This window comes from Paramacrobiotus metropolitanus, unplaced genomic scaffold (genome assembly GCF_019649055.1).
Source record: "Paramacrobiotus metropolitanus isolate TYO unplaced genomic scaffold, Prichtersi_v1.0 Parri_scaffold0000041, whole genome shotgun sequence".
Classification (NCBI taxonomy): Eukaryota; Metazoa; Tardigrada; class Eutardigrada; order Parachela; family Macrobiotidae; genus Paramacrobiotus; species Paramacrobiotus metropolitanus.
In genome coordinates, this window is record NW_026570261.1 from 760,949 (window position 1) to 832,306 (window position 71,358).

At 47.7% G+C, this 71,358-nt stretch overlaps 5 protein-coding genes across 7 annotated transcripts in view; 3 read left to right on the forward strand and 2 right to left on the reverse strand.

Annotated features, from left to right (window-relative positions):
• LOC129590707 (uncharacterized) overlaps positions 1-12,249 on the forward strand; it is a 17,858-nt gene extending 5,609 nt beyond the window's left edge. The window contains exons 4-6 of the mRNA XM_055486059.1: positions 9,412-9,692; positions 10,553-11,055; positions 11,525-12,249. Of these exons, the coding sequence (XP_055342034.1) occupies positions 9,475-9,692; positions 10,553-11,055; positions 11,525-12,147 (1,344 nt within the window). The 5' untranslated portion in view covers positions 9,412-9,474 and the 3' untranslated portion in view covers positions 12,148-12,249. The remainder of the gene's footprint in view (positions 1-9,411; positions 9,693-10,552; positions 11,056-11,524) is intronic.
• Positions 12,250-15,974: 3,725 nt separating this feature from the next.
• On the forward strand, positions 15,975-22,980 carry LOC129590655 (uncharacterized). The gene is made up of 6 exons (XM_055485990.1): positions 15,975-16,509; positions 16,611-17,555; positions 17,630-18,632; positions 18,715-18,944; positions 20,125-21,299; positions 21,401-22,980. The coding sequence occupies exons 5-6, from the start codon at positions 20,906-20,908 to the stop codon at positions 22,978-22,980; spliced, it is 1,974 nt and encodes a 657-aa protein (XP_055341965.1). The 5' UTR covers positions 15,975-16,509; positions 16,611-17,555; positions 17,630-18,632; positions 18,715-18,944; positions 20,125-20,905.
• Positions 22,981-23,844: 864 nt separating this feature from the next.
• Positions 23,845-25,512, reverse strand: LOC129590696 (uncharacterized). The gene is made up of 2 exons (XM_055486045.1): positions 25,309-25,512; positions 23,845-24,833 (listed from the first exon to the last, which is right to left on the reverse strand). Exons 1-2 carry the CDS (start codon positions 25,364-25,366, stop codon positions 23,899-23,901), a joined length of 993 nt encoding a protein of 330 aa, XP_055342020.1. The 5' UTR covers positions 25,367-25,512; the 3' UTR covers positions 23,845-23,898.
• A 2,285-nt stretch (positions 25,513-27,797) lies between these two features.
• Positions 27,798-30,491, forward strand: LOC129590720 (uncharacterized). The gene is made up of 3 exons (XM_055486077.1): positions 27,798-28,252; positions 28,333-29,356; positions 29,883-30,491. The coding sequence occupies exons 1-3, from the start codon at positions 27,904-27,906 to the stop codon at positions 30,415-30,417; spliced, it is 1,908 nt and encodes a 635-aa protein (XP_055342052.1). The 5' UTR covers positions 27,798-27,903; the 3' UTR covers positions 30,418-30,491.
• Positions 30,492-31,878: 1,387 nt separating this feature from the next.
• LOC129590718 (uncharacterized) lies at positions 31,879-37,174 on the reverse strand. 3 transcript variants are annotated; one of them, XM_055486075.1, is made up of 10 exons: positions 36,919-37,174; positions 36,640-36,709; positions 36,057-36,511; positions 34,299-34,604; positions 33,966-34,174; positions 33,631-33,814; positions 33,274-33,390; positions 33,070-33,193; positions 32,821-32,933; positions 31,879-32,749 (listed from the first exon to the last, which is right to left on the reverse strand). In XM_055486075.1, exons 3-10 carry the CDS (start codon positions 36,082-36,084, stop codon positions 31,917-31,919), a joined length of 1,914 nt encoding a protein of 637 aa, XP_055342050.1. In that variant the 5' UTR covers positions 36,085-36,511; positions 36,640-36,709; positions 36,919-37,174; the 3' UTR covers positions 31,879-31,916. The 3 variants fall into 3 exon arrangements, with proteins under 3 accessions (XP_055342050.1, XP_055342051.1, XP_055342049.1); XM_055486076.1 differs by lacking the exon at positions 36,640-36,709; XM_055486074.1 differs by lacking the exons at positions 36,057-36,511; positions 36,640-36,709; positions 36,919-37,174 and adding an exon at positions 34,798-35,105.
• Between the last annotated feature and the right edge of the window lie 34,184 nt (positions 37,175-71,358).

The following is a 71,358-nucleotide window of genomic DNA, read 5'->3' on the forward strand; positions in this document are numbered from 1 at the left end:
AAGTGGTCAACAGACATTTTTTTAATTATAGAGTTTTAGGTTTTTAGACTATTGATACATCAGAAGTGAACAAAAATATCGCGAAGCATGATCATTTAGAGAAACGCTAATTGTACGTAAGTACTTTAAAATATAGAACTGACCAGGGCCCATTTTCCCCCTCCAAATTGAAAAAACTCATATTTTGTAAAATGGAAGTGTACTATTGTAGTATGCTTAAAAAAATATTTTTAGCTGCCATCGTCAAGGGTACGTGGCCAGACAACAATTAAAAGTTTGCATACTATCACATACTGTGTAGTGTGAAATGCAGTGTAGTACAAGTTATTCGTGATTAATATGTCAACTTTTTCCTGCAACACCGTGGACCTTTTGCAGCTGTTTGCTGTAACGTAATGCACTGCAGTACACATTTTCGAAAACTTTTCATCATCAATTTGTGTTGTAAACCATAAGTTGTGCAAAAAGCATTTTTGCATAAAAGCTGTTTTTTGCAAAAAGCTGTTTTTTCTAAAAAACAGATATCTATGTGTGCTGTACTTCATAACAAATTTTTGAAAATGTGCACACAAGCAGCAATGGCGCGAGCCGACGCTCGTGGGGCTCTTTTACATCATTTCATTCTGTCCTCTCAGTTACGCGTTGGATTCTATACTAATATAATATATAGACAGATTACGTCTGCCATATGTTACATTAGGCTTGCCCGTTTCAACCGTGCAGCGCCTACGTAATACACCTCTCACGCTGCGTATTTCTTGCAAAGTAGTGTTCCTGTTGTGCGACCGATCGTGCAGTTCCGTAGTATGTATAATAAATTCAAAATATTGATAAAAATGAGAAAAACACAGATTAGTTACTGGAACAAAATAACATCATTGGCTTAACTTGCCTGTAGCCAGATCTCTATATTTAACTTTCGGGTACTGTGCTCATATGCATTACGTATGCATTACGTAGACGGAATTTGATTGTTAGCTCTCTATGGACATTCCGTGTTCGAATAATCACAGCATACCTAGATACAACACATCTGTCTCATATCTATCTAGTATCTAGATACACCATACCTACCACAACGTATCTAGAATACAGCATACCGGTATCTAGCCAGAAAATTTCGCACCCTCGAATGAAAACGAGAATGACAACTTCCTCTCCAGGAATATTTCATTCATATTCTGTCTGCATTTGCAGAGTACTTCAATTATTTTTTTAGGCAATTTAAAATATTCGGCGAATACGGGAAGATCTCGTGAAAATGCCTGCTAGTTATATCTTTTTGTTAGGATTTAAAATTAAACATGAACAAGATCGAAACAAGAATAACACGACAATCTTGCAAAAACGAGCTTAATGAATTACGCTTACCGCCAATATCAATACCAAAGCCTGCTGCCTTTTGATACCAATGTTGAATAACCGTCCACTCTATCATGCCATGAACTGTTGCTCCCAGGTTCACTAAAGTGCGAAGAAGCTTTCGCCAACCGCGGTCATCTGTTGGATAGACGATATCTGTGCGTAAGTCTGCCATTCCCAGCATCCCTCTACTTTCTGTACTAGTTGAATTATCTGTCGCTATCGCTGTCACTTGCGCAATCGCGTCCGCGGAAAAGTATTTTGAAAGCTGCTTTATAGCTCCGATGACCTTGGAATCTTTATTTTGGTTCGCCAAATTGAGAGAATTTGCTTCCTCCGGAACTCTTTGACTTGCAGGCGAGCGCTCTTCAACATCAGATGCCAGTGGTAGATTTTCAGAGCCGGCATCACAGGTTTGCTGGTCAGGTGTATCTTCATTCATCTATAATAAAGTTGTTTTCAATAACTAAGTTGTTCTTAACTGGTTAGTTAATTAACAAAGATCCAAGTTCAATAAAGCCACCAGCTTAATTTTCTGCACCGAAGCAACTTTTTCGAAGCGGGTCTTTTTGGTTTTCTTGCCAGGAGTGTTAAACTGCAGTTTCCGTTTCCCTCCTTTTGGTCGCCCTGGTGGCTGCGTTGCCATGTCCACTAGTTTGAATGGCAATTCTTTATTCGGATCCAAAGATCCAAAGTTGTTTGATGTCTCCCCAACGTCTGTTCTCAAATTTCTGCTCGGCGATGTGCCTGCAAAGTACATGTAGTCCGTAAAATGTTAAAACGGCATTTGTTACTTTAGTAAGCCCAAAAAACAGCTTGCTTCAAACGAATAGAGTATGGCAGCGCAGAATTTTAGGAAAGCAGTTTTTTGGTCACCTCCGGACACTTAGAGAAACCTAGAGTAGAGTGAAACTTTAACGAGCCACTCTAGTGGTAAAAGGTGTTCTACGTGAACGTGAACTCTACGTGACTGTGTAACCGAGTATTCATTGATTCGAGCCCTGGATTACAAGAAACGCGTAGGCGAAGCCGCATCTGCTTCTTCTAAGCTAACGCTAACGCTAGCTAGCTTCTAGGATCAAGCTAACGCTGATTTCCAGTGTACGGAGCTCGTTAGTGAACAAGCTACCACTACTGTCCAATGCACAGAGTCCGTTAGGTGGACGAGTGACCGAACTAACGCTGCTGTCCAGTGTAACGATTGACCGAGCTACCACAACAGCCCAGTGCAGACAGTCCGCCAGGTTAACGATTGACCGAGCTACCACTACTTTTCTGTTGACCGAGCCCACTAGGTGAGCTAGGTACCGAGCTTTCACTTTTTTCTAGTGGACAGAGCTCATTAGGTGAGCGAGTGACCGAGCTGCCATTACTGAGAAGCATCAGGTTGGGGGTTCAGAGAACCATGGATTTAATACTGATTTGAGAGAATCTGTATTATTATATAAAACAGGTGTTTGTGCGCTATGGCGATGTACCGATCATATTACTACGAAATATAGAGGTGATACCAATAAGTAAATATTTAATCAAAATCAAATAAAGTGGCCGTGAATCACAAGAAACGCGGAAGCGAAGCAGAGACTGTTTCTTATACTTATATATGAGGCGGTGAGCGATGTACCGACATAGCATTTTTGTAAAATCTGAATATACAGACAAGTTGACCTTTGCTACACTTCGGTCGAAATTTACTTTACTAAAAATCGAGAGTTTTTAAGCGAAACCAGCTTTTTTCGAAACCAAGTCGTAATATTACCTTTGTTAGGCGTGTGTTCCGTTCCTTCGAACGGGTCGACAGCATCGTGTTCCGGAAACTGGGAAACTGTCGCAATCGGAGGCTCTGGCACTAATTTAATGTTGGTATCAGCAAAGACTGCGTCCTGTGAATCAGTAGTACTTCCGCTATGGCGTTCGGCTGAACTAGGTAACCTCAGGTCGTTAGAAGGACGCTGGTTCGGTGCGAGAACTACCGTTATTGCAATTCGGTCACCAGGAACACCATCCTTAACTGCCTTTTTCAGCTGGTGTAAGAGTTCGAGATATTCACTAAAACGCTTTCCGGCGTAAACTGCTACACCGGAGCTTATTTCTTTTGCGATGTTAAGTGCCAAACCGAAACGAGCTTCGCGGGATAGCGCATGCTTAACGACCGCTTCACCGTCTACAAAATCTTCAATATCCTCGTCATCAAGATGAGAAAGCGCATGTGCTACCAGTGCTGAGCGTAGAAAATCGTGATCCAGTCCCGAGAATGACCGATGCCACCGTCCGATTGCATCGTTAATTTCCACGTACGCACCACACATTGAGTGCCTGATACACATGATGTGCCTGCATGGCAGACCAAAAGTACAGCTGAAGAAGCAGGTACACACCAATCGGTATTCAGGTTCTTTGCGTCTAGCACCGTCCGTTTCATGAGCTTCGCGTTGTATGATATATTTCACATCGGTTAGGGTGTTTGTCAGGGTCCAGTTTTCGTCATCCACTTCTTGAACATTAAAATGGTTCATTTCGCTTCGCAACTTCTTCAGCTGAATGTAGAGAAGGCGAACAGCGCTCTCGGTTAGAAGTTTTCCAGCACGCTCCAGTGCACTGCCGAACTCCGCACAATTGACGTATGTAGTCTTGGAAATGTTTAAAAATTCGGAGTGCTGCGACGTCGCATCAGCCATTACCAAAAATTTAATAAGCGTTGAGACAGCCTCGCTGGTCCTCATGTTAGTCCGCTGGACAGATCTGTGAGAGATTTAGAATTTTGAAAATTTTATGGTGATGATGTGCCTATATTTCGTGAATGTTGACGGGTCAATCAACATAACTTAATAACAGTAATTGAATACACTTGGATACAAAATTTTGAATAGTAATATAGTAATTGAATACAAAATTTTGGATAGTAATTGAATACAAAATTTTTAGTTTCTTTATGGTGGGTACAGTCCAAAGACAATACGAATGCAAGACAGTTTCGCTTCCTTCAGACTATGGCACAGCTTACGAATTGCCCGATGATTGCTGTTGGAAAACCATCCGATTTTGTGATCATAACTGGCATCACTACTCGAATGGCGGCCCAACACTGAATCGGGAGCTAAACAGGCAGAAGAATATGGGTTGACCTTTAGTGGTTTTTTACATTTCACTAATTCCCCGTATAGGTTAGCAAACGCAAAAGAACAGAACAGACAAAAATTATTGTTACCTTTCGCATTTACAACGCTACCGCTATATCAACTTGACGTCCCTTTGTGGATGTCTGCTCTTATGCCGCCATAATAATAAAAGTGATTATAATAATATGACAGACCACATCTGTCGTATGTCAGATATGGCTTCATCCGTGCCGCGCTTACGGGAGAAAAGCCGAAATCTTAATAATAAATGTTCGCTTAAGCTTCACTTCACGTGCACACTTTTGACTAAATGATACCAAGGATTTTAAAAAAGATTGCAGTTATTCTCACCTGAAAAGCAGTTTAATCGCGCGATTGAGAGCCTCCACCCGGTTCGTGGTGTTGTTTCCTAGGGCGCGCACTGTTTTCCTCGTGTATGATGCCCACATATCCACACAAGGAAACCAGTTACGAGCGCAGTACTCATAAAACTGTTCCGAGCAAACTTTTCCGAATTTCTGGAGGCGAACGTGATATTCGTCTATCGAATTCGAGTACAGCAGAGATTGAAATCCAGCAAACATCAGCTTTTTGCGCTCCACGCTCTCGCCTGAAGCAGCCACCTCTAGCTTGATGCTTTTTAGCACGTGAAACCAGCACAATAACACAACGGCGGTCGGGAGTTCCAGTCTCAGTGCAGCCATTTCTTTGCGATCTTTGTCTATAAATACCGTAGAAATCCGAGCAAGATTTTCGACAGTGGACGTTTCCTTGAACAGTCTAAGGAACTTTCTAATGAAATCGCTGCTGTCCTTGGTAACAAATCCAACGGCTACTGGTCTGGTATAGCCGTTGTTATCCTGTGCAGCTAACACGTAAAGGGGATACCGTTCTGCTGTCACATTATATGTTCCATCCATAAACAAAACTTCAGGGAACCTATCAGATGCAACCACAAAGCACTGCGTTATTAATACCGATACTGCAGTTAATAAGTATTTCTAGTATTTATTTAGGGCATGGTTTTTTTGGCACTCTTATACCAGCGTTTACCATGTTTTGTCTATTTTTATAGCATTGCATCCGTTGAGCAGAACGCCTATAACAGAAACCTGTGACCAATGTCAGTTGCCCAGTACCTCTTAGAAACTTAAATTTTTCTTTCGTAGTGAAGATGTAAACGGATAATTTTTTCCGCCTTTCTACCAAGCACAAATTATGTATGTATGTATGTATTTATGTATGTATATTATGTATGTATGTATTTCTACCGAAGCAAAGCAAACGCCATGTTTGTTCAAAGAAACAGGAATTTGTGTTTGTCGGTCAACATCAAGTCTCCCGTTTAACATTATCCAATCCCTTTAGCAAAGAAAACTACCACTCAAAAGACGGCTTTGATTAAAAAGCTGTGGCTGGCGCTCCATTTTCATTAAATATATCGAAGATAATTTATCTAGTTAATTATTGTCCGGAACGCGGTGTTCGACAGCTTATTACGAATATCACAAACAGGAAATGCAATAGTTTGCTGCATCTCTACGTATGATTCTGTTTTGTCGCTTCGCTTCGGTCTTTTAGCGCTAGCCAACAGCGGTACACTTCCCTTGTACAAGCATTTTCACTCCAAGTTATAGACTCATAAAGGACCTTAGTTTTCAACATACCTAGCAAACGTATCCTTCATTTTGCTGGTTACTAGAACAAGTACTTCGAGGTCGCCTTTAGCGTTTGAGGAGAATTTGACCTCCAGCCCAGGGTCAGTCTGCTTCGCGCTCTGAAGTCCTTGCTGCAAGATCTCTTCCTGCGACTTTGCACCTCGAATTTTCACCTTGTCCTGAGTGCGAATATTGTGAATATCTTTCGGGCGCACTTCCTTCCCCGTATTCTGTTTCATTGAAGCAACAATTGCGCTAACACCAGTTCCCATGCGCAATAGCTCTTTGACTTTCTCGCGATCTGTTGCTGCCAGTCTTCGGACAGAAGGATAATGGGAATACACTGCCTCTAACAGTTCATGGTTGTGATACAGACTGCTCTGCGTGCAGTGTATACAGTTTTCCTTTTTGTTGTAATAAAAAACAAGTCTTGCAGGACACTCTTTTCTGAAGGTGTTTTGAACCGGACGAACTTCTGTCGCTTTCCGTTTTCCTGTTCTTTTTCCATGAATACACAGCAACTCCAATCGGAGATATTGGCCTGGCGCATCAGAGCGAAACTTAGTTCTACCCTTCCGGAACACTTGCTTTGTTCGATCGTTGTACCCATCCATAAAAGCCATCTGACTGTCCGTGTTTTCCCATTCCTGTCCTACCGTAATTAACTCCGCTGGCTGAAAACCAGCAAGACTAGGTTCCTCCATTAGAAAATTGTCGTCGAACGCCTGAGATCTTCACATAATAAGCTAGATTATCTCTCGGTAATCCGAAACAGGAATGAGACCAACTTATTGTAAGAAAACTGGACACTTTTGGACTATTTAATTCTGAATTACGTAAATCACTAGAATACGAGCTTTTTGACAATAATTTGTTACAATAAATTTTCGGTGGGTATGTGGTCATTTAGAGCACTGCAGTCACAAGACGCTTAATTACTTTCACAGCGAATATGCCGATAATAGTATGCTGATTCGTTGACGTATATCCGGCCGCCATCTTTACTGAGCTGAAGGCGTACCATTGGGCGGGTTTCTCCAGTAGCCTTTCCAGATGCTCAGCGATAGGTAGGAACGGCCGCCTTTTTTGAGTCGAAATATGTGGGTGGGAAAGGGAAGTGAAGGCATGGTTCAACCGAAACATCGGTGAGTTATACCTTAGCTTCTTCGCACCAAATTTAGATTAGCTTATTTGGGAATGCAGACTGAACTATGCTGTCTGTGTTGAGTTAATATGTATTAATATTTGTTTCGTTTTATTTTGCACGGCGAGTGTGATATTCTAAAGTCGCAGCAGTTTTGCTGACCTCTGCGACGGTACTGGTTTTGCTGCGCGGCATATAACAGATAACCTTTGATTCTGCTCTGTTGCTGCACAAATCGATATTTTTTACTGCTTTCAAACTCTTTTCAAAAGGATACTTTATGAAGTTGTACTGCGTCATGCTGGTTTAACGTGACCTTTAATCCAAAAAAAACAATCGATAAATATCTGGGCTTTACTATTTTAATATGCACAAATATATACTTGACCTTTAACTTCAAAATAAGTGACTATTTTACTTAAATTAAGGAATCGGCAGGGCACTACTTCGAGTGATATTCGCATATGTCGGTGTGACCGACAGGATTTCAAGAGCGTGACCGACGCTGCATAATATTAATCACTGTGTCTGCAAACTCCGAACTCTGAACACTCCTCGTTACGATCTTAATTGCATAAGCTTGTTTGGCAGTTTCACAAATTCATCCTGATAGTATCGAAGAGTGAAAAGAACTAAAGGTCAGCATTCTCTGGCCGAGTTACGGCGGACGTCTGTTTGCCGTTTCTGTTTCGCTTTTGTTGGGTTGACGTAAACTGATTTTTGTCACGCTGACATACTGTAATATAATTTTTGACAGGCTGATGTAAACACATGGTTGGACAATCGCCTTGAAATCAGCGTGTATCACGAAACAATAGCAGGAAATAAATAAGTTCTTTTCTCACCATCCGTTCAAATAAGTCATAGCGCTTTACACCGCAAAATTAGCCGGCAAAACGTCCAGTTTTTGATAGTATGAGATTGCTGGTTGATCGGACAGTTTTAGCACGTACACAGTGCTTTAAATACAGTATTCTTTTAGCAACGTGACGGATGGCATTACTTAGGAAATACAGCAGTAAGAATAGGTTGCGGTAAAAAATGTGGTCATCAGCCGTGAGTATACGACTATACGTAGACGTCCACTTTCCACTATTTGGGCATTCGGTCACCAAGTGCACAAATGGGTGGTGGTCGTTGCTAGCAAGTGCACACAATCACCAGTATATATTTCCACCGTTGGTAACTCGTGGTGTCCGTCTGTTTGCCACCCCCACCATTATGTGGTGCTCGCGTTCCGATTTTCTCCGGGCTATCAACATCTTTATCAAAATTTAATAGGCTGGGCTGGTCGAAGGGCGTGGACGGTAAGCAAACGGCTTCCACAACCCGGGCAACAATATCAGCATGTGTAACGATAAGTTGCTCTTCCAGTGGGCCTTTCTACTTTAAAAAAAAACATAAAAAGGGGGTAAATTAATCACTTCGTATGATTAGGTCCTGATACGCTGCGCTTGTGCACTGCCCGAAAAAAACTCGAGTGCGCTTTGTCAGTAGAATTTTACCTTGCGATGAGTTAAACACGTGCACATACCCATCGCCCGAACCAGAACTACGGGGAAAGAAGAAAACTCCCGTTGAGACCTCGCACCCGTTCTCAGGCACCCGGCTACAGGCATGCTGCGGCAAAATAGCTATGGGCTATTTGAACGCAGTGGATGGCAAAACAGTACAAGGTTATTTCGCCGCCCACACTGCGGCAAAATAGTAAAAGGTTATTTGAGCGCACTGTGCGGCAAAATAGCAAAAGGCTATTTTGACGCACTGCAGAAAAATGCGGTAAAAAAGCCATAGCCTAAAGTTTTACAAAAAAGTTATTCGGAGTTCGCAAAAACAAAAGCTTTAGTGTATGTATTCCATTTTTGACACCATGTACTGGACCATTTCCCTTAAGTAAGACTACCATTTCAAAATACTTTTGCGACTGCTGTACAGATACGGAGTACTGCAACAACATACAGGGTACTTTGGTTGTTTTCTTATGTTCAAAATTTAACCGTGAAGTGGTGTGTCAGCGCATGCGATTACTGTTATTCGGGTGGCTATTGCCCAGTAAATTTTGCTGAGCGCTAGTGCACTACAATGATTCTGCAATGAAAGTTTCCCCCCTAATACGGTGCGCTTGCAGGAGAAATGCCAATACGGTTATCAAAGCCAGGAGGATGAGGAATTAGCCCAAACATTGCATGATATGCTGGTGTTGCCTACTGAGTCATCTGCGCGGAGACCTCACAATTGTAAATTCGCCGTAGAAAAGGCTTATCCTGATGGTATTTCGCTGGCTGATCCGGTGTGGGAGATGCGCGACCCAACCCCAGATATTCATGCATTGTTCAGAAAGTTCGATGCGGACTACTTTTGGAATACTCTCTGGAAGGTGAAAGTGAAGTGGACCAACAGACTGATGCGGTAAGTTTCAATCAGGCCACTGGCACCTGATTACTGCCTTCATTGTCAATTGCAGTATGAAGTTTCGCTACTGTAATAAAAGTTCTGACTCCGGTTAGACTACAAGGTGAGTGTTCTAAGCTGAGCGCTTGTGATGGGAAAAGAGCGCTTTCAACATAGAACTGCCCCGGACACTGGCAAGTGGCACATGCAATACACACGTTGTAAAAGCAGTTTTCCTGTACCTGTACTGGCTGTACACATTCTGTGGTATACTTGTGAGCCACTACAATGGCTCGCACAGGTATTCATACTGAGCAGGGCAAGAACGGACCAGAACGTGGTCTATGTTGATCGGGCGGCTATTGTATTGGAACTCCAACCAGATTCTGGTTGGAGGGTGTAATTAGCTCTTATAAAATATTAATGCTACATAGAGGATCCCATCTGTGTTATCCTCTACGAGAAACGAGCCGAGCAGCTTTTATGTAGAAGTGTATTTTGAGAGAAGTTTCACTGCACAGTACAAACCTAATTGTCAGTAGCCACAACTTCCTCAAAATTCAAAATCAGACATGTCTTCTGTTACGAGTACCCAACACCTTATGCAAAATGTTTCCTGTACTTCGATTTTTCGCAAAAATTGGCCATTGAGCTTCCGTGTGAAGTGTTGCATGGTGGACCGTTGATCGAAGTGCTCATGACGTTTATACTCCACTGGAGTGTATACTGATATATCTGGTTGCTACCGACAAAGTGCACAGCTGACATGATCATGGTTAATAATGCACCCGCGACCAGCTGTCCAACATATAAAGCAAAAGCGACCTATTGTTGAGAAATGTCGAAGCATCTGTCTTTTATTTGCTTTCTTATTACAGATATGCTGGGGTTTTTGGGAGACGAGAATGCTTGATAGCGCTCAGTTTACCACTACTGAAGTTCCGTCCGCGCAAAGATCTCGTTGCTACTCTGCTGCACGAGATGATTCATGCTTACCTTTTCGTAACAAACAACCAGGATAATGACGACTGGCACGGTTACAATTTCCGCGAGCAGATGTTTCGCGTTAACAAGTTATCGGGTGCTAACATTACGGTCAGCCACCGTTACCTTCTTGAAATGGAATACTTCCGTCAGCATATATGGCGCTGCAATGGTCCTTGCCAGTTCTGCAAGCCGCATTTCGGGTATTTCCGGCGTACACGTAATCAGCCGCCTGGCCCGGCTGACTACTGGTGGGTCTCTCACGCTAAAATCTGCAACGGACTGTTCATCGAAATCAAAGAACCCCAAATGTGTACCAGCAGAAAACGAAAAACTCCAGATGTCGATGAATACAACGAGTACGGCGAACAATGTGGAATTTTTGGACCTCCACCAGGTAAACGTTGGCTACCAGGACAACTGAGAGTTTTGGTAACCCTACCTTGCGATCGTCCACTGGGTGAGCAGTACCCAAGTTTTTTAAGCATTAGCGCCTGAACTGGAAGTATCGAAATCATATCACACAGCTGTAGCACATTTGCCGCTTAGTACGAGTAGGTTTGGTGATTCGACTTTAGGACTACGAAAATTCGTCTAACGTTTCGAAGTCGAGCAAGCACGATGTCGGCCCCTTAATAAGGCGAGTTAATTTGTTGCGACACGAAATTTTTTTCGTAAGGTTTTGGAAATGTTTAAGCCTTCGTATATTTCTTAATTTTCATCCCTTCGTGACGTTCGACGCATTAAAGTCGACCTATGACGGTTGACGCAGTAACGAATAAAGCAAGCCGGCTAGCGAACGAATATTTTCTGAAAGTTTTGTGCCATATGTTTGTGACTTCCAGTATGCGAAACGAATTTTGCAGGTGTAGGATTACCACCGGTCGGTGTCTCAGCCTGTAAACCAACACAGTTTGGCCTGTCGGTCAATGGAACTCCATCTTCCGGCTTCCCGGGTTATGGACAACCACCATCGGCTGGTAGGATGAATGCAACACCGACGGGTGCTCCTAAATATGGGCCCAACCCTAAGCAGCCGGTATACGGACCGTTTTCGGGGGCTGCTCCTTCTTATAGACCTACAACGTCTGGCGTGCCGGTCAACGGGTCCTCACCAAGGGCTGTTTCTGGTAATGGGCCATCATTGAACGGCCGGCCAGGATGTAGACCCCAATCGTTCGGCTGGCCAAGCCGGCCGGGTTATCGACCCAAACCGGCGGCTGTTTTTCGTTATGGACCACCATCGTCCGCTCAGCCGGGATACAGACCACCGCCTTCCGGCCTGCCGGGATATGGACCCCCATCGTCGTCGAGTTTGGTGTACGGGTCAACCCCGTCAGGGTCCAGACCGACCAACCGGCCGGTTTACACACCACAATTTTCGGATGTTCCGCGATCTGGACCACCCCCGCGAGCTGTTCGTGTTTATGGGGCCACCGTCCGCGTGACCATTTTGTTGGCCACCGCCTTCGGTTGCCCCGGTTTATGAAACTGCAGTCTCTGGTATGTCGGAATAAGGACACCCTCCGCCGTGTGGCATGGCGATACATTCCCAATCACCACAGAGTGTTCCGCAGCAAGTGCTGACTTTGTCGGGTATGCCGACGTATGGAACACCTATGTGCTGTAGTCCGGTGCATGAACTACTACCGTGCGGCATGCCAGTCTGCGTACTTCGTTGATGTACTAAAATCATAGCAACGCCACCACCCGCATCTTACTGTTCGAGCCATATTGTAAAGAAATCGGATTTGCATCCTGTTTATTCCCGGTAATTTGATCAGGCCATGCACTGTAATTGTTAGACGCGCTTTTTTGTTGCCATGGGAAGCCTTATTAGCATACTTCGCTTTGACCGATATTCGTACGGTTCCACAGTACGACTCAGTATTTCTCACACTCACCAAACACTTTTGCCCGTGTTGGTCTGCGAGTCTGACACTCGGGCATTTCAGTCGGCGCATTCCAGCCCACGTGACTCATAGACATTTTAGTTACCTATCCTGTTCAAGTAGTCACCGGCTAAAGCGGCTGTGTACTCGGCCGAGTGTTAAAAATATTGATCCATACAGTGCAAATGTTCGAAATAATAACTAAAATGCAGTCGAAGCCATAAACTCGGCTTTCTTTATACTTTACAATATCGTGTTTTACATTTTCTCTTGCTATGTTAAATCTTAATTTTGCTATGTTAAATCTTAATTTCTCAATTTCTTGCTATGTTAATCATCAATGTCTGTTATGCAAATGCTGTCGTAATTGTTTAGACAGATAAACAGCACGTCACAGTGCGCTCGTTAATTCTTCGTATATGAACGTAACAGCATTTTTGAAAGTTTGAACTTTGAAATACTAATGTCAGTGCAGTATATCCGAGAAAAGAGGAAATACACCGTTTCAGCAGTTTCCTGGGAAAGCCATGAAGCGGATATGACGATAGCAACTGAAACGATATCTTATCAGAGTGGCTTAAAATAAATTTATGAGCAAATTTGCTTTTAACGAGAGTACTGCTCCCATAATGCGAACAACTGAACGTAGCGGTGTAAAAGCTCACAGCGCTTTCTGCAGTTCTACAGTCAACGTGCAGTGCATCAGCAAACCTATTATTCCGTGTCCGCGAAATTTTTGCTTGTTGATATCAGCAGCAGTTGGTGGGTACTCACTACTCACTACATGGCTCATACAAGACACACCATGATTGCCACCCTATTGGATGACATCCGACAGCGCTCTGAAATGCTCAGGGAACAAATGTTACTCATCGAAAGGTTAAAACAAAAGATACGGAACAAAATAGATGTCATAGTATTTGTTGCATGTGACGGTTCTGGATTTCGTAATTTCTTGATATTCGATCCCATGAATGACTCTGTACATGTTCAAGATGTGCTCAGCGAACCGCAATCCTCATGTTTGATGTTTCGGAATTATCGCCAGTTAACTGCCACCGCGACCAAACTTTTCTTCGTAGTGGAGACTCTTGACAGCGATGTTCGCAAGGTAAAATTCCGTTTCTGGTGTGTGGACGAAAAAAATGGGATGAACTTGAAATAGTTCCTGCCTTGAATCTACACGATTGCTCAAGAATAGTAGCGATAGAAAACAAGGTTTATTTTTGGGACGCTGCCGGAATTTTTTCGGAACTGAATATTTCTACTGGAAGCATTGCCTCACTGAAAGAAGTTCCTGGGAGGTAACGCAACAGGTTTATACCTATAAAATTTTTCCTTCGATAATACATACAGATGACTGTTTTTTATAGCAATATACCGACAGAAGCAGAGGCAAAGTGCGGTGAGCAGATATTTTATGCGACGCAGAACAGCGTGTACCAGTATGATACGGCGATTCAAGAATGGAGAACCCTGCCAATTATGCCTTACAAGCGTGTGAATTTTGCCATGGCTGTGCTTAACGGGTACATATATATCCTGGGCGGAAAAGTGGAGGAAAATTCGCGGTTAGTTCCAACAGCGGGATGTATTCGCGTCAAGATTGGTAAGCATATTTGGGAGGAGATACAGCCACTCACTCAGCCGAGATTTCAGCATGCTGCTTGCATTATGATGGACCGAATATACGTCTGCGGCGGCAAAGATGCTAAAGAAAGCCACGCTCTAACGTTGGAGTTTTACGGTACTAAAAGCAGTACAGGATGGTCGACTGTCAACTTGCCGCAACAAGATTGTGATCTGGTATCGGCCTGGGCGGCTGAGGTCACGGGGGCGCACGCAATAATAACCGCGGTTTCGGCTAATTTTAGTGGTATTCCTGCCATTGCCGTCTGAACGAACAGCGGAGCGTCATGTCAGGTGTTTCATAACCATCGCAGATGTGACGACTGATGCAGAAACAAATATTTAAAATTCGGTGCTGGGTAGTTTGTTCAATTGTAAAGTGCATTAATTTGTTAAGTATTACTGTGTATTGTGCAATGTACTTCCTGTAATTCAGGAGTTTGTAAAGGTAAACTAAACCGACTATTTGATAATATTCAACAGTTTGTAAATTTTGTATAGTGATGAACACCTAGCCAGTAATGCGGAAAATGAATGGGCTTTTTCTTTGTTAGCTGTACGGTTTATATAACTTTTCTGTGTGGATAATACTGCTACTTCCAGCTATCGCCGAAAAAATCTTTGCACAAAAAATTTTGCGGTTTAAGCTTTAGATCTTCCATGTAATTGTCTCTGTGTAAAGGACCACAAGGAAAGCATTTCTTGTTTTTTACAGTTTTCCTGTTTTTATCTGTCTATGTTTCTGTGACCTGGCAATGAATAATTACAATGTATCGCAGAACATGCTTTTATATTTTTTCTTCGCTGGTTGCGAATTCTGTTGGAGCAACACGACTGAAGTATTCTGTAAATAAAATGCGTTCCTCTCGTGTTAATCTTTCGCGCAAAGTCAACATTCGCACAACTGGCTACACCTTCGACCAGCTTGCACACAACATAACAGTTTCCAACCGCAACTGTTGAGTCACCCAAGATTAAAGAGGTATGGGACAGGGCGCAGCCTGTGATAACGTGTCCAGCAGAAAAGCGGGTGTGCGGTATGAGGCACTCAGGCATCTAACGCCGCTATTTCACGAACGATGAATCCGTCTGAGGGTTGAGAGTCGTCATTGACTCGCTTGCTTAGAAACAATAGTACTGTACATGTTACACGTAATAAATAAATTTAGGAAAACTCATATAAAGAGTTTTCTGATTAATTCGCTCGACCAAACCGGTACAGCAGTGCAAATTATCAAAATGCAACGCCGGCAGCGCAGGTTACCGACCTAACATAAGAGTCTTCATGACGTCATTGTAACGGTTGTGCTAGTAGCACAACCGTTATATAAATACCTCGTTGTTACAAATTACAGCGTAAATTACGGCATCCGGATTGAACTGCGGCTACGTATTGAGTATTCATGTTGCTGCTTCGCTGTTCAACTCCTCAAGTCCCTAAAGTTCGCTAAAAGCTGTGTGACCAAGTAATGCATGGGAACTCGCTTAAAGCAGGAAACCGCAGCGTCACTGGAATTTCCCGCAAATTCCGCAATGCAGTGCACAAGTGAGTACAACTACAAAGTGATGCGTTCACGCGTGCGCACAAATGAGCCATGAACAAGCCTGCGCGCACAGCACAATACGATAAGGTATTGATATCGCGCTATTGAAGGTTGTCACAAAACGTTGTTGCACTACTGACAGTTGTAGTGTTATCGTAACCTGATAAACGTAACTACATGGTCAATTATCAACATACTGCAATCAAGAAGTGGAAGCCACTGATGCCATTCATAAGTCTAGAATTCAACTTCTGATTGCGTTCGTGGGTCTGTCGTCGGCTGTATACGTTATACGCCGACTAGCAGAATTACAGAAGTAATAAATTGTTTAATTTGTATTTTTGGAACCTTTGTCTTTATGTGAGAACCAATTCTTAAGAAGTATCTGCATTGCTTAATAATTGTGCAACCCTTGTATCGGAAATGGGAAACAGTGTTTCCAGCAATAACGGTGCGCTCGAAATAATGGGCAGCGATTTGCAGTACAAATATTCATCTGCCGATTTCATTGGCCAGGGAGCATTTGGAACTGTTCACAAAGCTAAAATTTTGAAGCAAGTAAAGGATCCTTATACGCGAGAAAAAATTACTCATGTGGCTGTCAAGGTGATACGCGTCAATGCTAACCCAGGAGATGTTGTTGATAAAGAGAATTGGACGAAATCCTTGAACAGGTTGAGAATGCTCACTGAACTGAAGACGAAAATCTTGTGCTGTATCAGAAGATTTCAATCTTCAAAGCCTCTGGCGGTGCGACAGTCGAACTTGCAATGCATTATTATAAGAGTAAGACAAAATCCCTTTGATGTTTCTTTAGTAATTATGAAGCTTCAAACAAACTCCAGATCTGCAGCAATTTTTTAGGTGACCTTGCTGTATTTTTGAAGGAAGCCTGGAAAACTGATACCTTGCTACGCAGCTATCAAAAAGTTCTGCGATTCGGAGAGCATATGACCCGAGGACTTGAATTCCTGCATCAAAAAAGTCTGATACACAGTGATTTAAAGCCTGAAAATATTCTTGTGAAGACTGGACCACTGGACCGCGAGATTCTACTAATCGGCGACTTAGACGACCTGGTGAAAATGCAAAACAATATAACTTGCTCTGGGATATTTCTCGGCTACGTGGTACAACACGATACATGTCACCGGAAATGCTGAGACAATTTGCTCTAATTGAGACAGATGACCCAGGACGGAAAACGGACATTTGGAGCCTTGGCTGCATAATTCTGGAAATTGCTGAGTGCTATTATCGCATAAAAGAAAAACGACTGGTGAACGGCGGTAAAACTGTAGATTCTGGATATGATGTTCTGTCCAGTTCCCGGTATGCAACCCTGATCATGGACGGGTATGCGCCCTTCGTGAGCGACGAGATTGAAGAACATTTAAAGGAAAGTATCCGAAAGTGTTTGAATCGCAGCGCCACAATTCGTATATCTGCCGCAGTGCTTTTGCTTGAAATACTGATCGCCATCCGGGCAGATGAAGATATTCCGACCGTGTTCTTTCAAAAGACTGGCAGTAGCATTCAGTATCACTACACCAGCGCAGACTTTATTGGAAGAGGAACGTTTGGCGCTGCTTATAAAGCCAAAATTATGAACGCTGATTCCCAAAAAGGACCACAGGCTGCGGCCGTTAAAGTACTGTACCTTGGAAGTACTTCCGGAGCTGCTGCCGATCAGGGAGATTGGATGACCGTTGTGAGAAAACTGAAACGTCTCACTGAATTGGCGCACGAGCATCTTATAATTTACCACAAGGCTTCAATTAATAAACTCTACAGCGGAGTGATCGTTGAGCTGGTGATGAATTATTATAAAGGTGACACAGATTAGCGGTAACATTTGTGGAGTTACTTGTCGCAAGAATTTCATTAATAACAAGTCGGTTTTTAGGCGATCTTGCTTCGCTTTTAAGGGAAGGAGAGAAAGAGGAGGAGTCCTGGAACAATAAAAGAAAAATAATTCAGTTTGCAAAAGATATGACTCACGGACTGAGATTCTTGCATCAGAATGGGATAATACATGGAAATCTGAAGCCTGAAAACGTGCTGCTAATCCTTTCGAAAAATGGCAGCGAGAAGCTGGTCTTAAGTGATTTTGACGATCTGGTACAAAGACAAGAAAGTGTCTTGTGCTCTGCAGACATTTCCCAGATACGCGGAACAACGCGCGGCACATGTCACCAGAAATGCTCAGAAAGTTTTCGCTATCAGGAACAGAACCGCCAGGACCAAAAACGGATATAGGCTGCATAATGCTTCAGATGGCCGAAAGCTTCGGCCTAGCACCCAAAAGACGACTCGTAAGAAAGGAAAGCTTTTTAAATGGTGGAAGTGATCTTACCAATTACCAATACGCCACCCTAATCCACGACGGCTATGCTCCATTTGTGAGCGACGATATTGATGAACATCTGGCGGACACCATCCGAAGGTGCCTGGATGTAATTAGAGAAAACTCGATTATCCGCTAACGATTTACTGTCTAAGATGCAAACGAAGTACGGCATTGTATTTTTTGCGTGCGACGAATATAAATTTCGAAATTTTTTTATTTTTGATCCATTGACTGAATCCATACATATTAAAGACGCGTTCTGCGAACTGGAGTGCGCAGGTTTGCTGCCTGAGTATCATCGACAGATTTCAGTAATCGGAACTAACATTTTGGTCCCTGAACGGATAATTGATGCTGGCATAACAAAAATAAAGTTCCATCTCTGGAGTGTTAACCAAGGGGCGTGGAGTTTACTGGAAGTGAATACTGCCGTGAAAATGTATTATGATTCAAGCTGTATCGCGCTAGAAGACAAGATTTATTTTTGGGGCGATCCCGGCTCTTTTACTGAAATCAACATGTCTACTCATAACATCCGAAATCCAAAGAAAATGCCCAGGTATAACAGTGGTTAAGTTTTTGTTTTTTCGTGAATGCAAGCCAGACTTGGGAGGTCTGCGATAGAAACCTTGCTTTTTTAGGGAGCATTCTGACTAGCTTAACAGTGGCCCTATATGGTAGTCAGATATTTTATGGCACATCCGAAAGTGTGTTCCAGTACGATACGATGATCGATGACTGGGAGTCCTTGCCAATGCTGCCAAGAAGTCGCCACAGTTTTGCAATGTCTGTAGTCAACGGAGACGTATATATAACCGGCGGGGACTTTTGGGGTACATCGGGTGTCACAAGTAGCTGTATTAGTCTGAAGGTGGGTACTGGTTCTTGGGAAGAGATTCAACCGCTGCAGCAGGGCCCGCGCTGAACCTTGGATTCGGAGTTGGATTACTCAAACTTGGATTCGGATTGGATTGATCAAACTTGGGTTCGGATTACTCAAACTTGGGCTTGGACCTCTTAACTTGAATACAAAAGCTGGATTACTTAATTTGGTTTACGTAACTTGAATTGCTAAACTTGGACCACATCTTTTTGGGCATGAATTACGTTTTTTTGCATCGTTTTCTCGTGTTTATTCTTTTCTTTTTCTCATGGTATTCTTAGGTTTCTTAGGTTTTCTTAGGTTTCTTAGAGGAAATCTAAGAAACCTAAGAAAACGTAAAAAAACCTAAGAAACCTAAGAAACCTAAGAATACCATGAGAAAAGGAAAACAATAAACACGGGAAAACGGTACAAAAAACGTAATCCAAGCCCAAAAATATGTAATCCAAGTTTATTAATCCAAGTTAAGTAATCCAAATTACGTAATCCAACTTATTGTGACAGGCAAGCACAGAGAGCTCACAGGTGGCTTTATTGTACAAATAAAGTGGAGCAAATACCGCGTGAATGCGGGGAAAAACACAACAAAGGCCAGTGTCTGGCAGAAATCAGCAAGTCAAGTTGCTGCGAGCTAGTTCTAGAGCGTAATGAAATGTAGAGAAAGAAATGTGCTGGCGGCAACGGCGTCACGCTGTCCAGACACATGGAATGTGAGTGCGCAGACTGGACTCGTATCCAACGCGAGCGTATATGCGCTGAGTCATACAGCGAGAGAGAGGAGCGAGAGAGCAAGTATGCTCAGTGAGTGCGCCCGCGGTGTGATCCGCTGGGCGGAGAGTGCAGTGCAGCCACTCACGTACGTACAAGAGAGGGCGAATCAGCATGTGTGCAGTGATACGCATACGCAAAGTGGCGTATCTATCACGCAGGCTGTCGTGCCTCTAACATTATCCAAGTCAAGTAATCCAACTAATGTAATCCAAGTTAAGAGATCCAAGTCCAAGTTTGAGTAATCCAACTCCGAATCCGAATCCAAGGTTCAGCGCGGGCCCTGCAGCAGCCGAGATCCATGCATGCCGCGTGCGTTATTATGGATCGAATATACGTCTGCGGGGGCATACATTGTGCGACAAACAATGCACTGACCATAGAATTTTATGATACCAAGTGCGAAGTGGGATGGACGACCGTCACATTGTCACCAGGCGATACCAGGCTGATAGCGGATTGGGCGACCTTCGTGTCCGATAGAGCTCATAGCGGCCAGCTCTGGAAAGGAAAGTCCGCACGTGCTGTCAAACTACAGGACGATACTCCGGCAGGCATTACTGTTTAAAGAGCGTTAGTTTTTACCACAAGTACTGAGCAAGCGTATACTGCGTAGATTTGAAGATGGTCAAGTAAAAACCACCGAACCAGAAAACCAATGCAAGTTATTTTTTTTAATCTGTTTTTTTATTCGGCACTCAGGGCAGCAGCCAATTCAGATAACAGAGAGGCTTGCGCAGGTAGAAGCTACCCTAACATTACTCAAAATGTAAACAGCAAACACAGCCCGGCATTGCTGGCCCTCCTTGGGGACAAACAGCCACCAACGCACCCCAGTGTTAGTGGGACCGTTTTCAGGATTGAACATTTTGTCTGCCTCATGTCGTCGTCAGCGCATAGTACGGCAGACCAGATTGTATGCCGCATAAATGATCAGACAGCGCTATCGTTAAGACATGATAACAATGTACAGTATTTCTGTATCAACAGTACGCTTACCGTATAAAAGATTAGACTGAAGAAAATAAATTAACTATGCCGGGACATCACGACTCCTTCTCAAAGCTTGACATTTTCACCGGCCACGCGAATGGATTTCAGTGCTGCAATCTGCCAAACGCGCTTCAGTGAAATTCTTGAGCATAGACCGCCTTCTCGAGCATTCTTGGATCAGCCTTGACATGAATCCGATTTATTTTATTGCGTTAAGAGAAATGGCGAACATCGGTTTTAGTGATTCCGGCGCAGTCGAGGAAATCGGCAGCAATATTATGTACCGCTACACAAACATGGACTTTATTGGCAGGGGAACGTTTGGCACAGTTTACAAAGCCAGAATCATCAGCGCTGACAGTGACACTTACACGGAGTCGGATTTTGTCGCCCTGAAAGTGATGCAAATTGGTATAAATTCCGTAATTATTGCCGATCAAAGAAGCTGGATGACAGCCGTGAGAAGATTGAGACAACTTACTGAACTAACACACGAACATCTCGTGGCTTATCACAAAGTTTCCATAACTAAAGCAGCTGGTGGGGTGATTGTTGAGTTGGCAATGGATTATCATGAAGGAGGTACGGATTACCACTTGCTTGTACGCCGCGGTCGCTTAGTAACAAAGTTTAGTTACAGATACTTCCACGTTGCTTTCAGTGACAGAAGCATGATTTTCCAGGTGATCTTGCTTCCTTTTTAAAGGAAGCTAAGAAGGATGAAAAGCTCTTGAATAACTGGGGGAAAGTGATTCGGTTCGCCAAGGAAATAGCCCGAGGAGTGGAATTCTTGCATCGAAATGGCTTCATACACGGCGATTTAAAACCGGCAAATATACTTTTGCACATTTTACATAGCGGCACCGAATGGCTGGTGATTGGTGATCTAGATGATTTGGTGCAAATGGAGGAAAGCGCCACGTGCTCAGCAGACTTCACCCACTTACGTGGCACAACGCGCTACATGTCACCCGAAATGCTGAGAAAGTTTTCCCAATCAGGAACAGAGCCACCAGGAAGGAAAACTGATACGTGGAGTTTAGGTTGTATAATTCTGGACATGGCCGAAACTTGGAAACGTGTAACTACAAGGCGACTCATAAAGAATGGGAAAATTGTCAATGCTGGAGTAGAACTAACCGGGTATGCCGTCCAGATCATTGACGGTTACGTTCCATTTGTGAGTGGCGAATTTGGAGAACTCTTCTCAAGTATCATCCGACAGTGTTTGCGTATAAACACAGCAAGCCGATTATCGGTTAAGGAATTGTTACGCAAACTCCAGAGTAACGTCATCGTTTTTCTTGCATGCCGCGGTTTTGAATTCCGAAGTTTTTTAATATACGACCCATTAGCAGACTCCGTACATGTTCAACAAGTGCCCCATGCGCCGGAGTTTTCCGGGCTGCCGTGCTTCGACTACCGCCAATTATCGGTAAACGGAACAAAAATTTTATTCAAAGAACAGATGCGTGAAAACCGATCCGGAGTACCAAAGGCTAAATTCCATTTATGGAATGTAAACGAAGAGACATGGTGTCAATATGAGCCAATTAATTCCTTGAATATGCACCCAGCAACCAGTCTGGTGGCGGTAGACGACAAGGTTTATTTTTGGGACCGAGACGAAATATTTAGAGAAATAGACATCTCTACTTATCTGACGGGTGTTCCGTATAGAGAATCAGTTGCCTCTGCTGAAAACCCAAATGTACCTTTTTCTAGCTTTCTTCTACCTGCACAAGCAGTAGCAAGGAGCGGTCAGCAGATATTTTATGCCACGATACGCAGCCTGTACCAGTATGACACTGTGACTAAAGAATGGAAATTCCAGTCAAATATGCCGCACCCTTGTCTGGATTTTGCAATGGCTGTGGTCGACAGATGCGTATATATTATCGGCGGAAGGGTTCAAGAAAGATCTGATCATTTTGCCACAACTGCCTGCGTTCGTTTGAATTTGGATACCGGTGCCTGGGAAAAGATCAAACCGCTTCGGCAGCCGAGACTAAATCATGCCGCCTGCGTTATCCTGGATCGGATATACGTGTGCGGTGGCCGGTATACTGAAAAAGAGCACGCCCTTGATCTAGAGATGTACGATACCAAACGTGTATGTGACGCGGAATGGTCAACAGTCACACTGTCCCCAAACGATGCGAATGTATTATCGAACTGGGCGACTGAAAGGAATGAGTCATGGCAAAGGATAACAGCCCTTTCTGTAAACCTGGATGATGATACTTTACCTTTAAACAGCTGAAAAGCTGAAGTAAACCTTACTTAGTAAGTTACTGTATGCTTTGTAAGCGGATATATGTCAAGAGTTTAAAAATAAACAGATGTCAAAATAACTAATGCCAGTTGAATTTCTTTGGTGTTAAATGGATTGGATTCAGAGGGACGCAGGAATCCGCGTATTGCGACACACGACACGCCCCCTTCCCTAGCGATCTCTCTGTTACGGTTATGTTGGTGAACTGGTACAAATTGGGAATTAATGGTAGAACGCTAACATGTGCCACTTGCTGCGTAAAACGTTTTCGGTTTTTGTTGTCTTTGGGATGGCTTGGGCCGTTTCCGGCCATGTTCGGCATAACTGCCCAAAGGAAGTAAATTCCGAGCCAGCCTTTGCTGTTAGCGCATGGCGTGTAGGAACAATCCGTTACTTTTGCGCTGCACAGTCATCGGTGTCGTGATTATCGTTGGTAGTCAAAAAAGGCAGTGCGTAGAACATAACAATTACTATTTGCTCGTGGAAGCATAAACTGCGTACAGCAAAGTTATCTGCTTGCCTATTTCAGACGTAGCGCTGATCACCTGTGACATGCAAAAAAAGTGAATTGTTTTTTCTCTTCTTGTAGTCAAAGTAGACATCCGTATACAGGCTGTTGGCACCCTGTAGACCTATCGGTAGTCAGCTGGGTTTCTTAGGATGTAATTAAACGTGCATTGTTATTTCTTCCATTATTACCTAGACCAGATTTTTCTGCTTTCAAACGCGTAATTAAGCTAGGCCGGTAGTCGGACTCGGTACTGTAGCCATAGTATAATTGTGGCACGCGACTGAACGACGGGGACTACTCTATCAGGACTGCAGCACTCGTTTGCTCTAACTGCTTCTGTTTTCAGAGCTTCTGTTGTTATGAAAACATTCGGCACCAAATAATAGTTTTGCGATTTAGCTGGGAATATCATAAATCAAAGAACAGCTGACATTCTGGTTCTGCCGAAAGTATTTCCGGGGCGTAAAAGGCAGCTTGGGCGAGAAGTAGTCTCCTAACCGGAATGCCTCCCCTTCTGCCTTGTCACCGATGAGGAATGGCTTCTCCTTGAGAAAATGACGAAACCACGCAAAAGCGCTGTCGCAATACAGTCGACGTGCCATCAGGAGGTCATCCAGTGAATCTGAGGCCCCGAGATTGTAAGAAAGATATCGAGCTTCCAGTGCCAAGATCTGCAGGTGTGCTAGATCCGTGAACGTGTACGGCTCCATGGCCTCGATAATGATGTTTCTGAAATAAATCATTCGGAGTTGTGGCATGCGTGAAAAGTCGCGTTGGCGGATGCTGATACCGCCATTAGTGCTTGCGAATATGGTGATGTCCAGACGCAGCAAATAAGGGAAAACGCCCATGTCATACACCATCGCCGTTACGTTGTGGCTCACACATTCCGCAATCCACAGCTCGATGGTTTGATTGCGAATCGGGTGCACAACGTCGTAATGCAGCACGTCGCTGGTATATGCAGAGCGGCATCTGAGCATGGCAGTGACAGCCCGATTAGGACTGATTATACTGACATTTCGATGAATTTCGGTCAGAATATCGGGTTTTTCCCATCCGCATCCGATACTTAGGTAAGTCTTCTGAAAGACACTGAAGTTCGAAGGATCGCCGGTTTCATTACAGTTCCCATCCAACTGAAAAGGGGAACATGTTTGCCGCGTGGGGCTTGTGTAGGAACTATCTGGTCGTTGCATTTTCACGTATCTCAGACATTCTTCGACGGTTAACTTGTCAGTGCGAAGAGGGAAGTCGACGGCTGGTAATGTGTCGTTTCGCACGGCGCATTCTGGGGGAACTGAGTGGCTGTCCCGGCCAGTTTCTAAACCTACCGATTAACGATAAAACATGTACAGGTAAAAGTGCTGGAACATTGTGCACGATCACTGGAACAGATCCTTAAGCATATACAAGTACTCGTTATTCACTGCACACTGCACAGTATCACAGAGGCAGCCATAAGTCGGCTGTCCGTGGTGATCTCAGCGAGGGAGGGCGGTCAGTTGAAGTCCTGTCTGTTGAGGAAATTTCGAAAAATGGCGATGGAGCGGATTCGAACCGCTGGCTACCCAGTGAGATCCACGTAGCACAGCCACTGTACCATCGCCGCTGTTGGCGCAGATCAAGATATTTGTGCTTAAGCTTGAGCCAACCAGGTAGGCGGATGGGCGGTTGCTGTGGGTACAGAGGATTCTCCTCTTACAACAGTATAGTTTTCCATTTACGAAGTACTACATAATGAGAGCAAGGTAGCCAAATATGTCCCTTAATTTTGCCTTGGGTTTTAATTTTTATATACTCACATGAAGATAATTTGAACAATCCGGCAGCTAATAAACCGAACGAGACCAGGCCTATCATTGCTTACTAATTAAATGCGCATTGATTCGATCAAAGACGACACAAAATAAGCACTGCAATGCAATAAAATAACATTAGGCTTGATATTTACAGTGTACAGCTAAACGTTACCAGCTTTGCATACCAACAAGGGTGTAAAAGTGTCATAAGAAGATTTGCAGTTCCACCGGCAGTATTAAAATGCTTACAATAATGTCATGTACTTGCAGCAGCATGTTGCGCTATCGCAATAAGCTATCGCCGTGATACAATCTTTTGCTGAAGTATCATGAGAAGTTAGTTACGCAATGCAGTCCACCGCTAACATCCAGTATAAGTTCACTGAATACGTCGCTAGTTTTCAGTGGACAATTTACGCGTGCCACTTGTGGCAACTGCACAATCAAGCCTTAACAAAATAAAAACTTGGATAAATAAGTCACAATTTCCCGTATGTAATAAGCTTATCACGATTCTGTCTTTGGTAAGGCGGTTTCGAAATATTTTGCACTGAGTCGGCGCCCTGTAGAAACTCATGGAAAAATGCCGCTATCCAGATTCACAGAAACGGCGGTTAGTAACATTCCATCAATTTTTCCCGCGTAGTCTGACAGCATCTGAGCATCTTTTTCCGACACCGCCACGGTCCACCCTGTTTTTCGTTTAACAGTGTAAAATTCTACTGTTAAAGCGTGTCTTTCCACAACGTCTATGCCACCGCATACGTATATTCTGTTCTCGGCAAAACACGCTACATGGTAACCCCGCGGCTGTTGAAGCGGCTCCATTTTCTCCCATGCAGCAGTTTCTGTTTGTAGATTCAGACGAACGCAATCTGCCGTGGAAATCGTTCCAACTTTAGTAGCTGAAATATATACCTTCCCGCCCAAAATATATAAGTAGCCGTTCACCGCATTCATGGCAATCCTTTTACGCAATTCTCGCAAATCCGGCAGAAATTCCCAGTTGTTGGCCACCGTATCAAACCGGAGTAGGGTGCGGAATGTCGCAAAAATATAAAATCACCGTGTTTCGTCGCTGTCTGTATGATTAACTCGTCACTGCAACCGTAGAAGTGTTGTTACAGTTTTTTAACTATCTATGAGAAAATTGGTTGGGTGATGGACCATGTGGTATTGGATGCCTTAGAGCAAGGTCAACGGAAAATAACGGGACATATCCGAATAAAAAGTCATTACTGCCACGTCCACTTAGCGAACTCAAAGCTGCTGTTAAGCTAATTCATTTTTTTTGTTGGCAAAATCAGTGTCAGTGTGGGATTGACTTTGCCTGATCTACGTACCCGGGTGGCTGAAAAAAATGTCGGTCAGCCATTTTGGTTTGTTTCTCGCGAGCCGGTTGCCTCACCGTTAACTATTTAGACTCGTTCGTTCGATAGAAAATTTTGTTTACTCCCAAAATCAGCAAAACATTTTTGAAAAATTAGCTGCGCTCGTTGCAACGCTGCTAGTTAAACTCGTGTGAGAAGTTTTCGTGTCCAAGGTTTCAAAACATGTTACCTCGTGGCATTTCTTTCACGCATGGACGCTTCACTCTGCGCACTTTGTGACTTTTCCAAAAAATGCCGGTTTTGTATTCGATTTTTATGGGTATTTTTTGTTAAAATTTTTGGCTGCATAACAGGTTGCAATGAAAAAAGCGAGTTTAACATTTTGGTGTAGCTAGCACATCACCCTTGCAAGAGCAAGATTGACACAGATCAGCTTTTAAAGCGTTGGTCAGAGATTTGCTTTCCAAAACCCTGCATGTGGATTTCACGAGAATTACTCGTGCAAAGTTTTCGTTATTCCATGTGCTGGCCAAACCCATTTTATATAATATTACTGTTCCTTAGTGTAGAAAATCCAGAAACAACTCCTCTACCCAAAACACTAACTTGAGATAAATCTACTTAGCTGAAAAGCAGAAAGTTTTAATTTCGGAATGGGCAGTTTCAAATTTCCGCTTCCAGGACACCCTAGAAATATACCCAATATATCAAAATAATTAATAAAAAAATTCTTTTTTGAGATACTCTTGGTTTGACTTCACAATTCCATGTTAAAATCAGTGATCTTTCGAATGAAACTAAGACGACGACAATTAGTGATTGGACGCATCCAGCGTACCATGGTAAATTAGACGACATTTTGTTCAGCCGTTTTGTTTGCGCAAATGTGTACATGCATACGTTTGTTGAATTAACCACTGCGGCTTCATATTGCACTTTGCACTAGTTTGCAGTTGTTGTGCCGGTTCTGATGTTGTTCACTAAATCAATGCCACCTTTAGAAATCACCGTGTACGGTGGTACGGCAACGTTTATCTTCTGCATGCCCAGGCGATAATATTGTTTGATTACTAACTAGTTAAGTACCTTACTACCATTCGCACGATTGCAGAATTTATCGTATGCACATACAATTGAGAACATGCAATACAAGGAAAAGAACAATCGGCAGCTAAACATTTAATGGAAAACCCACGGAGATGCTGGTGGGACTGGCTTTGTGATTTGAATTTTAACTGTGGTTTCCATTTTATCATTGAATTGCGAGATGGGGATCAATGCATCAAACACGGCTGATACAGTGCAACATTTTGGCTGCACTATGCAGTACCGCTATTCCCATGCAGATTTAATTGGAAAGGGATCGTATGGCGCTGTTTACAAAGCCAGAGTTGTAAAACGTGGCGATTATCTTGGAGGAAATTTGGTAGCGGTGAAAGTTATGCAAATCTGTATTCCTCGTGAAAATTCTGATCCTGAAAGCTTGCTGAAAGTCGCTCAAAGGCTGAAGAAAATCACCGAACTCACCCACGAGAATCTCGTTGCTTATCATAAAGTGTCCATCATTAAAGCTTCGATCGGAGCCACCGTCGAACTCGCAATGAATTATCACGAAGGTAACTTTTACGCTTTGCTATTGCAGGTTAGGAATTCCTTATCTGTCAGAACTGAATATTTATTCAGGTTAGCCTTTCAGGGGATCTAAGGTTGTTCCTGAGCGAAGCCCAACAAAACAAAAATCTGTTAAATAGTTATAAAAAGTTGGCCCAGTACGTGGCATGCATAGCTCGAGGACTGGACTTCCTGCATCAGAATGGAATAATTCATGGGGACCTGAAACCCGAAAATATCCTAGTCGATGTCGCGGAAGATGGTCGCAAAACACTGTTGATCAGTGATCTAGATGACATAATTCAAATGCGGGAAAGCGCAACCTGTTCTGCTGACATTACGCAGTTACGCGGCACGCCGCGCTATATGTCCCCGGAAATGCTGAAAAAATTTGCCCAGCAAGCAACAGAGACACCTGGACCAATGACCGATCTTTGGAGTTTTGGATGCATAATTCTGGAGATGAATCAAGTATTAAGTTGCTTGCAAAAAGATAACTACAATATTAAGTGGCCTCAAACACGACTCGTCAAAGATGGGATTATTGTATGGGATTTTCTTACGGATGCCCAATATGTTGTAAAGATAATCGATGGTTACGTGCCGTTTGTCAGCAACGACAATGCGCTATATTTATCCGATCTTATCCAAAAGTGTTTGCAGCCGATTGCTTCTAACAGAATAGCCTTAAAGCAAGTACTGAAGGAGCTGCGCATAAAACACTTGATAGCGTTTTTCTTTTTTCCTTATGGTTCTCAATTGATTTTATTCGATCCTGCAACTCATTCTTTATACACACTAAAAAGGGTCCCTATACGATCAAGATTCGTTGGCTTCGCTGTAGTGTCTAGGCGGCAAACTGCAGAAAAAGAAATCGTATTCTTTCAACGGCTACGCCATCCAAACGGCCGCATTGTGAAGTTGCGTCTTTGGAATGTAGGCGAAGGAACGTGGCGTGAAATAACGCCTCCCGAGGACGTACGTCTTGACCAACGCTTGATGGTGGTGAACGGCAAATGTTATTTCTGGGACCACAACGGCCATTTCACTGTAATGGATACTTACACTGGAGGGATTGTATCTAGGAACAGCTCGAATGCGGAAATAAGGTACTTCGGTTTTTCTCATATTTCGTTCACTTTGAGCATCCGAATTCTTATTTTGGTCACCGGTCAGTGACGTCAGATAGACCTCCACGTGGCGCGCTACACGAATAACTGCTGCTCGCACAACGTGCTTTTTGCTTTCTTTTTCACTGGTCTGAAGTCACCAAAACAAAGTTGAAAAGGTTAGAATCAGAAATTTGTAAACGTGAGGAGGGGTTCTTTTACATTGCACCCGGTCCAAATTTGTGTTCTTCGTTTAGTTCTTTATATGAAAGTTTTTTCAAGTTCATACTTCGGAATTCATGAGTGAAATTTATACGATCAAAACTATTCGTTTCTAGTATTTTTGTTTGTCAGAAAATTTTAACACCAGGGTAACGAATATGGAAAAAGTATACTTGAAGTGACCGAAATATGAGAAAAACCGACGTATACGGCAACGGGTAAAACTTGCTTACAAGTTAGTCTTTCCTGGGACGCTATTACCGTAGCTGATTACCGTATTCTCCAAATGACTTTTCCATTATAGCGCTGACTTTTCCCTCTCAGCAGTGGCGATTTGTGGTGAGCGGATATTTTGTGCCACACCGTCCAGCTTGCACCGATACGATACGGTTAGAGACGAATGGCAATCCTTACAAAAGTTGCCAAATCGGCGAACGGACTTTGCAATGGCTGTGGTCAATGGGTACGTTTACATTATGGGCGGACTTATGGATGCAGCGGTTTCCAGTGCATCAGCTGACTGCATTCGTGTGGACGTGGAAAGGGGCACATGGGAAGCGATAGCCTCATTACAGCAGCCGCGATATCGCCATGCTGCTTGCGTTATTAAGGATCGAATTTATATTTGTGGCGGCAGCCACTCTACGAAAGCACATGCGCTTACCATAGAGTTTTACGATACCAAGGCTAATGTAGAATGGTTAACCGTCAATCTGTCGGAAAAGGACATCGACCTCTTGGACGTGGCGTCCAAATGCAGTCACCCATGGGAAGTTATTAACGCTATGTCGATTTGGCTGGATGGGGACGTTGCTCCAGACGCTCAAATTACTCAATAGACCAAGCTTTTTAACGTGCGCTTCGCAGACCCGTATTAATACGGCTACGTCTATGACCTTTACGATAAACTGCAACAACGCTGGTTAAGTCGTTTGATACTGTATTGCCGTACTCTGCACAGATCGTAAAGTGAGAATAAATTATTGCTTTCTGCTATAAGCACACTGGCACAAAATTAGACCGTCTAGTCACATGCCAGTGCATACAGTTCAAACCATTTCCGGAGCTTTGGCCACTTTTCAACCAGCAATCACTCCTAATGCAGAAACCAACAAATTAAGAAAGTCGGGTTACTGTCACAAGCCTCACAACCACAGGGAAAAGCTCAGTCGCATTTGAAAGTTTTTGCTCAAATCCGATTATCCAATGCCCAGCAACAGCTGCCAAGCCCAGACTACAGTTTTTACTACAGATTTTTCAACCGTCCAGCTCATGTTACGATACGGAAGCTGCGTATTGATTCGTCCAAATGGACAAAGTGGCACTATGTCCCTCATACACGGCACGAAATAAACCATTTTTCGAGTGATAAAAACTAAAAAGCCTGGAGCGATACCGGCCGATGATATTTTGATGTTTTTTCATGTTGATTTTGTTAAGCGAGGCAGCATAACTGGCGGCTCGGTTTCCCCGCTAATGTACATTGTTTTGACATGTGCAACGCGAACAGCATCATTTAGAAGAACTACGGCTTTTTCCCAAACGGAATAACTTCTGCGATAAAACCTCGCGCTGGTGCCGTTTTTCGGTTAGACAGTTACCCTGAACTAAAGTTTGCGCTTCGCCTTACACCAAACACTAATCATCTGTGATTCTGTATCCTTCTGCCATGTGGAAAGTAATCGTCCTCGTCGCCATCCTACTTGTTACCGTCCATGCCGGACTTGTTGACCAACTACGTCCGGCTTTAATCGAAGTTGATGCAGAAGTCGGTGGCTAGTATGCCGCATTTGGCCCCTTCATCGTAAAACTGGAGTTTTTCGGTTACGGTTTTTCGGGTAATTAATTATATTAATGTTCCCAGACTTAAAGTCCCCTTGGGGTTGTCTGCTCTTGTGCCGTAATAATAATAATAATAATTAAATTACGGTGTTGTGGTGGTATAACACAATTGGGATACACAACTGCTACAAAAATGCATTGCAGGGTTTAACCTTTCATTTACCCACCCAATCCTTGCGGTAATAACATCAACCTACTGGGCCTGCGCAATCCGGCTCCAGGCAACCCGTGCGCTAATCGTCCGCTTCCTAGGCTGCGTATGATTGTGACAAGCAACTGACCGGTAACTACAGTGTCATTCATCACTAAGGTATTCCATTATACTGTATTACAGTCTCCGTAGTTTTGACCAGTTGTTATGTTTCATGGATAGCTTCGGTATAAATCAGATTCTTTACCTTTACATTTGATCATATACAAGTTCTTAGGGTTATAATCTGCACAATCTTCATTGATTATCTAAACTTTATCAGTTTCGCTTCTAATTTTCTTCACTTCAGCCCAGAGTCGCTAGGTTTTTGAGGAAATCAACAAAAATTAACCGACAGGACAAACTACCAGCAGTAATAAACACTAAGATCAAAGCTTCACTCTCTTCCGGATCAGAAGTCGAGACAGTTAAGCCGTTCCGCGCGTCACACACCACGTTAACCACATCCGCTGAAGTCTCCGCAAGCGTTTGAAAGGGATGATGCAGAATCCACTCGTGCGCCTGGCCAAGTATGCGGCGACATTTCAGGGTGTTATCACAGCGGAGTTCTACGCGCAAAGCCTCCGACCGATCGAAATCCGTATCGGAAAATGTAAGATTGCCGCGTATGCAACGGACAGCGATGGTCGTTGCAGCATTCGCGGGAGGTGCTGAGGTGACTTCCCGGATCTTCTTTGTAGTGGGAGTGGTCGACAACTTGGGTATCGTCTGCAGCGCGACGCAGACGGCCGTCTGGTTCATGGCGCACAGACTGTATAGATCACTCTGCACCGTCAACCAGGTCGCCGCCCGTAACACCAACTGGTTTGCCTTCACAAATGCCTCCACATCGAAACGACAGCGGCCGGTGTACTTCAACGGGCAGGCATCCGATTTATTTCCGAAGTCTGTTGTTTCAACGTCACTCGAGAGGGTCTGCTCATACAGGAGGAAGTAGAGACGGCGAGCAGACTGCGGCAATGAAAAGGGTTCCACGTAAGACAGTTTGACGTTGGCCAGATCCACGGTGGACATCTCGTCAAAGTTGGTGTAAAGCCAGTTGATGAAAGGACGCGAGGGCGTGGCCAGGGTAGCGTCAGGGAATGCAGGGTCGGCCAACAGCAGGGTGTATTTTCGCTCTGTAAGGTTTTCAGTACGAATACAGCAGATCTAATAAGCAGTGCAGCTTCTTTTACCTATCTTATGTTACCGTCATTTTTCCAGCGGACTACCGTCTTTTCTAGCGTGATAAAAGGTCGATTGCGGAATGTGGAGGCGTTGAAGACCTGGTCAGCCAGCGGGCTGATATCTGAAGCTGAAAGTCTATAAAATTTAACAAATGTACACAGTAACGCAGAAGTAATCCAGGTAGTGAGACAGCGGAAGAACTAGGGTAGTACAGCATGAAGTAAGTAGTCATACAAATCGCTACCAGCCGCACATGCATAAGCGGGTTTACCCGGAAGAAGCGTTTTGACAGCAGGTCGCCACAGTGAAGGGGCTACTGGTAAAGGTCACTTTTAGGACAGTGTCGATCGTTGCGAAATCTTTGGAACCAAATGGCAGATTTAAAAGCCGGAAAGCTATCAAAGGAAACACTGGTGCTGGTTGTCCTGTTCGAATATGTTGCAAAAAGCTAGCAGCACAAGAATTTTTGCTTTACCGTCAGCGATGAGGGTAATGCAGTAATCCGCGCCGCCTGGTTTTTCTTCACTGGTGGCAACATGTTGCACCGACCACGAGTCGCGCTTCACTTGCATCCAGTTGACAGCAATCGGTCCTACATCCATGCAGCAATAAATAACCGCTACATGCATGGCAAAGTTGTCGGTAACTTTATGCACGTGTATCACATCGTTAACTGTACGAGTACTTTAGACGGCTTTCTGGATTATGTATTAACAAATTGTGTTGTATTGTATGGTACAACTACCGGTATATTAATTATTCCATTTTTGTTTTGTATGATCAATGATCACGTTCCGGTGTAATGTAAAGCGGAGAATACTCATGCTGGTACCGGTTAGGGCGTGGTCAGCGGCAAATTTGTCGAGTGTAAGGAGCTTGCCGACGCCTTGGTTCTTCAACGACATCAGCACCATCGGCTCCAACATGTAGTCCTTTTCCGTTTGCTTGTAGACGAAGAACATGAAAGTGTTGGTAATGTTGCGAAAGGTATACGGTGGGCGGTATGCAATTATGTCCTAGATCGGCAGTGAAAACAAGTTTCACTGTAGTACATATACGTAGGTTTTTTATGATTTATGTTCATTTAATTTTACGTTTGACCGGTACAGCATTACAGTAGGTTCTGGGTATTACAGTGACAGTAGAACCAAGTAATATCCAGTTTACCTTGATTTCGGGATAGTCGATGAAAAGTCCATGAACGAAACCGTATGTGGCATCCACAACAATTATCGTGTAGTACGTGTTGGGATCTGTCCTCAATTCAAAAGCGGGCTTAATCCGCAAATAAACTGGCTCGGTGGAAGCCATATCCGGGTTCACGTCGGTGGTGCGCGCTTTCGCCGTGTACGTTCCACCGCAGGCGTTGTACGTTCCTACAGCGGTTTTGTTTATTACCACAACATTGCAAAAGACTGGCTAGAGAAAATAAAAAATGGGTTGCCAGGACCTTAATCTGATACAGGTACGCTGCAAGTTTGCACTTGTCTTGTGGCTCACCTGCGCTGGTTTCGTACGTGACGGTCAGCAATCGATCAATTGCGCCGGCGTCGATTCCTTCCGGGAATAACCGGGATGCAATGGTGTACTTGCGAGTATTCTCATCGCCGACAAAACAGTTGACATCGTCCGGATTATTCTGTGCCGTATTGTTGCAGACGGCGTCCAGGCTTTTTCCGAAGAAGAACTGGTTGTCATCGAATAGGGCGTCGGAGATGCGATGGAGGCAGGATGAGGGACTAATCAGGCGGTTTACCGGCAGACAGGGACGGGAGGTTTGGCAACGGGCGGGAATCGGCCAAAATACTACGAAATCACGATGAAATGTTACATAAACTGAAGTGATCTAACGGTTAACCCCATCGCCATGAGAAATTAGTTCAAGCGCAATACATTTCAACAGCAAAACTGAGCGCAAAAAATGAACCAAATAAGTTGTTAATGGTAGATAGCTTGTAAGCGGCGATTTTGTCTAAAACATGCAACGCGGTGAACGCACCCAGTACAGAGCACAACACAGTATATAAACTATATATCCAATGGGAATCCATGTTGTATTTGCCGAAAAATCGGATAATATTCAAATTCAGTCGATTCTGATGCAACGTTTACTGTGCGTAAAGTGCACAATCCTGGAATCTATATTTTGACGCGGTGATCTTTTCAAACTGCGCTTAGACCTCGGCCGTCTACCAAAAATTCCCAGCAAGTCAAGCTGGCGCAAGGCCCGTCACAGTAACTGAAGCACAGAACTGGCTATAATGGGGAATGCCACGGCTGAACCAACGAGTGCAAGAGTCATTTCCCCACGCTATACGTTGCCGGTTAAAAGAATCTCAAGTCTGGATTTACCATTCGCTGTACAAAACATACCGGTGGTTTTTGAGGTTGTCGCAAGCGAAGAATTCCGCCTAAAGCTGTTGAAAGTTAATAATCCAGAATTACCGGTTAAAAAAAGTGCAGTTGTAACTGCGATCGTTTTCCGTTTTGAAGAGAAGCGGCCTCCTCATCCACCCGCACACGGATGGCTGCTTCCCTGTTCATATGCTTTTCTGGCTCAAGTTCTGGTGGTGGCACACTTTTGTCTGCCTGATCTGATGATCGTTTGGTTACACTTCCAATGTCAGCCAGCCGACAGCCTTCTGCCGCTCGCATTTTGGCTTATTCGTACTAAATATATTTTGTATCATGCCGCACACTTTTGGCCGGCGTTATTACGTTGTACATTGGAAAATCTAAGAACCATATTCTGAAATGACATTCACCAGTCAGCTGTTTTGGGTTTCTGGAAAGAAGCCGGTTAGATAGTTTGGAAAATAGTTTGCTGGTCCAGAAGAAACCGCCTCAAGTTTTGGCTGCCCATTTTTTTAAGCCTTTTAAATCGCAGAATCACTCAATTAATATCAATTTTTACCCGGACGACTGCGTTAACAGCAACTACCAAAATTTAATCACTGACTACAACCGGTCAACTGTGGCTGCGAGAAAAATGCACGGCTGATTGATGATAATTGCATCTGCATGTAATACGATGATAGAGTGACGGTTCTGGATATCAGCCCATCCCTTGCTCCAGCTGCCTCTACTTTCAGCAAGTCAAGTTGTAATGAAAAATTCGAACGATATTGCAAATTCGCACGATATTGTAAATTACTCCAGTTTAGTAACTAAAAACTAAGTGAGCAGTCAACACTCTGGTTCTGCCGGAAATATGCTTGGCGCGCCTAAGGCATCTTGGGCGAGAGGTAGTCTCCTTACCGGAACGCTTCCCCTTCAACCTTGTCATCGACTAGGAACGGCTTCTCCTCCAAAAACTGACGGAACCAAGGGAAGGAGCATTCGCAGTATATGACTAACGGCACGGCGACCAACAGCAGGGAATTTCTGCCGAATTTGCCAGAATGGCGAAAGAGATTTGCCATGATTGCGGTGGACAGGCACTTATACATCCTGGGTGGTATATATTTCTGCTGCTAACGTTGGGACGATTTCCACGGCAGACTGCATTCGTTTTCGGCTTAATTTACACTAAACTAAGCCAATTCAGAGGATAAAATTCTAACAAAACAAAAAACAGTAACCAGCTGCCATGAAGGTGTTCAGAGAAATCTGGAAACCAGTATCATAAGTAGAACATCAAACTGAATGGGGACTACGGTGCTTCAATAAAAATCCAAAGTGGTTCCAAACAGGAATTCCAGCCACAGAGCAACCTACAAGGCAAACGCAGAGGACATTCAAAATACTGGAAATATTATTTCTGACGTAGAACAAAATTGTTTAAGAACACCAACTTCTGTCTCTTTTGAATTTACTAACTGTGCAAGCAAACTGGACTCACTGTTCAGAGATTTATGAAGAGAACTTCCCAGATTTGATTAGAAATGTAAATTATGTAATGATGGGAATCCCTGCAAGTAAAATAAAATACAACTGCTGGAGAACGGAATTCATGTGTGGGCTGCGCACAAGTAATTTTTCACCGAGACATTACTGTTATTGAAAATGCACTTATAGGGTTTTAGCGATGATCAGCCATTGCTCTGATCATAAGCCAGATTACAATCGTATGACAGGAATTCCCGCAGGATAACGGAACGATTACTGAAAAAAAATTTACCTAAAAATTGATTGAAGCATGGTTTCGAAAAACGGGCTTTCGTGATCGTCGAAGTTTTCAGGTATTATCACAGGAGGTTGCTGCTTTTCCACAAGCGCGGTCCCGTTTTGCTGAAGAGGCTTGTCGAATAAAATTTAACGTTATTAAAGACGAACTGATCATGACAGGAATTCCCGAATAATCATAATAAACCGCACAAATTCCAATTCCATAACGTTACGAAACGACAGCTAGCAAGTATAACGTCAGAAACCACTTTGTGTGGTTTTTCTGTTTGAAAATTTAAAGTTCGTCATTTAAAAGCAGACTGCACGTGCAGACGTTAGAATTATAGCACTGGTTGCTACGGGACTGTATGTCAGTGTACCAGACTGTACATACAAATGTTCAAGTGGGCTGTACAGGGCAGCCCGCTCGTCTGCAAGCCAATGGGAATTACAGAAACAAATAGGCTGCGGCATAGTCAACCGCATAGTATGTCGCATGCTATGCCGTAGACTACCTATCTGGTATGCGCCAAGTCGAAATTTTGGCGTAAGCTCGACTTTCGTGTGAGGATGCATGTAGAAGATGTGCACAATAAGGAAAGGAGACACACTCAGGCAGCAGATCCGGGAAAGAGTAATGCATGCAAGTCGGTCATGATGGGGTGCGCGTTGACGGATAAATGATGAACCTTTGCCTAAAACAATTGAACGGACGCGATGAATCCGTGTCAAAGGAAAACTCAAAGGCAGTATGCGGCAAAAAGTAAGCAGAATAACCCATCCAGGAACTACGTAGAAGACAGAGGTCATACGGAATCGAGGTCACTTTGCGCTGGAAGCCGGTTGTTCGGTGCAGGCGGTGGCGCGATGGTCTTTCCGGCAGAATTCGCAGATGTGTGGATACCGACAAGGGACGTCCCGGCAAGGTCTGTGTTCGTTGAAATTAAAGCAGCAGTAGTTCGGAAAGGGAGGTTCCCGGGTGCTTAAATGCTTGGCCTGAACCAAATTTACCTTAGTCTGCAAAACTTGAGAACCCGAGGTACGGCGGGAATCCGCCGAAAAATACCCATCAACCGTGCAGTCGCGACGCGAGGTGTCAGAAAGGTCAAACTTCTCAATCTCGGCTTCTTCACGGAATTCACAATCAAACGCAACAACAGCTTCGTCGTCATACATACAGCGTTTACGAGACAAGTAAACGTGGTATTCCAGGAATTCAAAGAGTACTGGTAAGGCGTTGGTCTTCCGTGCGAGGTCTAAGACGGCCATAATGTTGCCGGCAAATAGTTCATCGCACGAAATTTCATGCGGCTCAACGTCTTTAGCAGCCTTGTGAGCTGCCTTCACGAAAGGAAGCGTATGCGGTCGGGGAAGGTTACGGGCTAAAAGGGACGTGCGGGTGCCGTTAGTGGAACTGCGGTGCGTGCTCGACGGGCTGCCGGAACTTTCGTCATCCGAGGCTGACTGGCGGACTTTGTCGGTGCGCGTTGGTAGACGGCTCCGACGGAGAGGACCATTAACAGTGGAGGCGGTAGCAGGAGAAGAGTTGACCACGTGCTCCAGTACAAAGATCTCGAGCTGGTTGCGGTCGCGGATGCCGGTGATAAAGGTCAGGTTCTCGGGGAATTTCTCGGGTTCTCGAGGACTTTCCCCAGCAAATTAACATCGTCGATGGAGTTGTATCCGTTGTCGAAAAGCTGTGAAACCGACGCCGCGGAAATTCCGATAGCTGTAGCCAGGTCTGAGGGTGAGTCACCTTTACCTGCTGCAGCTTCGGTTTCCGATTCCAAAGGTTCATCTGGGTGGAGTAAATCATAAAGCCGCTGAACAAGAGCTGGTTTCAGCTCGTCAAAAACTTGCTCGCCTTCAACTTCGACAATGAGCTGCTTGATCTCTGGAAGGTTCAAGCGGCCCAGTTGCTTCAGACTGAACGTGCGAGCTTGTTCGAGAGTCACGGACATGACAGATAATTTAACGTAAAAGGAACGAAAAATGTTTAACGATCAGTAATATGGACGGAAATTTTTTACTGCGACAAGTGACACGAGTTAGCGTTGTAACATTCTCTGATTTATACCCTTCACATGAGCATCTAACCAAAACAGACCGAACACAACCAAACACAGCTGGAGACAGAACACAACCAAAACGGGCGTATCGTGTGTCGTAATACCCAGATTCCTTGGTCCCGCATCTCTCCATGAATTTCTGAAGAACACGAATTCTAGAGAATAAAAAGGAAGTTAGTGGGTATCTATTTCCGGGAATGGTTCGCTTCCTTTACCTAGTGTCACGGTGTCTGCTCGATGTATGAAGCAACCACCCTCGGTGGCTGCTGGTACAGATGTCATGCATTTCCTGTGGAAACGCTCAGTTTATTGCATCCCTTTTCTCCTTTTTCTGTATTTTTCCTTCTTGGGCAATAAACTCTTCTTTTGTGGAAGACCCGCGGTCTTCCACATCCTGATTTATCTGTATTTCGAGGGGGTGTTAGACCTTCCTCGTGACACTAGGAATAACAAGGGTCTCAAAGCTTTTAACTGATCGCATCATTCAGTTGCAACATGCATTACGAAACAACGTTAGTGTTGCTCCTCGCGTTGCACTGCTCTTCTGGCAATCAGCTTGTTTAGTGGTCGTTATAACTGTATATACCGCGTGTACTCGCGATATTATTGTTTGCTGCGCGAAAAGTAAATTAAATTTCGACTGGTCGGACGATTTTAGAGATCCAGATTAATTAACTAACCCATCTATTTTGGGGGATATGATGACACGAAAAAGAGCACAAAATATGGATGCTGGGTATCTGCAGCAATCCGAAAAATCTTAATTTAGTGACCGGCTAGCAAGAGCTCTCAAAGTAGAATGAAGCGTCAACCTTTCTTTCGGGCGAATTCCTTGAGGACAAAAAAATTGTCAACTTAGTCGCTTTCCTGTTGGCTACCTGCGCCTATTCTGCTAGTTAAATCCTGGACGATGTCGTACTGCATGCCTTACATCAAGATCAACGAAAAATAACGGGACATATCCACACCAAAAGCCATTACTGCCACGTCCGCTTAGCAAATCCACTGTAACGGTAAAGCTGCTTCATATTTTTTGTTGGCAAAATCAATATGATGGTTTTTGCTTGAGTTTGTTTTATCTCCGCAGACAGCGCTGCGCTTACATGTGTACAGGCATACTTTTGTTGAATTATCCATTGCGGCTTCAAATCGCACTTTGCAGCATGTTGTGCAAGCTGAGCCGACACAACATGTTGTCCAATCGAATCAAGCCACCTTTAGTAATCACCGTGTACGGTGGTACGGCAACGTTATCTTCTGCATCCCCAGGAGATAACATTGCTTGGTAACTGACACTTAAGTTCCGTCACAACTTCCGTGGTACGATTGCAGAACTTATCGCCCGCACATAAAATTGAGAACATGTAATACAAGAAAAAGAATAATCGTCAGCTAAAAGTTTAATAGAAAAACCACGGAGATGCTGGCGGGACTGATTTAATGATTTAAATTTTAACTGCGGCTTTGCAATTTTTCATTGAATAAAGCTGAGTTTCTACTCGTTTGCACCCCTCTTGCGAGAAAAAACACCACTGCGGACTCGTAAACAGTTCTACAGTGGACGTTACTGCTTTTGGTGCTCAAAACATTGAACTTCACCGATTTAAACTCAAAATGTGCGCGCAATAACCGGCTGCTGTACTATCACCGGAAAAAGTTTAAAAACTCGGACGCGTCAAATAATTCACCTATCTATCCGACTCCGACCAAATTTACCATTATGGTAAATCTATATCTTAAGATCATTCTGAACCATTATGGTGATGATACCTTAAAAAACAAAGAAGCAATGAATTTTCAAAAATTTTAAACTCTTATAACTTGGTCAGTTTACATCTGACCAGCTTCGTTTTGGTTCAGAATGTGTATGGGAATTTACTCCATGTGATGGAGCGATCAAACTTGGAGTCGGATAAAACACCGAATTATTTGCCCCACATTTGCTATTTTGAGAAAATGACTTTTTTGTGAACGGTATAGACTAAGCTGGACAGCATGCCTATTCTTGGTGCGATTGCTGCGCATCCTGTTATGTCCCGGCCTCTTCGGGTCACGTATTGTTTCAGCTGAGCAGGAATGACTCTCTGACACTCATGCGCCAGTGGTAAATGGAGATGGAGATGAAAACAGGGCAATAAATTTCATTGTTCTACCTGATTATTTATGATAGCGCGCGCATCTTCTGGTACTTATACAAACATTTGCTGCCGCTGATAATTTCGCGGCTTGTGGTCAGTGTCAGAGGCACATGACTGCGCCTGGTGCATACGGCCCACCATGGACGTATTTGCACTCATGCTTGCCATATCGCCTCTCTCGCTGTACGTACGTGTGCTGCTGCACTGCACTCATATCCGCTGAAGCGGATATACGCGGCGCACACACTGAGCATACTTGCTCTCTCGTCCCTCTCTCGCTGTATGACTCAGCGTACGCTCGCGTTGGATTGAGTCCAGTCTGCGCATCAACACACAGCTGATGGCTCACACCACGTGCTTGCCGCCAGTTGCTTCTTTCACGCCTTGGCAGACGCTCAAGAGCTCCTTCTAGCATTCACTTGCTTGTTAGCCATCAGTGCTTTGTTTTGCTTTCCTGCTATTACGCAGCATTGTTCCCCCTTTATTTGTCAATAAAGAGCACTCGTGATCTCCTCGCGCTTGCCTGTTACATGGTAAGCAGCATCGTTTGGTTTTCTTTCAACGGACCCTTTGAGGAGACGGTGAAGGCTTCATTCACGGAGAACCTGTCTGGAAACCTTTTCAGTCACTGTCAGACCGATTGCTGAAGCAATCTCTGCATTGACTGTCGATCAGACTGATCGCATCGTCTTACAGCTGAGGAAACCGAGGATCACTGAAGTGATTCTTGCCCAGCTGGTGAGCACAGTTCCTTGGTCTCTTCCACATTGAAGAGCGGAATCTCATTTCCCGAACGTACGGAATTTCTCTTCTCCCAACTGACGGATCAGACTCGAACGAGAGTCTGCAGCGCGATAGGATTAATCCAATAATACGGGGACCTTCGCTTTGAACAGCGACCCGCAACTTTACTCGCGGATTTTAGCTCGGAAACGACGGATTTCCGACCTCGGACGGAGGAAATCGAGCGGAACCGACACCGACACCGACACTGGTAAAGTAACAGTTCTAGGTCGATTTTAGCCGAAACTAGGTCGGCTTTTCACTTTCTAGCGGTAGAAAACTATTTCTAGCCGTAGATTTAAACTTTTTAACGGTGAAAAAGTAATTTTCGACGGAGAAACCGACTCGGAATTTTGCTTTTGGTCGAGAACCGACCTGCCTGGTCAACGAACTTGTCTAGACAGCTAGACAAAGGCTAACCGACAACAGGTCGGAAATTCTCTTATTTTTCATTTCTAACGGTGTTTCGACCACCAGAAAATCTTCTTAATTATTAAAACTAATTTCTAACGGTTAAAAACTTCAAAATCCGAGCTAGATCGACCTTCTAGCCGAGCAAAAATAATTTGTTTTTCTAACAGAAAATAGCGCGAAAATTCTCGAACTTCCTTGTGACGTCATAACGACCGCTTATCAGTACTTCAGAGGCAGCCAATCAGAGTGCAGGGGAAAGTTCCCATAGCCTAACATAGGCGTGATTCATCGTTTTTTGCAAATTTTGCACGCGGCTCGCATTCTGTGACGTAGGCAGAAGTGCAAGACCACTTAACCTGTTACGTCACACTGGTCAGCACAGTAATATAGGACGTACTACACCGTACTACTATTACGTACTGTACTGTACCATTGTACTGTATATTAATACCCTGTGTACTGAGTCACCAACAGACACATCAACAACAACAACAACATTTCACCGGACGTTCCTGACCCTTGGAAGTTCCTGAACAAAAAGACGTTCCTGACTTTGCCGAACATCTTCACACAGAAGATTGCTCGACTTTCTCTTTCTAACTGATTAAACCTTTAAGGCTCCACCAGAGCCGACCTCACTCGACAACAATGTCGAATCCCCGAGAAGATCAGTACACGAGAAAGTTCAACACGGACTATTCTCGGCGTGCGAACATGACCGGGAAGTACTCACTCAGGTACGCCGGTCAAGACAAAAGTCAGCCGTCCTCAACCGACTCGACTAAGTCGGCTGAAGCAAGAGAGAAGCGCAACGAGCGGATCCTCCTTGCCGACTCGAATCCAACTTCGGATGACAGTTTCGAGGACGCCCGGGATAAAACATTCCTGGAAGCCCCAGCTGACACAGCAGCCCCGTCCCACCCGACCAAGGGGGATGTGGAACAGCTGCATGCTGAGACTACATTGTCTCATACCGACCTGGAATCGAGCTCACACAGAGCTCAAGGCTCGGTAGTCACAAAGGCAACCGAGCTCGGACGGCATTCACCCAACAGGACGGAAGAGGTGCCGAAGCCGACCTCGCCCAACATGGACGTTCCGACTAACCAAGTCGGAAGGAAATCGCCGACCACACAGGCCGAGCGAAAATCTCCGACTAAGCAAGTCGGTGAACAACAACCAACTACGGCGGCCGACCAACAAATGGTCGACCAGCCGCCGGCAGAGGAAGTCGGCCAACAGCAAGCCGACCTACCACAAACACAGCAGGCCGAACAACCGACCTCGACCGGAATGGATAAGCCGACAACAGAAGTCGGCAGCGTCCAACCGACCACACCGGTCGGAAGGATTTTACCAAAAGAGAAGGTCGGTCAGCCGAAGCCGACCACGGCGGATCCACAGAAGGAAGTCGGCAACAAGCAACCGACTAGCCCGGAACGACAACCAAGCGACACAAAGTCGGATTTGGCCGTCCAGCCAACTAAATCACCAAGTGGGACGAAAGATTCCGAGGTACCGCCACGAAGCGGCCCTCGCCCAGCCGGATCGCCGACTAGCAAACCAGCACCCAACGAACGGGTTATCTCACCGTTGAGCCGACCTTCGCCAACTGGAAGCGAGTCGACTCGAGCAACGGAAGCTCAACAAACGGTGAAGTCGACACAAAGTCGACCTGTCGACCTGACAACCAGGTCGTCACCAGAAGCGAGGCCGACTAAGGCGACACAAAGTCGACTTGTCGACCTGACGCTTAGATCGTCACCACCGATGTTCGAAACGGGAGAACTCAGTAACACACCGCCACCGACGAACGAAGACTTTGACGCAACAAATGCGTCAAGACCAAGTAGTGCGGACGGATTCTTCAAGGAAGAACATCAATACATGGCTAAGAACTGGAAAACGGCAACACCGCCCGAAAAGATCGTCGACGTCGATCTACTCCGGTCCCGATGCCGAAGATTGGTTAAGGAACTCGCCCTGGCCGATACGATTATCGAAGCAACAGGACGATCAATCCGAAACTCGGAAGATACCCATCGGCTCGAACGAAGCAAATGGGAACGTGAAATGGCCGATGCCAACAAAGGTATCGCCACCCAACAACGGGAAATCGACCGGCTCAACGCCATACTGAAGCGAGCTGACTTACCGTGTCGATATGAAGATGATCAAATCGCCATACTTACCGGCAAATTGGAGCGGTCAACAGCGGCCGTCTTCGAAATCAAAAAAGAGCTGACGAGGCGCACAAAGCCCTCGAAGAAGCTCAAAAAGACCTGGCCGATGTGCAGACCGCACTGGTCGAGTCGGCGCAAGCAGCCGGAGCGTTCCACCAGCAACTCAACACGGCCAACGAAGAAGCCGAGGTCTATCGAAACGAAGTCGATAGATACGTAGTGGAGCTGAAGAAGGCCGATAACGAGATCGACCGACTGACACAACGAGTCGACGAACTCGAGTCGGAGATAGAACTCCTCTTCGTCAGAATGGGACGCCGGTTCATTGACGAGAACGCTCGGGACATGGGCTTTCCTAACCAAAGGACAGCCGATGTCGACTTGGTGGAAGCAAACGCCCAGCTAGCCGACCAGGTCCATGGACTGAACAAAGTCCTCAAGGAGGAACAGAAACTCCGAGCTCAACTGGAGTATAACCTGAACGAGGCCCAGAAGGTAAACGAGGCGCAACACAGCCGCATCCTTTACCTGGAGGCTCGTGAAACCGAGCTGTACGAATTCAACAGCCGAGACAAAATCGAGCGCCTCCCCACAACAATATGGAGGACAGCCGCAACAGCCTCGTCTCTGTGGCCACCATGATGAAGCCTACCAACAGGAGGCATACGAAGACCAACAAGGTCACATGCCATACGCCAACCCGCCACCCGCCCCGGCTGCACAACAAGCTGCGCTGGCGGCAAATGACCACGGACGATCGGCAGCCTTTACCGCCGTTCGACGGAGACCACACCAAACTTCATGGGTGGCTTAAGCAGATTCGAAGCCTGTATCGTCAAGCCCAACAATGGTACGAAGATGATCAGACTTTCATGGCCGACTTGGTGGCCCAACTAGATGGCCAAGCGGAGCATTGGCATACCCTCGAAGCCGCTGGAGAACCAATCGGTGGCTGGCCAGTCAACTTATGGCTGACCAAATTTGAACGATTTGCGGACAAGAACAAGGAAGTGAATATAATATCCCGAATAAACAAGCGGATATTTCGTTTCGGCGAAGAAACGCCGGAACAATACTACGACGCGATGATGTTCATGAAGTCCCAAGTCCCCACCGTCACCGACCAGATGATACTATATCATCTTCGGGAGAACATCCATGAACCCAAACTGCGGGAGGCCTTGGAAATCAGGATGCCGGCGACGCCGATCGAGTTCCGTGACTACCTGCGGGACTTCGTTAACGGCAAGGAAATGTATGAGGTGCGGAAATCGCGTGACAGCGACTACGCTAGAGTTCGGGCAGCAACACCTGCACCTGTTCCGACTCCACCTCCGGCGATACCACAACAGACTGTGTATCAGCCACACATGATGCCGGGATATCAAACTCCGACGGCACAATACGGACAACTGAGTCCGGCTCCGACGCCACCAGTGCAACAAGCACCAGTCCAGCAACAGACTTGGGCAGGCGTGACGGCAGCAAATCAGAACCCCCCGGCGCCTGGAACAGGAGCCCCCGCTAACAACTACGGAGGCCCAGGTTATAGCTCGGGCGGTAACCAAAACAACACAGGTTTTGGTTACGGACAGAACTCCAACCAGGGGTACTCCGCATACGGACAGTATCCTCCACAAGGATACGGCGGCGGAGGTTATGGTCGCGGTAGAGGACGCGGCGGCGGGAATCGCGGCCGGGGAAACTTCCCTAACCGCGGCGGAGGCGGCAACCAACAAGGGAACCGACCTCCCCAGGCACAACAAAGTGCTCGGCAAGGAACCACATACGTCGATAAGATGGAGGCAGCCTTCTTCCAGTGGACGAAGGACAAGACCTTCAGGTGCAGGCACTGCATGTTCAACAACCATGACGAGTCGCGCTGCATCTATGGCTCGGATAACAATCCGAACCTTCGGTGGTACGACGATTGGTACCGCCGATACTCGACGAATGGCCCGGTTGGCTCGGCCAATCCTTTCTGGAAGGACATTGTGCCGCCGCCGCGCCAACGTCAACAGGCAGGAGGCTCGGGTAGCCCCGGTAACGGAAACCGGTCGCCCGGCCAGGGGAACGGCGGAAACCGCAACAATAGCGGTGGGAACCAACAAGGTTCCCCGGCATACAGAGAACCGTTGCCGCCCCGCCAGTTGTTGAACTCGACGCCACCCAACAATGGGCCGGCTCGGAGTAATTCCCCGGGAAACGCCCAAGGTCGATGAGCTCCGGTGACTCATTCGACCTCCAACATCCGACCGAACCACCGGACAAGGATAACCCCACTAACCAGCCGCTTACTTACCGGAACGAACTGGATTTCCCCATAACGGTCGAGGAGGGCACTCAACAGATAGAAGCCATCCTCCAACTACTCGGATTGAACCAAAATAGTTCAATAAACGACTTCGCAAAAGCGATGTCGACCTCCACAAAGGAGGTAGAGACAGCTCGAAAGTTGGCTGTTCGGCTCGGCGTGTACGTCAACAATGGCACCGTCGAAGCTTGGCCCGGAATACAACAAGTACTCCAGGCAACCGACACAGCGCACCAACCAGGCGTTGGAACGTCGGAGGTCGGAACGCAGGAATTGCCCGACCCAAGCAGCGCAAACAACGCGACTGCGCCGTCCGCCACACAAAGTGACGTAGTACGGCCCGGCCACGGAAGTTGGACCGGATTGCCGGTGAGGATAAACCCGACCGAGCAGGCCAGACGATGCCCAAGACGCGGAGGACCGGGACGCCGATTCACGCATAGGGGCAACAGAAACTACCCCAATGTATCATCCGCACGCGCAACGGATAGATACGCTGCGACAATGGCAGCCATCGACCTCACCGAAGAATCGGAAGGAGAAGTCGAGGAATGGGAAACAGTCCCATTGGAAGCACAGGTACCCGCTTACTCTCGGCCAGGAGAAGCGGACCTCTTCCAGCCAAAAGAGCGACCAGCCAGAACGATAGCCAGTTCTAGGACATTCCTCAACATCGACTACATATGGTCGAAATTGAGACCAACAAAGGACTCAATTGAGGAAAGGATATTGGCTCAGGCACAACGGTTCGGAACCGCCAAATTACCAGAGGACGGAGTAGCTAACCGACCTGAGGTACAGGAAGCGGGAGAAGTCGGAGCCGAACTTACACAAAGTTCAACTCAACAGCCGGCCGACCACGGACCGGTGTCATTAATCCCCATCAAACCAACGGTGCGGGAAGTGACGTTCGAGAAAGGAACCCATAAGAAACCGAAAACAGTTCGAGCTTGGACACACGAAATCCAAGTCGAATCCACGCCCACACTGGCGATGTTGGATACCGGAGCAAGGACTTCGCTCATCGAACAACGGTTCTGCGAGAAGAATGGTTTAACGACCCAACCCCTCGGATATTACACCAAAATACTTGGTGTAGGCGGACAAGTTGCCTTTACGGTGTCCCACTGCTGTACTGCACCTGTAACAATGCAGGGCTTTACCAGCCACCATACATTCCACGTCCAGCCGACTGAAGCGGACATCCCAGTACTGCTCGGATGCGACTATCTGCATTCGAAATTTACCTTCGTCTTAACACCGATCCCTACTACGGAACAACCGGTAGGAACGACGGTAGTGCAGTCTATCCCGATACCAGAGGCATCGGGCGAGTTACCAAGTGAAGTAAGGATAAGTCGGATTGATCACCCGTCGGACCCTTCGCGAATTTGCCGTGACTGCCGGAATAACAACCGGACTCTGCTCGAGGAACTTAAACTGCACAACGCCATCGAAGCGTACGAAGGACGGAAAAACACCGGCACACTACGACCGGCCAGGACAGTACTAAAGTCTATCCCGATACCAGAGGCATCCGCTGAAGCGGATGCTCGGAACTTAGAAGAGGTACAACAAAGGTACCGAACTTGGTTCTCGGGAGCTCGACACTTTCTCGACCAACGGACGTTGGAGATGGTGACCACTCTGCGACAGAACGGAGCGGTAACTTACGAGCAAATACGGGACGCACAACAAACGTGTGAACCCGTAATCGCCCTCATGAACGACATAGAGGACGAAGCATGGGAATGGGAAGATGAACGAATTCCGATCCATCGACAGTATATGGAGTACGGACTTCCCGTCCCACGGCCTTTGGAAATGCCCTGCCAGGAACTAGGCTTTCAACTTTTCGCCTACATGCAGCGAATTCAGTTGCACGGAGAATCGTCAACGACCGCATTCTGGCAACGGTATGGCGAGGACACCGCTATAACGCGACACGTACCCGACCCATTACCGCCAATAGAGGAGCATACTCCGACCACAGTGCACTTCGCGGGTAGCCCACCGAAACCCCAGGACGACGTAATCCTGGAGGAAACGGATGAACCGTACCAGTGTACCATCTGCAAGGACAACATTGACGGAGTGGTACGGGCCATAAAGGCTCATCACGACTTAACTTGGTCGGACGACAGACCGTCGTCACCGTCACCTCCACAACAAGAACGGAAGGTAGACCGCTTTCGGAAGCCCCAACAGACGCGCATCCAATGGTTGAGCGACATAGGCTCACAACCAACCGACCTTGAGAACCAGGACGGAGCAAGTCGACCTACCCAACCGACGGAGCAAGTCGACCAAGCCGAAACGACCACACAGGTCGAAGTCGGTAATATACCGCCAGTCGGACAGGAAGACGGAACAACCGTCGAAAATGAAGATTTTCAGTCGGACGACTCGGATATACAGAGTACGAGTGACTCGGCGGACACAGACTCCGATAATCGACCTTCGGAAGAATCCGAAGAAGAAGACGACGAAGAATTCGATCTGTCAGTCCGACATTGTAGGACGGATAAACCGAGCATAAACGACTCGGACGACTCGTCATCAGAGGACGAGGAACCGACCTACGATGTCCGACTAACCACGGCATTGCGGACTATAGTTCACACAGAATTTATAGTCGAGCAACCGGAATAAACCGAGCAACCTAAGCCAGTCGACTCCGAACAACAGGAGGAACTCGACCAACTTAAGGCTTTGTGGGAATTCGGAGGAGGTAAACCGGAGGAAGACGATTTCCGACCTCCAACCATAGTCGTCCAGCAGTTGTCAACCGAACAACCGACCTTGGCTAACTTAACCGACCAACAGAAGTCGGAGCATTTCAACACATGGAAGGCACGAGTCGCCAAAGTAACAATGATAGACGAGTTGGACCTGGACAACAAATGCCCAGAAGTCCACCACTAAAGCTGGACTCCCACATAGAGATGAAAGCGCTAGACCGACAAGTCGTCTTTAACAGCGAACGAGTCTACCTCCCACCATGGTCAATATGTTCAATCAAGGTACGGACGGCCAAACCAATGGACCCGAGAAGGCCAATTTACTTCTCTACCCTACAACGGGTAGTCCGACCTATTCGGCCAATTGAAGCCAAGATCGACATCCGACCTCAAATCGACACGGCATGGATAAACGTCCAGAACACGACTCACCAAACGAAGGTGCTGAAGAAAGGTGTTCGACTTGGACATATGCAATATGCTGACGTCTATGAACCGGAAATCAACAACGCATTTGTCGAATGGGATCTCCCACACAGAGTGGCGAAGACTTGGCCCCCGACTCGGGAAGTGAAGCCAAAACCCCAGTTCGAAGTTTTCGAGGCAACAGGAGTTCGAGCCCAACGGAAGGTCAAACTCATCCCCCGAGCCGTAACTATGGTGGAAGTCGTCCTGGACGTACCGGTATCCAAGGACCAAAAACTGATGTACTTAGGAGAATCCGACCCCAAACGAGACGGAGTCGAATTCATGGACGGCGTGACCAAACATGATGTGAAACGATTCACCATCATGGTGGCCAACCACACTCATCGAGAGGTAACCTTACGCAAAGGTGCCCCGATGGGTCGAGCCGAAGCATTCACGATGATGACGGACGACCAGAAGGTCGAAGAAGCACGAGTCAACACGGCTGAAGTCGAACAGGAAGACGACGAATCCCAGGAGGAGCGACGGAGAATCATCGACTCCATGAACTTCGGTAAAAACTTAACCGACGAGCAACTAGCCAAACTGAAGGCCGTTGCATGGGATTACCGGACCGTATTTCCAACCCTACGGAGACGTCAAAGGGGTAACACATACCATTGATGTCCAGGGCGCGCAGCCGATTAAGATGAACCCCACCAGGACAAGCTGGAAGGGACGTGAATTCATCCAAAAACACGTGCAGGAGATGCTCGACCAAGGAGTCATCGAACCGTCATCGGCTGCATGGAGCTTCCCCGTCGTCTTAGCCGCGAAACGAAACGGAGACGGCACGGTAGGAACACGCTTCTGCATCAACTATATCAAGTTGAACGCCGTGACGAAGAAAAACAACTACCCACTACCGAACCCGGACGAGCTACAGGACCGGTGTGCCGGAATGGAATACTACGGCAAGGTAGACTGTCAGTCCGGCTTTTGGCAAATCCCCATGGATGAACAATCCAAGGACTACACGACCTTCGTAACACCCGAAGGCATGTGGCGTTTCAACCGTATGCCGTTTGGAGTCTGCAACGGACCAGCAACTTTCCAAATGCATATGGACAAAATCACGGCATCAGCTCGGAAAAAGGGTGTGTTCGCCTACATCGACGATATCATCTTCTTCGGCAAAACGTTCGAAGACTTCCTCGAGGCTTTCCGAGCAACTCTCGAATGCCTCCGCGATGCTGGATTTACGGTCAAACCCTCCAAATGCGAGATCGGAACGGACAGACTGCTGTTCCTCGGACACGTCCTTAGCAAAAACGGAGTCCAGACCGATGACGAGAAAGTGGCCTGTATTGCAGAACAAAGCTGCCCGAGAACTGAAAGGCAACTTAGGTCGTTCCTCGGACTGGCCAACTACTATCGAAAGTTCATCAAAGGATACGCTCAAAAGACATCAAAAATGTACGAGCTCCTCCGGAAGGACAAGAATATTGAGCTCGATTGGACGGAAGCCCACACGGCTGAGTTCAACGACATAAAGAAGGCGCTAACTGAAGCACCCGTACTGGCAAAGTTCGACCCGACTAAGAAGACCGTCATCGAATGTGACGCAAGCGGAGCCGGACTTGGCGCGGTAATCTCACAGGACGATCATCCAATCGCCTATGCCAGTCGCGTCCTACGCGGACCGGAACTCAACTATGGAGTCACCGAATGGGAATGCTTGGCCGTGGTATGGGCTGTGCAGAAATTTAAGCACTTCATCGACCACGGACCATTCACAGTAAGAACGGACCACCGAGCACTGCAAAATCTGCTCCGATGCGAGTCGAACCGACCTGGCATCAACCCTCGACTAACGAGATGGGCACTGGCTTTACAAGGACCGGACATAACCATCGAGTATAAGCCGGGAGTTTTCTGCGACAATGCGGACGCCCTGTCGAGATGGCCACTCGAACGTAGTGACGACAAAGATCCACATGAAGAGTTGGACCAAGTCCCCAACTTCGAGGACTTCAAAGACGAAATTAAAGTCTGCACAATACGGACCTCAGACGTCTGAAGGCAAATGCCTCGAAGAAAAGGAAGAAGGATTTAAAGGAACCACCGAAAATCCCCCTTCCACCGGTTCTCCCCGGATGCAACGTCATAACCGACTGGCACGACTTGAGTACCACACAGGTCCGAGTCATTAACATCCCAGCACCGGAGATACCGGAACCGACAGTTCGAACCGTCAACACGGCGGAAGACGAGGAGTTGGAAGTCGAAAAGACACTCCCACCTCCACCCGAACCGAACGTGGAACTTCGGAAAGCGCAGTTGCGAGACCCACAACTACGCAAAATCATTGATGAACTGGAACACCCAGAGAACCTCGACCATAAGTCGCAACACCTGGAACATTACCAGATAGCGCAAGGAGTCTTGTACAGATTGAAGACCATCAACACAAAGTTGGAACGGTGCTTCGTCGTACCACTCTTCATGCGCAATCAGATTATCCGATCGCTTCACGACGGAAAAACCGGAAACCATTTCGGAAGGGAAAAGACGATCGAAGCGCTAAAGTTGCGTTACTATTGGCCAAGAATGAACAGTGACGCTATTTCCTATATTGAGAAATGCCGACAGTGCATCATGACGAACAAACAACGACGCCCACCACCCGGTAAACTCCAAAAGATGGAAGTCGGTGAAGCCTGGTACCGCATCTATGCGGACTTCAAAGGTCCTCTTCCTCGGACGGAGACGAAGGGATACCAGTACATCGCAGTGGTAACCGACCAGCTGACGAAGTTCACCATAGCCCGGGCAACAAAGACGAACACCGCGAGAGAATTCGAAAGGTTCTTCGTCAAGGACGTCCTTCTAAAGTACGGAATGCCGACCTTCATCCACTCGGACAGAGGGACTCACTTTACGGCGAAGACGTTCGCCAAGGTCGCACGGATATTTGGCATCCAACATACACTCGGAACTGCCCATCATCCGGAAGGACAAGGACAAGTCGAACGGCAAATGCAAACGATTTGGGACGGAATCAGGAAGTTCTGTGACGTAAAAGACGGACACCGATGGCACAGAGCCTTGGATTATGTCTTCTGCGGAATGAACCGAGCCGTCCATGCCGCGACTAAGTTCTCACCGTTTTACATGCTATACGGTCGAGAAATGACCATGCCACAGGACAGTGGCCGGAACGAATACACCGGAAACCTTCACGGATAAGGAACAATATATCCGACGGATAAAAGAACGACTTCAGCGCTCGCACGAGATTGCTCGCATCAACATTGATGAAGCATTCGAACGGAACGCCGAGCACTACAACAAGAAGAAGTCGAATCCGACCTTCAAACCGAGGGACAAGGTAACGGTGGAATTCCCGACCAAGGACCCAGCTCGGAAGGAACGTTATGACGGAGTGTGGACGGTCATCAACTACGTTGGCCCAAACAACTTGCTCCTCCGATGCGAAGACGGACGCGAAGATACAGTAGCCGTCGACCGAGTTAAACATTGCCGAGTCGAGACAAGTCGACCAGCAACTCGGTCAACTGGCCCGGTAGCCGACCCGACAGAAGGGAAAGCTACTCGGAAGCCGAAAAAGAAGACGGAACAAACCGTCGAAAAACCTTCGGATCCGACCAATGACGCGGATAAAACCGAACCGAAGGTGAAGAACAAGCGAGGTCGACCTCGGAAGAAACCTCCGACCGACTTCGAGACACCTGCACTGACAGAACTGCAAAAGCAAGATGTGATAGCAGCTGACCCAGCACCGACCTCGGGGGAAGCCGACGAGCACAAAGCCCAGCCGACCACCGAGCAGCCGGGGAAATCGGATGATAAGTCGGGAACGCCGGTCCAGCCAGCCAACCAACCAACAGAGGAACCGAAGTCGGCAACTAAGCCAGCTCGAAAGAAGAGGACGGCGAAGAAAACCGACTCGTCGGCACCGACCACAGAGGTCGTCGTAGCCGACTCGGCAGTCCAACCGACCAAGCCAAAGCGCAAGTATACGAAGCGGAAGGTCGACTTACCTAGTACATCGGCGCCGACCACGGAAGTCGTAGCAGCCGACCAGGCAGTCGAACCGACTAAGCCGAAACGGAAGTACGGAACAGCCAAGAAACCGAAGCTGACAGCACAACAGGTGCTGGAAGAAACAGAAGTCGCTGAAGACGAAGCCCATAAGGAAATCCTCGAACGAATTACCGAAGGACGGGCCGACTCGGAGAAACCAGTCAAAACAGCAAAACCCAAGACACCCAAAACAGCAGTCACAACAGAACAGACTCAGTCATAGGGCCATAGGTGTAAAACTTAGAATAAGTTTTAGGTAGCTTAACAATAGCTAGACACAGATGGACCTTTGGTGTCGAAATGGAATTTCTTCAGTTGACCGGAACATCTTCAGTTGAATGCACGGGAGTTGGTAGAATTCTAACGCGCCGTATTTCCTTTCCTTGACAGCAAGCAACAATGTCAGGTCGTCACCGACACGACCCACCTTCCAGCGGATCGAACAGCGGACGCAGCGGCAGTGGATCGCACCGATCCCAGCCTTACCCGCCTCATCGCTCAACATCGCGATCGGATAATTCGCGGTCGGCCACACAGACGCCCTTACCGCAGGTAGATAATCCTAGCGCTAACTTAACAGCTAATGTGTTAGCAGGTCTTACGGTCGGGCCCCAACGTGGAGCGATACCGCCGCAAGTTTTGCCGCCGAACACAGCAGTCGATAACACAGGCTGCCTGTGGAATCTCGGCACTGGAACGAGTCAGACGACTCCGGTAACGGCAGCAGACCCACATGGTCAAGCGCCACCGTATCAGTGGTCGGCACCGACAACAATAGTCGGACCGACCAGCTCGGCATCAACAATGATGACCGGAGCAGTTTACCCGACACCGACAATGGTGCCAGGGATGGCGAACACGCCAACAACGATTTACATGGTGCCCACAATGGCGCCGGGAATGGCTAACATGGCTGGCCCGATCTACACGACGCCCACATTGGCGCCGAGTAGCTTTCCATACACCCCACCGGCGATGCGATTTGCATCAATCCCGCCAACGTTGGGAATGCCGCCCCCCCAAATCGCAACGATCAGTATGATCAATCCGGATGGCACAATTTCGCCACCAAGGCCAATATTGCTCACGCCACCGACTTCGCCGACTCATCTTCGACCACCTGGACAACAAAGTTCCTGGATGGATCCGAACGCGACGACCCACTTATTGAATCGGCTGAACCAACACCGAAACCAGGTCAGAGGACAGAGCCAACAAGTGCCTGTTTCGACGACGGCCACACAGGTCGTAACGTCGATGCCTCCACCTTATGTGGTCGTCCAAGAAATTAACACCAACGGAAGGACTGACGAGGAACTCCGTCAACAAGCAAAACTGGCTCGTGCTCACATAGACACGATTAGCCACGCGTTGACGCAGACTTCGCAGATGGATCCAAGCCACGCCGACTATCGAGCGGCACTATTGAATCAGCTCTCCTACAACGAGACACGGCTGAATGAGACCAACAAGACGCTCTACGAGAGGGAACAACAATCTCTCCGAATCTGCCAACAGGCAGTAGCCCGGAATGTAGCCCAGAGGCTGGGAGACCCAGAACCAGACCCTTCCTCGATAACCACGCAGGTTGTCGTACCGACGTCCCAGCCGACTCCGTCGACTTCGGCAGGCCAACAAGTGCCTGGCCGAACACCGTCGTTGGAGATCGGAAAACTCCGTATCCAGAAGGAGGAGGCTATGAAGGAGGCAGTGAAACTCAGAATGAGTTACACAAGAATCCCCCATACATCGGAGAACTACTCGGCCGAGATGGGACGGATAGAGCGGGAAGAACGACAATTAACCGACTCAGCCGCCCACCTGGAAAGGAAGATACGAGCCGAGGAACGAAACTTGCGCTCGTCCGGAGCCTCGGCACCGACCACACAGGCGGTGATTGACGAGGAAATCCGGTTAGCTCGGCTGGACGCTTTAGCGCAAAAACGCAACGAATACCTCCACAGGATCGACGAGGCGAAGCAACGTCTGCCCACACTCGATCCGACTAAGGGACATCACCATCGAATTTTTCAGAGCAATCTCGAACTGATTGACCACTGGACAAAGAAATACATGGAGCAGGAGAACGAAATCCGAGCACTCCAACCGGTGACGACCCAACCAGCGGCCGTCCCGACGAGCCAACCCCAACCGATGATGACGGTGAACGTAGGCCAAGGATTGTTACCAATCCAGATCCCGGCTTTCCAGCAACCGACACAGCAGGTCCCACAAGGACCACCCGTATCCCCGCTCCCAACATTGCAGGAGCTACGGGCATTCTTAAGAATGGCTGGAATAGTTGTGGAACGAATGGGCGCGGTCATGGACGATACACAGGCCGGAACTCCTGAATGGCAAGCCGTCGAACACAACGGGAAGGTCATTCGCGATTACATGGCAGGACTCCAGTCATACTTGACTACCGGACTGCCAACAACGATGGCAGAACTGACCGTCATCCAAACAAGGATGCAGAACGCACAAAACCGAATCGACCGGCATCCCCATCTGACCCAAAACTTGGAAGCAGCGGAAAGGAGGTCGTTAGCCGAACCAATGCCTCAAATAACGGACGTACGGGCCGCCATCGAGGTCGGAAATCGAATCCTTGATGGCATAAGGATGACGCAAGGCGGAGACTTAACAGCTATCGCCAACAGAGCTCAGATAGTTAATGACCTCCACCGAAGTTTGCGCGGCGCCCGCCAATTACTCGAACTACGTGACGGGATAACGACAGATGACCAGGCCACCCGACTGAATATGCATTACCGAAGGATTCAACAGATAATCCAGAGCCAGACGGGTGGAACCGAACAACAGGTTCCCCAGCTCCGGTATCATGCTATGGCACTTCAGATCGGACAGGATGACCAGACGACAGAGGTCTGGAAAACCATCCTCGACGGCAAAGAAACCCTTCAAGCCATCTATGGACGAATAGCCAATGGAATCCAGAATCCCACTGACTTAGATCCAGTTCGGAAAATTAACGATCTCATAGCTCACACAGGGCTAACTGAAGATCTTACTCGGTACGGCTTGCCCACCACAGAGGTGGACAAACACCGACTCCGAACAGCCATGGATCAAGTGAAGACGGCAATCCTAGCGGAAAAATCTCCGACCTCACAGACGGATAACGTCCAACCGACGACGGTACAACCGGGAGCCATCGTAACTTCACCGATATCATCGCCTCCACCGCCGACCACACAGGTCGACAGTGAAGCACACCCGCCGAATACACAAGTGTTCGACCCGGCACGACTCCGGACGCTCGAAACACTGAAACGGAAGCGGGATGAAGTGATCAATCAGTCGAACGCGATTAAGGAACGGATGCAGAATCTCCCAACAAGTGGAGCCGACCATCCTCGCGAATTCCAAGTCCTGCTCAACCAGTACAAGCAGGCATATGATCGCCAAGCGGAGCTCGACAAAGTAATTTACGTCGAGCAACAGATGATTCAGCTGACCGCAACACCACGGTCTCCACAGACGATGCAGGCACTAGCGACGCCGGCTACGAACGGTGAGAAGACCATGACCGACGCCAGGAGAGCCCTACGAGAGGCAAAGCAAATCCTGGGGAAGATACGCGAACGTTCGCAACAGGGTTTGGAACGCTATGCCTTACAGAAGATTGAAGACTTCACAGCTTACATAGAGCTCGTCGAAAGTCTAATCCAAAGCGGGACGCCACAAACGATGGCACATCAACGGCTACTGGAGCCAGGAGTCGCGCTACTATCCAAGCTCAACGAGGAGCATCGGAGTCTTTTACCTGCACTATCGACGACGACCACACAGGCCGCAACGTCGAACACCTCACCTGACAGGACGATCCTCTACGCCAAAAGCGCCATAAAAGAGGCGGAACGCGCACTGAGACGAATTCGGCGACGCGCCGCGAGAGGAATCGAACCGAACGGGCAGAAGATAGCCTCCGAGTTCGACACTCACATACAACTGCTGAGAAACCTGATACAACCAGGTGTAGTCGAACCGGGAGCTCATTTCCAACTCGCGATGGACGCCATCAACCGGCTAAAAGACTACAGCCGAAGCCAAAGCCGACTACCCGACTCCGACACGGAGACCTCGGACGCATTACCGTCGACCTCATCGGCGGCGGAAATGCACTCGGCAATGCGGAAAAGCCGCAGGGAGAAAATGGCTTCCATAATCGGCGATGGATGGAATCTACTGGATCACCTCCAGAGATCCTTCGTCAACGAGACACCAACCGACGCCGAAACGCTCAAGGTAGCCAGGCAGAAGATGAACGACTTGACGGCCTACCTGAAAAGAGCGGATCACCTAATTATGAAAGATGAACCGACCGAGGTCGACGAACGACAACTTAGAGCGGTAGTCGAGCGAATCACAGAGATCCTCGATGCGGAACCCGCATACACCATACGGATTCCGTCGCCGTCGTCACCTCGCCGAGCAGCACCGACTACGACAGCGGTGATGACCCTAGTCGGCACCACACCGATGGAAAACTTAACGGCCAACATGGATATAATCTGTCAAGCTGGACAAGATTTGGCTGATATTTACTACCACCGACTAAGTGGAACCCTAACGGAACAAGAGCAAACCGACCTCGAACGGATCGACCGAGCACTACGGCTCGAGTTGGATTGGGCCGACACCCTAGGCTCATGGGAAATCCCACCGCCAGGTCCGAACCGAGATCGGCTAATTGAGGCGCTTCAGTCGGTGGTCGAGCACGTCAAGCAGTACTTGGCTAACCCGAACAAAGCGGGTGCGCCAGTACCGGCTCGGGAGAAAACACCTTCTCCAGTCCCATCAGTCGGACTTGACGTTGAACTTCCATTCACCGAAGTAGTCGAACAGAAAGAAGTCAACATCGGTGAAGTCGAAGATCAGTACAGAGAAGCGGTCGAAGTCATGGAGAAACTCGGAAAACAACTCCGGGAGCTCGACCCCAACAACGCTATGGAGAAACAGATGCGTGACGCCTTGGATCAGCAGTACAATATCTGCTCAAGGCGGGTCGAAGACTTGTGGAAAATCCTCGAGGCTAACCCACAAAGGGTTCAGCCGACCTCCATTCAACCGCAACCGACCACTTCGCAACAACCGCTAGAGCCCACACTGGCAGAACAGCGGACAGCTCTCAACGACAAACTGGCCCGTACACAGAGAATTGCCGACAGCCTGCAACGACAGGTCGATAATATGGACGGAACAGATCCGACCATCCGTAACATTCGGACGGCAATCGAAGACCAGATTAGAGTCTCCCAGATGCACATTCAAGACCTGCAAGTCGACTTCGAACTTTTACGGCGGAAAGAACTCGAACAATATCGGAAAGAAGCGGAACGACGCGCACCCGGTTCGCAACAGCCGAACACTTCGAGTCAGCCGACTTCGACGACAGCTCGGATTCAACTCAAACCGACTTCGACGGCAGGCTTGACTCAACCGAAACCGATGGAAATGGCCGACCGGCCCATGTCTCCGGCCACGGAAGCTCGGATCATGGAAGCCATACCGGACACTGACGAGTTGCCGAGCACGGTCGCGCCACATATAGTCAAGTTACTGGCTAGAGTAGCGGAACTCATCACAGAGATGAGGGCCCGCAGAAACTTTTGTGTCGATAACAGCCAAGAAGCTAATGATTTGCATCGAGACATCCTGGCATGGGGAAACAACGCTCGGTTTATACGACGACTTTGTCATCCGGACGCCCCACAAACGACTAGGACTCGGCAACACCTTATCCGAACTACCTCCTGGTTGGAAACAAGGGTGAATGAGTACGAGGAAGAGAAGGAACGAGACAAAGAACAGAAGTCGACCAGCGTGGTAACAAACGCCATGGCTGAAGGTCGGTCGTCTCGGATCACAAAGATCCAGACGGCTAGGAAACCGACTTTCGACTCCGTCCGACTTCCACCTCCAGCCCCACCAGCCAAACCCGACCTCGAGTGGATAAAAGCAGTCAACACACAGTTACTGCGAGCAGACGCTGTCATCATCGAACTCAGAAAAATGATGGACGAAACCGACCAACGGAGTCCACAATACTGTCAGATCGACATTAACCTCGGACACTTGGAGAATAACACCAAGGAAGCCCGATTCATCCTCCGACCAACAACAGTTTGGTCGGTTAAGAATCAGGAACGGCTACAAACACTAGTAGCCATGATTCAGTCCTTCGTAGACGACTTCTACAAACGGAAGGAAGCGGAAGAACAGAAGAAATCGAAGAGACCGCCATCCCCTAAAAAGCCAAAGGTACAACCTGTCAAACCGACACAGGTAGTTCCACCGGTGAGTCATCAAGACGAGCCGATGGACGAAGTGCCAGTCCCTCCACTCGAAGGTGACGACGAACCAATGGATACCTCGGAGGAAGTCGGAACAACAGAAGCAACCCGACCCAAGCCCCTGGAACGACCTACAACGTTACCTGGGCTCTCACAAAGAGAACCACAGAGTGAACGGACACCAGATGGTCGGCTTATCCTCCAACCAGGCGGATCGAACTCACCAAAGTTTGCACGGAAGCCAAAACAAACGGATAACGTCGAAGAGCATGGACCACGCAGGCGGCTCTTCCCGTCGAAGTCGCCACCACCGGTCAGGACCAAAGAACAACCCCTGGAAGTCCTGAAGGCGACTCCGTCTTCCTTACCACCGGCCGAAGAGAAGCCGAGCCCGTCACGGAAAGTGATGGGAGCAAAGGCTTTGTTCACACCGGCCGTTCATAAGAAGTTTGTCGGTCAAGCTAAGACGCTGGACCTTCAACGGATACTCTACGAAGCACAACTTCAAGGAGGTATCCGAGATCGGACCATGACAGAAGAGCAACAGACTCAGATGGCCCAGAAGATCCATGCTACAATTCAGGACAGGGATAAAGTCCTCAGACGGTTGGTGACTTTAAGATGCGGAAAGCAGGAGTTACGACAACTCCCGCTGGATACGAACATGATCCAGACAATCCAAAGCCTCCGCAATCCTAGCGTCAACCCGGGTGCCTACACACTGGAAATTCAACCTCGGCCCGGAGAAGAGGTGACCGAGAAGATTCCGATAACAATGTCGGACAGTAGTGAAGAAGAGGAGAACGCGGACAACAACGACTCCGACGACTCCACTAAACAAAAGGCGGCGGGACCAGCGAAGGGATCTACACCGAAACGCGATAGATCACCGGTGAAACAGATTTCACCGACCCGATCAGCATCCCAGCCGACTAAGCTACCAAGCCAACCGACGATCGAGAAACCACTTAGGTTCTCACCTCGGAACACCCCCACGAAACCGAAGAAAACCGAGGACGAGATGGACACAACATCCCCCTCGGAAGCGCGAGTCGGAACCACGGTCGAAACGTCACCACAAAGGGACGAACCGACCTCTGTTCACTCCGGCCCACGTCTGACAATAGACGAGTCTCGAACGAACGAGTCGACGGCCGAGTCGAATAACATACCGACCAAACGGAGTACAGCTAAGGAGAAACCACCTCAGGACTCGTCGCGGGAATTTCATGATGACCTAGCCCTACAACATGTAAAGGACTTAACGAGGTCGGAACAGGATGCCTGCATCGACATGGCATACCCGGAGGATAGGGAACTCTGGCACTCGCTGAGAATCCGACGTGCCAGTATAGTCGGAAACACCACGGAAGCTCGGCGTGACCACGACCGACTTACCGAAAAGATGGCCGACGTCATGAAACGTATGGGAGAACATTACCGAGCGGAAAGGAGCCGACCTAAAGCCCTACAAGAGGCTACGACGACTCATGATCACCGCCCGGAACCCAAGCCGACTAAGAAGACGGTACAGCCACCTGTCGTCAAGATGAAAGTTCCCCCTCCAATCAGACAACCTTCTGTCCAAATTGACGACGATCCGGATATGCGGGTCATCAACTCGGCCAACTCCGCGAAATCCCACAAGGATAAACGGAAGGCCAAGAAGGAAGCAGCAAAACAGTCTGTCAAGCCGCAACCGACGGAAATCCAGAAGAAACCAGTCAAGTTGGAAGCCAAGGAGCCGGCTAAACCGAAGTCGGACTCCACGGTTAAGACGCCGAAGCCCAACCCGGCTAAACGGCATAAGTCATCTGACGACTTGGATCATTTCGGATAACATCCAAGCAGGAGGCGAAACCGGAACATGGTTGACGCATCAACTCATGATGCAGATCGTCGCCTGGACCCTTGACTATGGATTAGCGGTCGCCGTCCACCGACAATGGGGACGGATGGCTGAACTTATCCAACCGGACCTCATCAAGTCACTTAAAAGTGCAGCTGCAAGAAACGCGGACGACACACCGACTAGAATCGCACGGTGTATTGGATATATTCGGAATCCCCGCGGATCGAACTTGGTCCAAATTGCCCGTGTATATAACGTGATGTACATGGACAAGAAGGGCAACATTGACGACATCATCAGCCATATCGAGGGCCGGATAGAAGAATTGGTCGCCGCACATACCCTTCAGACGACAAACGCGGAACGCGACGTCCCTGTTCGGTATAACGTGCCGAACTTCATACCGGAACAACATCGGCGTGAATTCAACCTCCGGATGTCCTATGTCAACACAGACAAGCCTCCGGCAGGCACGGAACCGACCGAAGAATACAGCGACTCCAACGAACAACCGTCGGAAGACGCAGCCCAACTGCTGCATATAGCTCGTACGGCTGCACAGTCGTCACAAAGACGAGTCCAAGCCTTAACCCGACCTCGAGCACCGCACGAACCGACAACATATGTCGGTACGGCATCGGCTCCGGCGGGACGAGCAAGTACAGCCAAACCAACTCGGAGTGCGAAGGGACGGTTCATACCGAAGGATGTACAATCACTTCCACCGTCCTCGCCGATGGAAATTTCACCGGAACCGGAGGACTCTACCCAGCAAAAGGGAAAGTCCAAGTCGACCAAAGCAAAGTCGACTAAGCCGGCCAAGAAGAAGGAACCAAAGTCATCCGAGTTGGTATCGTCTTCGGAAGAAGAAACGGAAGACGACGATGAGGAAGACGAGGATTTCCAAACACCTGGAAATGGCTCACCCAGGGACGATGACGATGACGATGACGACGAAAATGGTAAACCTCCACCACCGTCGAGCTCGGCACCTCAACAGCAGGCCGAACCGGAGATACCGGCTAAACAAACGGAAGAGAAGGATAGCGGCGACAAGGCCGACGACTCCAAGAGCAACGAAGATGATGGCGGAGTATACGTCCCTCGTCAGTACGGTAAACGGGTACCACTGACGCCCCACTCTGAGCCACTTCGTTCGGACTTTCATGAGGACATGATAGAAGTCCTACCAGACGACATTCCTCCATTGGTCAACGTTAGGCTGAAGTACACCGGCATCAAATCGGCTTCGAAACCCAAGCCGAGCGTCTCGGAGTACGACGCAGGATGGATGTACACATTCGCCGCTCTGAGGGCCCTGGCTACACGTGGACCAAAGTTCGCCACACCAAAAATCGCCTTCAAACTCCTCCAACACTGGAAGGTAGATGAGACGGGCGATTGGCGACAACTTAGCCAGAACAACGTGAGGCACTACTGCGACCTAGGATATCATGCCGGGAAGCTGATACGTACATACACCAGCGGAAAGCGGATGTACTACGAGTTCCCACCGGCTAAGAAAGACCCGGCCCCTTCAACATACGAAGGATGGATACACGCCATACAGGCGTGCATGGAAATGTCCTGGCACCCCGACGGACTTACCCGCGGAAAAATACTCCACCAACTCATAGCACGGTTTGAGTTCCAGTGGACATCAGCGGAACCGCAGTTGGTTGACCCTAAATACAAGGCCAAACCAGACGCAGTTGCCGGACGGAAGAAGTATTCCCTGGATGACGAACTAGAATTCGTCATATCAAAGGCACTTCACCAACAACAATTTGCCACGAATACCGACAAAACCCAAGGCGGTCAACGGTTTATCGCCTTAAACCCCTCAACCCATCGCTATGGACATTTACCGAAGGAACGACCTACCCCGGCACAATCGACCGAGTTGGCCGACTCGCACCAAGCAAGTCGGCTCGGGTCGCCAGAGGTACCTACACGGGAATGAGGAAACGCGGAAAGCGCCGGGAGAGAGGCATAACCGACCTCCTCCCATTGACACCACACAGGCGTCAGCGACCAACAGAAGTCGACTCACCTCATTAGACGACCACAAAGGCGTCTTGGACCAGTCGAGAACCGACCTGGCCCGACCGTAGTAATCATAGGGCGTAAATCATAGGACGCAACCGAGAAACGGCTTGCTTACTTTTACTTTGACAGACTCGTACGGAAGAGCCCCGAACGGAAGCCTTTAAGGTGGACTGCCAACAGTGCATGGATAATGCGACGAGGGACAACAACAGAATGCCTTGCGCGATGTGCATCGTATCTTTTACGAATGAACGAATTTCCGGCACCGGAGCGCAACACCGAGCTCAGGCGGCGGCACTGTACCTTAACGTCGTCGCTGGCAACTTGAGCGCATACCGGTACCTAGCCGGTAGAGAAACTCGACCACCAGTCCTAACAAATAGGCTGTTCGAGTACCGCCAGATGCTGGACTTACAGCGTCAACTTGAGGACCAGAAAAAGATAAAGGAGGTCGATAGGAAGATCGCCACAATGCGAGTCCATCCACCACCGACCGACTATGAACCGGAAATAAAGATTCGGGTACAGACACCCACACAGGGTCCCCCGACAGCCGGAGAACTCATCCCCACTATACGTGATGTCTTCGTCGGAGATCCGAACCGACCGATCACGGGCGCATCCATAACGATGATGATGAATATGCCGGACGGAACTCAACAGCCAGTTACCTTCACACCGGCAACTCAGGAACAGTTGATGGCAATCCCACAAAGGGCAACGCCAGTGGTCACACAGGCCCGTCCAACTGTTTCTCAGCAGATCCCCCAACAAGGAAGTTGGACCCAACCGACAGCTCAACAGCAGCAGCGTCGACCGAGCAAAAACCTTGCGGGACATGACCTTCGACATCGGATCGGCCCAGTTGATCTTCGAGACAGAATCGAAGCGCAACGAACCGTTATCCGTGAAGCGGGAAAGGAGCCAACTGGAGCTCCACCAGGAAAACGCACTGGATCAGGAGAAACAGGAATCGGACTTACGGTCGACTTAACAAATAAGTCGAAACGTAACGTCATCCCACCTGATCAGCAGCCGGAAGCCCAACAAGCGGAACCGGCGGCCGAAGCCCAAGCTGAACAGGCGGCTCAACAGGAGCAGATGGACGTTGATGTAGCGGACCAGATGGCACAACTGCCACAAGTGGAAGTGCCGATCCGAGAAGATCCTCGCTATGATCGAGCTCGACAACAGGGAATCGAGGTCGTCATGCTACACCCCACCGAACGGACGAACCACATTATGAACATCATGAATTACGACGAACGGTACCGTCCACAAATCTGGCGGATGGTAGAAAACCTCCGTCAATTTCTCGTCCGATCCGGATACCAGGCGCTGTTCGAACAACACCAGTGGCAAACCGATTTCAACATGAACGCGCACACAGCGCCGAATGTCGAACACCCGTACACCAGATCGAACGCGTTGCCGTCGATGACCGACCCGGTCCTGCTGAACGTACCATTGTACAGCCCAGACGGAACACGGGCGAGCCAACTAGGAGCTCGGGAATACTCCCATGACGAGTTGGAGAGTGTTGCCCAGTTCGTCATCACGGACGCACACCCAGCCTTTGTAATTACCGCGGCTCGGGCAGCACTGGATTTAACCCAGCTTCTTCCGGAAGGAGAAGTCGACACGGCCCAGGACGGAGTCACGGCATTCCTGCGATTTATCTTCGCAGCTCGACTCGGCAATTACTATTGCCATTACACCTTATACGGACTGTATAACAACGAAGCGATACCGGCGGCTGTGGAAACCCTCGTGGCCCAACTTGGCACACCGATGAGGAGTGTTATCCTGGCTGTCTGGATGCGCGACTTGCTGTACACCCACGAACGGTATGCGACAAAGTATGCCTTTCGTGAGGATCACATAGATCCCAGCGACGACGCGACCAGATTTATTAGCTGGTATCGGCGGAAGAAAACTTTGCCTAGCGGATTCAACTCATCGCCCTACGAACCTTGGATGTCGGATGACATAGCACCCGGCGCACAACCGTACGCGCTGCGACTCCGCAAACAAGCGGCCAAGGAATCGAGAAAGGGCAGAGCGGAGCGCCCAGGCCAGGAAACAGATGAGACCGACGAGATGTCTCAACGGAGCGGCCCGGCGACCTGTAAACCGAGGGACCGAACATACGGCCACATAACCCACCTGGCCCGGACGATGACGAAGAAGAAGATTACTTCGGCGGCGATAAACCCGTCGAAGTCCCACTCAGTTAGGGTCGAGTTCCCACATTGGAACTCGATTCCCCATTTGGAATAACTATGGGAACTTAACGCCGAGAAACGGCATGGTCGAGAACCGACCTTCCGACTGAGAAACAGTCTAGCTGAGAAACAGCGCCGTCGAGAACTGACTTCGGAATGGACACTTTTCTTTAGTTCTTTTCACGGAAACCGAACAACCATGTACGCGGCGGACGTCAATGACGATTTTACCAGAAAGCCGACTACACAAGTCGGCCGGATTCTTTGGTCGGACCCGGAAACGCGTGGTCAGACCTGGGTATTTCGGTTCTCTCACCGTACCGGTACGTCCCCCAAGGAATCCCCTGGAATGAACTGGGCAACCGACCCCAGTTCCCCAGCACGGCAAAAACAGATTGTAACCACATCTGCTAACACAGCAGATCGTCAACCACGTTCTGCGACCATCGGAGCCAACAGAAGCCCCAATCCGCGTTACATGGAGATTACTCCGGCCAACCGACTCCGGAGAAGAAACCGAGAGGATTACGCTAACATGGCGCGGAGCACGTCGCTGCGCGCGTTCCACGCCATGTTTGCCAAGCACCCGTGGCCAACTTCGGAACCGGGTAGCCGAGCAGCTTTCACCAGTGTAAATAGCGGAAATCCTTCGGCCGAGCCGCCAACAGCGCAGGAAGACTCGAATTTGACTAGGTACAGGAGCCGACCACACAGGTCGACTTCGTACTTTGCCCATAACTTGGAGACATAATGGATACTGCTGCGCAAGTCGACCACAAAGGTCGGTTGTGCAAGCCGATCACAAAGATCGGTTTGTCCGACCTCCAACGACGCAGATCGTCAAAACCACGATTCGCTACCTTTAGACGACCACAAAGATCGACTGAGTATATGGTAGCCGACCGACAGAAGTCGACTATGGAGAATGGACGGAAGCTGGCAGTAGTTACGTGGCAATTCAACCGGATTCTCCGTTTGAATCCAGACCTACAGGCTCTGTACCTGGAGATCAACCGCAGTCTCCCCCGGACGACATCGGGTAAACCAGCCGATTCACCGGTGACCACGACTACGCGCGTCTCTGAACGTGCTGCCATTCCCTGAAGAGGAACAGCGACGGTGATTTGGATACTGGTGTACCAACGACTCCGCCGCGACCTGCTTCCCCATGTCTTTAATGGAACACCCTAGGCGGACCGTGTTAGAATACGCGATCTGCACCCCTTGAACGAACCCCGCTGACAGGGACCATGCGGCCGCAACAAAAGTGGCAGCATTGCCTTTGTCAGCGGCAAAGAAAATTCCCCTCGTGGACGTGAGTCGTCTACCCCCAACAGAAGCGGCTAGGCGTCACAGGTTCGCGACAAAACAGAATGGAAGAAACGGATCTGACGACCTCAGGGACTTGCATGTGCATGAAGTTTGAACCAAAGAGCTCGTCTTGTCAACCGGGGCCACAAAGACCCTTAGTGTTGCGAGCGAGCGCAGTGCATGATGAAACGCCAGCCAACCGGCCAACAGATGCCAAGGAACTCCTACCTCGCAAGACTCGGCGACCCAGTAGCAAGTTATTCGGATTGCCCAACCTCAACAGTAGCTTGGATCCGACCTGGAGTTCACGTCAGAGATTACAGAAGGAACGGAGTCGTGCTGCTGAACATCCTTCTGCCAGTCAACACTGACCGAAGGATGTCCAAACAACGAAGACCCGGCCAACTGTAGCCGAATGCACAGAGCTCCCAAAAATGAAGTCGACAACCACCAGATGGAGGTCGGAAGTAAGCGACAACAAGTCGGAAAATCAACCAGAAGTACGAAATCGACCTCCTAGTGGAAGAACTTAGCCTTTCGTCGGATGAAACACAAAGTTTTTCCGACCTGAGGAAGTCGGAAAATAGCCGACCTCCGAAGTCGGACATGGATATCCGACCTCAAGCCGAGGTCGGAAGTCACCGCACAGAAGTCGGAAGGATACGACTACAAGTCGGTAAAGGCATTTAGAAGTCGAGAATCGACCTTCTAACGGAAAAATCCGACCTTCGAACGGATGAAGACTTAGTTCATCCGACCTTCCGAAGTCGACCATAACTGAATACAAGTCGGAAATCGGCAACTTAGTCAACATGACGGAAGAAGAATGACAACTGTCTGCGGCGGATGAATTCGACTTGAAGGAACTGTTTAGCCCCACATGGGCATGTTATTGCAGGCTAACCCTAGTCGACCACCGACGGATAGGATGACCGACCTCGACAGTAGGTCGGATGACAACGGCACATATTGGATGGAAGTCGACTGGACACTTCCACCGAAGTAACTTATGAATTCCGACCGGACCTTCGAGCCAGTTCGACTCGGATTATTCTAAACCAGGCTCGTGGTAGCAGATTAAACGGTTGTAACCGACCACTTTTGAACGGAACTGCTGTACATGACGACCACACAGGCCGCATGACTTACACACAGCTTCCGACCTGGACTTTAACAATTCGGAACATAGCCGAATTTCCCTAGCCGCCGGCCGACTTACCGGTAGGCCGACCTTGGTCAAACCGACCTCGGTCCTATCCCCCATTCAGAGAGGATGCCTCGGCATTTGCACCTGCAACAGTGCCTCTCTATCCCGAACGGACGGATACGCCGTGTTTAACCGTGCTTATCCGACCTCGGTGAATGTAACCGGTTACGACGGGTAACCCGGGAACCGATGCCCCGGACCCAACTTACCGGATGAAAGTGGACAGGAGACCCCGCGGAGACTCAACTGCCCCGTGGACGTCATCCTAGTCGGAATAGGACCCCCGGACAGATTTTTGCATTTTTTTTAGCATTTCTCCTAACAAACGGAATTGTATTTTTCTAGTTCGATCTCTTTAACAGATCTGTTTTGTAACCCCTTTTGCTCACTGGAATTGTGATTAAACTCTATTTCATACTTTCTTTCGCGCTGTATACAACTCCCATTACATTTTTCTTTCACATTGTTCTCCGTTGCCAACAGAAGCAAGAAGCCAGCCAACAGAAGCACCACCGGTCCAACGAAACGCCCGAGCGGCTTTCGGATTTCTCGGCCGTGAGTGGTTTCCACTCATGGGTCTGGAAGTGACGAAGGGACAGTCAACCAGACACCGGACTCCCACTGCTAGAGGACGCGTACCAGCGACCCCACATTGGGTCCGACTGGAGAGTTGTGCGGTACTGGTGCGGTACCGAGTCGGAGCATCCTTCGCAGGAGCTCGGATTCCCGCCCAGAGGCATGTCAGAGGCACATGACTGCGCCTGGTGCATACGGCCCACCATGGACGTATTTGCACTCATGCTTGCCATATCGCCTCTCTCGCTGTACGTACGTGTGTTGCTGCACTGCACTCATATCCGCTGAAGCGGATATACGCGGCGCACACACTGAGCATACTTGCTCTCTCGTCCCTCTCTCGCTGTATGACTCAGCGTACGCTCGCGTTGGATTGAGTCCAGTCTGCGCATCAACACACAGCTGATGGCTCACACCACGTGCTTGCCGCCAGTTGCTTCTTTCACGCCTTGGCAGACGCTCAAGAGCTCCTTCTAGCATTCACTTGCTTGTTAGCCATCAGTGCTTTGTTTTGCTTTCCTGCTATTACGCAGCATTGTTCCCCCTTTATTTGTCAATAAAGAGCACTCGTGATCTCCTCGCGCTTGCCTGTTACATCAGTAAACTTGCCATCCAAGCCAGAACAGAGATGTCCCCTCTTCTGCGCAGTATTATGTAAGAGGAGAATCCTCTTTACACACAGCAGCCGCCCATCCGCCGCCTACCTGGTTGGCTCAAGCTCAAGCACAAATATCTTGATCTTCGCCAACAGCGGCGATGGCACAGTGGCTGTGCTACGTGGATCTCACTCGGTAGCCAGCGGTTCGATTCCGCTCCATCGCCATTTTTCGGAATTTCCTCAACAGACAGGATCTTCATCTGACCGCCCTCCCTCGCTGAGATCATCACGGACAGCCGACTTATGGCTGCCTCTGTTATAATTAAAACCTTGTAAAAGGTCTCTGCTCGATCATAGTTTTTAAAATAGGTAACGGTGTACAATTTTTTCATAAAAGTTTGATTCACATCAGCAGATAGAGAAATGAATTCTCTATTGATTCCTGTATAATTTAAGAGGCGTAATGTGAGTAGAAATTCACCTTAAGATATGGGTTTTGCACATCCCTCCGCTATACTCCTCGGGGACTGTACCGATGACACATATTGGATAGATAAACACTGTTAAAAAAACTCTTCTGCCCGCTTCTGTCCGGTGGTGGTAGCTATATTGTAGCGATAGAATTTGTACAATTTATAAAACCACCAGTTTCGAATAGTAATGGTCATTTAACATCAATGATTGGTTGTTATTTTAATGGATTAGGATTTATTACGTCTGATAACGATTCTCCACATTTCTATGCATTTTTGCCGGCTTTCTCTCGGTGTCTAGAATTCTCATTTTATTCTTGGAGCGCTTGGTTCTCTTGTTACTACTGAACCCGCGCGAGTTTAAGGGACAGTAAATTCCCCTGGACCACATCAAAAAAGCCGACGCCTAGTGCGGGCGGTCTGGGGCAATTTTCTGTCCTTAAACTCGCGCGGATACAGTACTCTTGCCCTAATTTTTGCTCAAACTCTTGCCATAAGAAACCTTGTTATGCGCTGTGTTTGCATTGCTCCGTTTGACCGCTTCGGATGAATCTGCCTCTAAGTAGTTGCTAGTTCGATCGGGCCGTACCGCCGACGACCCTACATTACATAACAGCCGCATAATCGTGGTGAAGGCTGATCGCCGCTCCACTAGAACAGTAGCCAGATATGCGACGGTTGCAAT

Excerpts from the sequence above, each read along its gene's own strand:
- LOC129590720 (XM_055486077.1), top strand. The coding sequence starts at position 27,904 with ATGGGGATCAATGCATCAAACACGGCTGATACAGTGCAACATTTTGGC. Across the intron at positions 28,253-28,332 it reads CGCAATGAATTATCACGAAG|GGGATCTAAGGTTGTTCCTG; the intron begins GTAACTTTTACG and ends TTAGCCTTTCAG. Across the intron at positions 29,357-29,882 it reads AGCTCGAATGCGGAAATAAG|CGCTGACTTTTCCCTCTCAG; the intron begins GTACTTCGGTTT and ends TTTCCATTATAG.
- LOC129590696 (XM_055486045.1), bottom strand. The coding sequence starts at position 25,366 with ATGATAGGCCTGGTCTCGTTCGGTTTATTAGCTGCCGGATTGTTCAAA. Across the intron at positions 24,834-25,308 it reads ATTGTTCAAATTATCTTCAT|GTTTAGAAACTGGCCGGGAC; the intron begins GTGAGTATATAA and ends GTTAATCGGTAG.
- LOC129590655 (XM_055485990.1), top strand. The coding sequence starts at position 20,906 with ATGAATCCGATTTATTTTATTGCGTTAAGAGAAATGGCGAACATCGGT. Across the intron at positions 21,300-21,400 it reads AATGGATTATCATGAAGGAG|GTGATCTTGCTTCCTTTTTA; the intron begins GTACGGATTACC and ends ATGATTTTCCAG.
- LOC129590718 (XM_055486074.1), bottom strand. The coding sequence starts at position 34,849 with ATGGATTCCCATTGGATATATAGTTTATATACTGTGTTGTGCTCTGTA. Across the intron at positions 34,175-34,298 it reads CACGTACGAAACCAGCGCAG|GAACGTACAACGCCTGCGGT; the intron begins GTGAGCCACAAG and ends AAACCGCTGTAG. Across the intron at positions 33,391-33,630 it reads CGCTGACCACGCCCTAACCG|GACCGATTGCTGTCAACTGG; the intron begins GTACCAGCATGA and ends GCATGGATGTAG.